The sequence below is a fragment of the Poecilia formosa genome, unplaced genomic scaffold (assembly GCF_000485575.1).
Source record: "Poecilia formosa unplaced genomic scaffold, Poecilia_formosa-5.1.2 Scaffold150, whole genome shotgun sequence".
Classification (NCBI taxonomy): Eukaryota; Metazoa; Chordata; class Actinopteri; order Cyprinodontiformes; family Poeciliidae; genus Poecilia; species Poecilia formosa.
Genome location: NW_006800089.1, coordinates 1,026,002 through 1,084,174, shown reverse-complemented (window position 1 = coordinate 1,084,174; position 58,173 = coordinate 1,026,002). Strand labels below are relative to the sequence as shown.

Here is a 58,173-nt window from a genome sequence, read left to right as displayed (position 1 = left end):
AAAAAAAGGGGACAGAAAAAACCTTGAGAACTTTATTTTCCTTCTACTTTACAATAATTATAACCTTGTATCTATCCACCAATGGTAGGCACCGCTAGCTAAAAAAATTAAGTGTAATAATCTTAAAACACTATTCCTGAACATTATTTCCACGAATCCAAAAGCACTATACCATGGTATTTAATAGAAGCTAATGCTAAAGTGCTAACTTCAATTTGAATCATGTATCCTCTTGAAAGACTAAAACCTTTGAGCATCAATAAAAATTTGACATTATAATTTACATGTCCTATAACACTCTTATATATAGTACTTACACTCATATGTTGTTTTTTACTATTCGCATTTTATCTTGTTCCTGTATGTTTCTTGATTTAAATAAAGTTATTTCAGCTAAAAAAGAGAGCACGTGAGGAGAGGAAACGGGACTGCTGTGTAAACAGTCTTCACCCACTTCAAAATAAGAGCATGAATATAAAAGTCCAACTACTTGAAGAGCAGTGAACCAAAACTGATATTCAGCTGAGAGTGTACAAAGCGGCTAAGTAAACTAGCGGTTTAGGATTTACCCAGAAAAACTAATTAAGTGGAAACTAAGATTGTTAAGCGACTTCAAAGTTAGCAAAGGTGCTAAATGAAAAAAATGATCTGCTATTAGCGTATTAGCAGAAGTGTGCCTACCACTGCTAAAGCTCTTGTAAAACAAATTGAAGTGTGTGGTTGTAATGGTACAAAATGTGAAAAACATAAAATATTTAGTCCATTGTATTAATTTGCAGGTATTTGAGCTTCCTGCCTCCTCACGTTAGGGTTTTTTTTTTTTTTTAGCTCTCACCGTTATGGTATCTGTACCTTTCTCCGTTGAGAAAGAGATATTTCCTGGCTGTTTCTGCCTGTGCAGACTTTCATCAAACTTACAGAGAGTCGGAGCTCCCTTTGAGGAAAGACTGTTAAATAATGCAGGTGGTTAAGTAAGCTTGTCGGGACGAATTGTAAAAAAGCCCCTGGTTCAGTGAGCCAAAGCCTGTTATGGGGGGCAGGGGGGGTAAACCGCGTGACTTTCAACCCTCCAGAGAGCAGCTCGCACACACGGGGCGAATACAGAACGTGGCAGGGAACGTGTGGGAGCATGTGTGCTGAGTGGAACCCAATGAAGCCAGGTGCTGGTGTCCGGTGTATGTTTTCCGTTGGTTTGTAGATCCAGCTACCACACCACCCCACATCCTCAGCACGTCACAGCATGGATCTCTGAGAGCCAATAAAGTTGTGCTTGTAGTGCTGCACTTATTGTTCTGACAGGAGGCAGTCCGTCTAGGAAGAGGATGGTCTCAACACACATAAGTTAGTCTGGAGGTGACAAGTGCAATTGACTGAAGATGTGACAAAAAACTGAATTAACACTTTTCTATTCTCCAAAGTTCCATTCATTATGTAGCCCCGGACTGCCCTCTGCTGGCACTGAAAGCTAAAAAAAAAACATCAATAAAGTAGAAATGATCTCCAGAATGTGCAGTGACTGTTTCCATGTGGGTAATCAGTTTCTTAGCCCTTCCATCTCCCTTCTTAATCTTTTCATGAAAGTACATTTAGCTCTCTCCACTTCCCTTCCAAGATGAGTCAATGGCAGAAGTTGAAGGCTTACGTTCTTCTGCAGTGCCTCTTCATTCCAGAGGATGAGGGAAAAGGCTTTCCCCCTGAACGACCCTCTAATGACAAATTCTCTGCTCCTCAGCACCTACTGCCGTTGTCCTCTTTCTGGAGATGTGAGGGCCAGATGTCGAGGTAGCCTGGTCCAGTTCTACACTTACCCAATGGCATGGGGAGGTCCCTGAAAGTGAGTGGTCTAATTCACTCTATAGAGGCTCTTCGTGGTTCCTGAGTTTGGAAGGAATGGTCTGCACAAACCGAAGATGTGGTGAAAGGTAATCCTCGTCTTCATCAACTTTCTGGTCCTCATAGCTCATGACATTGAAACCAGATACCTCACTGGATGACTTAAGAAAATCCCCAGATTACAAAAGAGAACAAACATTTGATTCCTCTGACGATGACCCCTCATCAACACTGAGCTCTCCTTCATCCTCAGAGGTCCAGAAGCTCATCCTGGAGATCGTGGTTCCATTGGAGTCTGAAGTTGGAAAGATCTGGACTAAGCAAAGATGTTGTGGAAGGCCATCCTTATTGTCATCCTCTTCTTCCTCAGAGTTAATGGCATCAGACTCAGAGACCTCACTGAAAACTTCAAGAGAGTGATCATATGCCAACTCTACCGCCACCGCCTCAAAATCCTCATCCTCCAAGTTTACCTCATTCTCAATCTCTACCTCGACCTCATCACCATCCTTATCCACTAACTCTACCCTCCACCTCATCATTCTCATCTACCTCATCCTCCTCAGAATCATAAATGAACACAATAATTACAAAGTAATGGAGTTCATTACCATCATCCTGGTCCAGGGTTACCTGCAGGGGTAGCTCATCAGGAAGCGCCACAATGTGAGCTGTGAGAGGGAAAAATAGATCACATAAATTCTGGTGAATCCCAACACTTTAATGCAGATCTTGGAAAGGACACTATGTCACAAAAGCTAAATATTTAATTTTAGGTTTCTGAATGTGTTTGTGTGGATTTGTCAGGTTTGCGTAGATTTAGTCAATAAGACCAATGCTCTGTAAGTTGTGATTATTCATTAATAAACTGAGTTCTGATGTTTTAAAATTTGATGATAATATTTTGAAGCAAATCTCTGCTCTTTCGGTTCATACCATTTTATCTAAGTTTGAGAACATCTATCTCCAAAACTGAAGGAATTAGATAACCTGAAGCACAAAGTGTTACAATCATCCTCTGTCTCTCCTGTTTTCAAGTCAAAGGGTTGAGGGGTCATTGGTGTTAAAGTAGGAAATGATTTCATCAGGTCAAGTCAAAGGTCTTGACTCTTTCCCAAGTTTCAAGACTCGTGTCCACTCACTCCTCTGTGAGGTTTTGACCAACAATTTTAATGTAAACACCTTAGCCCGCCTGCAACAACATGCAAACAGATCAAAGCTAAACCGTTTTAGTAAGAGCCTAATTTTTAAATGACTGTCTGATCCCTCAACCCTTTTTTTGACATATTGTGTCATGAATCAGTATCAGTACTCTTCCGGTTCAAAACCAAGGTGGTGGATGCTTACAACAGGCTCTGGGTGAGACACACAGAATGTCTCGCAGACTACAAGTGTTTGGCGCCATCTAGTGGTCAGGGAAAAGGTTCCTAAAATCAGAAGTGCTGAAAACAGTGTAACTGTAGCAATCTGGGCTGTGAGTGATTATGTTCGCACACCTTTACCTTTTAGCATGTTGGGTGATTCACGCAGTCTGCAGCTGTAGAGCTTCAGTTTATTAAGCGATCAGCTTCAGTTCGTTCACATTCATGACACATTACCAGCTGCTAATGCTGAAAACATTAGCATTGGAGTCAAATACTGAAAGGCTTCCTAAAGTGTAAATCGTTTCTGAAAATATAAATGCTAAGTTTCTAATTGAGCTTTCTCGGTGGCTTTATATGTTGGATACATGACCAAATTTTAACAGTGATTAAATTGTGAACCGAAAACTTGTGGCTTATTGCTTCTGCTCACATTTTGTTTAATTGTAATCAGATGCAGATAACTGCATACAAAGTTGGCAGTTTTAAGTTTCATTCCTGACCTGATACATTATTTTGTCTTTATAATCATAAAAGGGTAGTACAGCTGTGAAAGAGTTCAGCTGATATCATTTACATTTGATTACCTTAATGCCGTGAAAGACTGCCAGGTGATTATAGAGAAAAGCATGAACGATTTTCAACTTGGAATTGTTTCTTAAAATGTAAGTAAAACAAAAATATTTTTCTTCTTCTAAGAATGATGCCCCTGAGTTCATTCTCATATTCATAGAGACCCCAATGTCATTTCCAATCAGAAATGAGCTTCTTGGGTAAATACAAATAACTTTCAAATTTATGTTAACAGTCAAAGAATATGAAAAAAACCTTGTGCATTTAATTAATACATTTTATTCCTGTACAAAGCCGGTTGATTAAAAAACGTTCATTAAGATGGTCATTCAAAATGAATTTTCATTGCATCAGTGAGAAATATAGGCGTACTACAATATGCAAAGGACATAAATAAATAGAATAAAATTTCAGATTATACACAGAAGAATATGTGTTGGCAAAGGAAGGCCAAAACTACACAATAAATCCATGAAGGAAGTGAATAACAACTGAAAACAGTAATTACCTTGTTAAGGTTTGTCATCTGATTTTCAGGTTAAACTGTCCTACTTTATGCATTTAACAAAAAAAACTGTAACTATACAATGTAACCAAAGCACATACATGTTACTTCTGCGGCCACAAATACTGATTAGGTGAACAAATGCTGCGTCGTATGCTGATTATGCTGAAAGACTCCACTACAGGTCGTTTGCAGCGTAACAGCAGATTATACGTAGTGTTAATATGGGATGTTATTATTGCTTTGGTGCGCAGATGCAGCAGACCGAGCACACGGAAGAACTACGCATGGGAAAAGTGCAGAAGCGAGGACCACGCTTGTTCCCTTGTGCTCTCACTGTTGCCTCTTGGTAAATCTTGCATTACGTTAAAGGAAGGAAAGTTTCCGCCCTTCCTTCTCTGCTGTGCCGAGATCAGTTATCAGAAACCAAAGGGATCATCTTTGTGTGCGCTGAAACAGTGGTGAGGGCTTCCGTCAGTGCTGTCCCAGTCAGGTTCGGTGAGCCAGTCTTGGGGCATCACCCCAATGTCCAAGACCTGGGGGTTAGTACGCGATGCTGCCAGTCTGAGTCAATGTAGGAAGAAACAAAAGAGACACGAAAATGAGTGAAAACGTCTTTAAACCTGATAAGTGTCTGAAGTTGGGCTAAAATACTACATAGAGCTACACCAGTCAATCGGCCAGATTTTAGAGTTGGATAAATGTCTGTCAATAGGATGTTCTGTTATAAATATAGATAAGTGCTGGATAAGTATTCTGTTTTATTCAAAACTGCTATCAATATTAAAAAACATGCAGCATATTTTTCTGCTTTGTGTTTTAGTTTTGAGGAAAAACCAATTTGAATTGAATCCAGCTGGTTCCACTGGTGCATCACTAGGACTAAAGTGTTATCACTCTGTGTCACATAAAGATGCCAGAAAAAGAGTCTTTCTGAAATCATATTTCATTTAGATGAGAAAACCTAATCAAATGATCCAATTAATTCTTATTTTAAAAAATATTAAAAAAAAAAAAAGTAACACCCTCCCATACTCTATAAGCCATAAACTCTAAAGGGTTTATGGTTTAAAAGTCACTGGGTCCATTCTTGTCATAAGCTGCCCCATTACTTGATTCATCACTACATGTGAAACTTTTTCAAGAGTCTTTTGCTGCATTTTCTGTTTGTTGAAGTGGAAGTTCAGACCTTTAGAATGGGTTTCAATAGGAAATTCTAATAGAAACTAATGGAGTTTTCTATTAGTTGGAAGAGCAGCTAATAGAAAACTCTCTTAGCATTGTCAGTTTAAATGAGCAAACTGGAACTAAAAGTTAATTGAAGGTCTGAGTAAAGTCACAACAAAAATCAAACTGATGTCATATTTATGTCTAATGTTTTTTGTTTTTTTACAGTCATTAGCAATAATCAGTAGTGGGCACACTTCCAGTGGTCTGCTAATGTGCTAATAGCGGCACTAAGTCTTTGTTTAGTGATTTTGCGTTATTGCTAACTTTGAACACATTTTGAACACCTAGCTTTGCCTAAATATATTTTCCCCATAAATTATAAAGTGCTAATATACTTGGCTGTTTTGTAAATTTTCAGTTGAATAAATTGTGATATAATTTGGCCCTATAGAGGGCAATATGAGACATATCACTGACACATGGTGGGTGTCAACATGGTTCAAATTAGCACTTTACCATTAGGTTCTACTAATTACTATGCTGATGTAGTGCTTTAGTGTTAGCTTATGATTAGCACTTTAGGGTCAGGACAACTAACTTTTTAGTTATCGCTGCCCATCACTAGCAGTAATGCTTATTGTTGGGTACAGTTTGTTTTACTTGTTTTTCTATGAATCCATCTCAGCTATTAGCCACTAGGGGGCACTCGCAAACAAACATTCAGGAAAGATGCTAAGACTGTTATCTACAAGTTAGATACTAACTTCACACACTCTACCACCACAAGCCATACTTTATAGTGAAGATAATGTCAGGATATCTAGATTAGCTTCCAGATTAATACAGTCCTGAAGAATTATAATATCAAACATTTTTCTTTCCAGAGTCCCCAAAATTATTGGAACTTGGGCTGACCACATTATGGGGATATAAGTTGATTAGTGTAAATATTTATAGCAGCTGAGAAGCAGCTGTGGGATACAAGAGAAACGGCTTGTTACCAAAGGATGTGGAGGGGCAACCTGTTGCAGCAACCAGAGGCAACATGTTGCAGCAACCAGAGGCATGACTTTGATGCTCGTTAGACATTCAGTAACTGGACTTTAAATAAATCAGGTTAAGATAAGTTGATTTTCCGTAACCTGGATTAGTTCCTGGTTTATGCTGGTTTCATTTGGTTTTCCATGAACCTATCTCAAAAAGTGAGTAACAGCTATTTCCAAGACGAGGTCTAGAGCTTTCAAAGAAAAATTGTTTAAAATGACATCAATTGGTTATTTCTGCTGCATGAGGCCATTTGATGAATAGACCTTGGAGGTGAGTCATATATTTTCAGGAACATTTCGTGATTTCTCGTGAATGGGAGGAAACGCTCAAATTGATGAGAACATGATGCCTCCTTTTAGTTTCCACTTTATTTGTTCTGATTTGGGTGACCTGGATTAGCTGCAGACATCCACTTACTGTGTAGAATAATAATGTTACAAAAGATTATATAGGAGACATTCAGGTTGCCTGAACCCTGAAATAAAATTATTTCCCACTGCTCCACTTTTAGACCAGCCACTCAAACACAGGAAGTGTTTAACAATAAAGTTCCTGCTTCTCGAGTCAGTTCACACAATGACCGTGCGATATGCAGTTACATGTTAAAAGCACAAACTGCAGCGGGATTTTGTGTGATGACTAGGTGAGTTCTGACGGCAGAACTGGATGTTATTTAGGCACATCACAGTGAATGCACACTACACTTATAAGATTTTTATTTGAAAAATGAATCTTTTTTTTCATTTCACATTTATGAGATAATTTGTGTTGATATATGAAACAAAATCCTCATAAATAATGTCAAATATTTTGGTCGTAATGTGACACAACGTGATAGAGACTTAAAGTCATCTGTCTTGTTTGAAGTATGTGAACAATTTACCCATCAGAGATGCAATGAAAGATTACAGAAGCTACTTCAAACAACTGACACACATTACTGACCTATAAACAGTTTTATTGGCTTTGGTAGTGATTAAATGAAACAGATTCCGGTTAGGTTAGTGATTAAGACTACTCATGGTTGACTGCGATGCTTAACTTTACCTGGAAATGAACCATAGCTATCCAGAGCACAACTGGAGACACAAACACACAGCAGATTGAGCAAAATTACCAGTTTGGTTCCCAATTTGTAGAGAAATCACAGGTTTGGAGGCTGCAGTACATAGAAATCACCAGTGGGTGGCACCGTGATGCCAAGCAGGACGAACGAAAACCCTGATTTGACAAGCTGAATTTGCAACAGGAATCAACACGGTTTAATTATGGATGAATAAAAATGCTCATAGTTTATATCCCACCTGGAAAAGGCTTCATCCAAACTGTCTTCCATTTCCTGGAAGAAAGAAAAAAAGGATATCAATGATCAGCCACGAAAGATTACGTCCAGTTTGTTGTTACCTATAGTTTCTATATAAGCAGCAACTTCCCTAAGAAATCTCACATTTTCTTAAGCTTTAAAATAGCAAATATCTGATAACTTGTTCAGTCTGTAAAACAGAAACAAGTCAGAGAAGATCGTACCGAGGCAGGATTGTTGTTGGTCTCTGAGGGCCTGTCTGTATCCAGCTGATCGCCGCCTGTATTCACACTACTCTCCACCAACACCTTCACACCATCCTCCAAGTCCAAAAGGATTTCTGTGGCTGCATCTAAATGAAGGGAAAATAAGAGACTGTTGTCATGTGTTCAAATGTTTCAACATCTGTTGTTTAATGTGCCTCACTACTGTTTTGTATTTTGTCTGTTTGGTGTAAAATTTACAGCTAATCCATCAGGACTTAGTAGGAAACTTTTATTAATATCCAATGATTGGACCTGCTGTTTTGTGCTTTGTATGCAGCCTTAGACTACGCTAACTCAGCAGGTGTTGATGCTCAATTCGACATGACTGTTCAGACTGCAGATAATTTGAAAACTACATAATTACGTAGTAACTGATTGAATAGGCCTGTTTAGACTGCCATGAAAAAGTTGGATTGCATTTGGGCAACCAAGAAAAAAAAAGAAAAAAATGGATTTGGGTTGCATTTGCCTGTTGTGTGAACGTCACCTAAGAGGCCTCCACGTGGTCAAATAACTTTTAGCTGAATTATTAAGAAAATAAATCCACTCCATACATGTTGATATGAAAGAATCTTCATCACTGCAGACAGAGCGCATGCATAGTGTTGCACTTAATTAAGAAATGCTATTATTAGAACTAAAATAACAAAAATACTTGTTTGCATAAAAACAGTAACATTGGCATCAATGGATTCTTCGAAATCACCAGGAAAAAAATTAAAGCTACTTGGTTTTGTACCTTAATCAATGTGCAACACTGTGCCTATATTGTGTATGGTGTAAAATTTATTTCCAGATGCTCTAACATTTAAAATAAGAGAGTGACAGAAGATTCGACTTCACTGAGATTATGTCCCAGTTCTCTTTCTCACCTGTTCCTTTCAGACTCCCCAGACTGTTGGACCTTTCTGAGTGGGAACTGCTGCTGCCCTCTCCCGCAGAACCAGACTTAACTCTCACACCTTTACAAAGAACAAAACACCTCACATAAAAAGCATCCGGACCTACAGCCGTCATCAACCCCAAGGTGCATTTAGGGGAAAAGAGAGAAGAAACTTGCCCCACCTTCCTTCGCCACCTGCCAGAGCTCAAAGGCTACTGTGAAGGCCTGGGCGACTGTCAGGGCTACTGCCTGCGCCTGGAATAAAGAGAGGAGCAGAACTAATGATGCTCTGTGTCAGGAAACACTAACAGAATATGACAGCACATATTTTATGTAGTGAAATCAACAGATTGGTGAACCTTGATTTACCTAACTGAAGAGGGGAAAAGGACCAGAAGTACACATTGAACCAAATATAAGAAAAAAAAAGTGTTAGACTGAATTCACGCTGAAGTTTGTTTATCAACATAAAGTTCATCAATATAAATATGATTTCATAGTTCTATATTTTCAAGAAATTGACAAAAAAAAAAACTCAGTGAAAAAATTCAATGCAATTTGGAATAAGGGTGTGATATAACAAAATGTGGAAAAAGCGAAGTGGTGTTAATGCTTTCCAGACACTGCATCTGATCAATAGTCAGTTTTCCTTTCATATAAGAAGTCAAAGGAAAAGTTTACTCTGAGAACAGAGTCATAGCTGAGCCCAAAATGATTGTTTCCACTGGTATTTTGACAATTATTGATGAGCTCAAGGTGTGTGATATTGGAAGGTCTCTTTGCCATTACCCTAATCTTTAGCTCCCTCCACAGATTCGACTCAGAACTCCACCAGGGCCACGCCCAAATCCTTACATTCAAAAGAAACATGCCGGTAAAATTAAAAGATTACTTTATTCTTAAATCTGCAAGGTTTATAATTAAGTTTCAAGTAACTTGTATTCATTTATTATATGCAATCAAACAGTTGCTTGAATCACAAGTTTAATCAGCACTTGGGAGGGCAGTAGAACTACTCATGTAAAGCAGGAGGGAGGTTTTCCTAGAAATTAGTCACTCTTCGGTCAGCAATGTATGTTTGTCCACTGGTCTTGTTGTTTGGACAGAAGGAGAAGCTGGAAATGATGCATCATGTCATCCAAGGGACAAACATTAACAGAAGAAAGCAGTGATGAAGTCATTTCCTGGAATTCAGTTCTAATCTTCTTCCTTGTAAATATGTTGTGACTGGTTGATACAGTCTTCTTCAAGGAGTTACAGATCACATGAATTTGTTAGGTGGTTTGTGGTAAATGTGAAGTTGATTGTAGGATGTCAGATGTTTTCATTCGCCACAGTATGCGGATGTTAATAAAATTGGGTTATCTAGGCATTAGGTGTTCCTCGGGGTGCATATCTCGCACCCCTTTTTTCTTTCTTCACACATTAACCAAATCTTGAAGAAGGCCAAGATGTTAATAAAACTGGGTTACCTAGGTAACGACACCCATGAGCTTTGGTGTTTAGGTAATCCTCAGGGTATAAATCTGGTACGCCCTTTTTTTCTTTTTATGCACTTTAATCAAATGTTTAAAAAAGCTAAGATATTTGAACATCCAGCTGACTACAATAAAAAAAAAACACTAAAGAAAAAAATATGCCAATAAATAAAGACCAATGAAGCGAGAGTTAACTTCTTTACAAAATGTTTTAGCTTTTAATTAGAATAGTCACCTTCCTAGAATGATGGCCCAAGTTATTTTTGCTAAAAGTGATTTTGTTCTTTTTGTTTTGTTTTTTTGTTTTTACCTAAAACATCTTTTGGCAAAGAAGAGATGGTATTTTAGTTTGTTTTCTTCTTGTATCTTTTTTTTTTTTTTTTTTTTGCAAAATTCACTGTAGAATTTATTACAGGAATCTTAATAAAGTAAAATGAAAACAGAAACACAGAACCTACCACTTTTCTCTTGGAGCAGAGGTAAGCGTGGCACTCCAGGGCCCCATTGAGGGTGTTCTGAGCGATGTAAGCAAACACTTTGTCATGCAGCTTGTCCACCGTACAGTAGGATATCCTGCAGGCCAAGAGGAATGGATGGTTTAGGTAAAACAGACTTTCTGAACCTGCGCTCCATCGCTGCTTCGTTATCACACCTGTATATAGAGACGCTTTCCAGGAGTTTATTGGTAGACCTGTCCAGCACCACGATCCCTTGAGGGGAAACCTTCAGGGCAACCTTCTGGGGCTTCTTCCCACTGGCTTTAGTCTGTGCAGCACAAACATAAATTTTAGATTTTAATAGCATTTAGAATTTTATACACAGATCAAGAAGCAAATGATGTTTCTACATCGTCTCATGACCATCATGCATCTATTTGTAGTCAACTTTGATTGTCCAGAAGAAAATGAAGATAAGAAAAGCTTAGCCATCTTCAGTATTTTGGAAACAAACATTAAGCGTCTATCCATATGAGGCCAACCGATTCACTGATAAATCCTGGACCTACTCTGAACTATGTCCGCAATGACTTTAATGCATTTTATTCTTCCAAATTGTTTTTTTTTTTTAAGAAAATATATATTTTAATCTAATATCAGGACAAATGAACTCACTAAACTGCCCTTAGGTCTGACTGTGTTTATGCATTGCGTTTTATGTGACAGGGCCAGAAACCTGTTGATTAGGTAAAGGGATGTGGAATTCAAATGCACACCACACTTTTCAGACTTTTAGATGCAAGAAGAAAATTTTAAATTATTTTCCTTTGACTTCACAATTACCCACTACTTTGGACTTCTAACATAACAGTTCAATAAAGTACATTAGCATTCATAGATATCACGTTGCAGAGTATGAATATTATTACACCAACAATTTCTATGAGACAAACGCATAAGCAACAATGAGTAAGAAGAGATTTTAAATCCCCTAAAAAGAAAAGCTGGAGCTCTTTTACACCAACCGTAGCAACGATCCTCTTCACAGCGGCCGCCGACAGCTCCTCTCCCTTGGGTTGATCCACAAGTGTCATGCCTAGGTGCCGGAGGTTGAAGGTCATCCCCTCTAAAATGGTCTCCCGTGTATCTGTCCAGTTCTCTGGAAGCTCTGCAACGAAAAAGGGTTGCTGTGTTGAATTTTTTTTTTTTTTTATCTAAAATTGTCAAAATAAAGTACAGTTTTTAGAATGATCTCATTTTATGTTACTGTATAAAAATAAAGTTTTTTCTTTAAGGAGCTGCATGTTGGAGGAAATGTAAACATCAAGTCGAAAACAGAGTATCTGGGTCAAAGGTTCTGTGGATGCAAAGTAAATATTTCAACTCCAAAAAAAAAAAAAACCCCCGATAACTTACATTTACAGAGGTGACCTGGACTTTGACACGTTGTGATAAGAAGAAATTGTCTCTTTTTCCCTGAGAGTATGATGTTTTGTTTTTTTAAGATTTTTTTTGGCACTATAGGCCTTTATTATTTGACAACAATACGACACAAATGGGGCAAAGTAACCGAAGACAGGAGTTGAACTCGGTACATCTGCTCTAACCACTGGAGCACACGACGCCCCAACATGACCGGTGGGGGTTAAAAAAATAAATAAATAAATAAAATGGTGTGTTTGGTAGTTATGAAATTAAAACTGGATGAGCTGAAAGGACGGCGTGTGCCTTCATGTGGTTTCTTATCAGGCTGTGCACGGTGCCTGGCGGCCCTGACCCCATGTGTCTGTTTACAGAGATTTCCTTGCAGTCGGCGAAGTGGGGGAAAGGGTGGGAGGTGTTAGTGAAGATGAGATCCTTACCTCAAAATTCATCCTCCCAGAGGTTTTCTTTATCTCCTGCGGGATACAGGGCATACCACACATTCGTGCAGTCGCATGTTTTAACTCAAGATTTATAGCAAGAGTCAGTAACCAGATATGTTCCACTAAACCCTGCTTAAAGTGACAAGCTGACCGATCAATGCCCCGAGTCACAGAGTCAACCTGCTTTCAGACGGACCTTAATACTTGTTTTTTTTTTAACCTTATCTCTCATTTTTCTGTCTTCCAAGGGAGAAGCAATACCTTGCGAGTAATTACAGATGTTATTTTCCCTCCCTCACAGGTCTGGTTTCCAAGAACCCTTTTACAGTTTTTCGAGAAACCTCTACAGCACACCAACAGATCAGGTACCAGGCTCCGCTCAGCCTGAGAATGTGGACGAATCTGGGTTCAAAGGTCAGCTGCGAGAACCACACGTGAGGGGAGACAGCTGTGTTCATGTGCTGAACCCTTACCGTTAATAAAGGACAAGGAATCCCCACTATATAAAACTTTAATATACTGTGTTGAAATAGTAATGTTTATTCTTTTAAAATATGTTGTTCAAGCCAAATCCATGATGATAACTCCACTAGATTTAACAGCTTTTCTGAGCTCAGATTTAGTCTTTCTTAATATTTCACCTTCCAGTATGTCTTGTAACATTGTAGAGAATCTGTTACATCAAGTTGCCACAACCTGAACTCTTTTTTATTTTTATTTTTAATATGAGAACCAAAGAGAACTTTCTGATTGGCTCTGCTACCTTGTGAAAGAAGATGGCGTGTTAAATTGTAATTGTTACGTTTTTAGGGAAGGAACCTAAAGATTTGATACTAGAACCTTAAACATGTATGAACAATTTTAGATGGACTAGTTTAAAGACAAACTTCTTTTTCAGTTTGATGGTCGAAGAGCGTCTGAGTGAGACCGATTACTTTTTGGGGTATCAGATAAATGATCAACTCTCTTAAAACATCTTAGTTTAACCTTTCAAACTGCTCTTGATCAAGTTTCTCAGTATCTTGGAAGTCTTTCAAACTTTCTTTAAGTCTAGATACTTTGTTATTTATGTTCTGTTTGGTACTTCATTTTTAGAAGAATGTTTTTTGTTTTTTTTAATTGCCTCTTTACCCTGTCGTTTGAATCATTCAGGCATAAAGAGGCTCCAAAACTCAAGGGACAAACCAGTGTTGTGTCTTCACACAGTAACTTAACCAAGTTTGACCAATGAAAAAAATATTTTAAACACCAACAAGCTATTTCCAAATCAGTTAATGGATGAGTAATCTTTTGGGTTTCGTGTTAGGTTTCTGCTGGTTTTGTCTGTTCCTTTAAGACATGAATGTCACAAATGGTTCACCTATCTTTTCAGGCCAGACACTTTTTTTTTTTAGTTCTCCACCTTCTTTAGCATGACAAATGCAGCCATGACTGGGTGCAAAAAAATGTTAGAAAAGCAGGCAAAGGTCCACAGAATAACACCAAAAGACCTCCAGAAAGCATAGAGAACAAATGAGGAATATCTGGAGTGCACTCCACGTATTCCACAGCAAAAAATGTGAAACAGTGGTTTAAAACTTTTCCACAGTGTGCATCCTTGATAATAAAAGGTGAAAGTCTGAAACAAGAGTGGATAATATTTTCCCCCATGAGGAAACACTCCAATGTCGGATCAATGGCAGATGAGGGACACCGACAGAAACCTTTCTGCCTCCAACATTAGAATCCTGACTTGTTGCTGAGACAAAAGTCTCTTTTTTTTAATTTCCTCACAAAGTTATCACTTTACATCTAAATGTATGAGGAATTCAAGCCAAGCTGTTCGTGTCCAACAATTTGATCAGATGTTAAGAAGTGGAATCTGGAGTGAACAGAAAGGTACTCAGAACAACATGCAGTGTTCAGCTGGATGGAGGGTCTCTGTTCAACACTATGACAACAATGTTGCTGATCCAATAAGTTCCGATCGACGGGGCACACACTTTCCGGCTCCTGTGTGTGTCTACGCTAAACACTGCATCACCAAGGAGACCACCAATGGGGGTCCTACAACTTCAGACCTCTCCTGGTCTTTGTTTTTGGGAAGGCATTGAAGGGGGTTGGTGGAAAGCCAGTCGCCTGCTGCCATCTCACTTCTCTCTAAACTGTAGCCACTTTCACAAAACACTTTAAATCTGATATTTGATATCTTCTGAACAACTCTGTGTGATTTCTGACAAAAACCTAAACGAGCTGGCAAGAGTAAGAGCGGTTGAACGTAACCCAGCCGTCTTGCATCTCAGGGTGATCACATGTGTTACTAATCACACTGGTTGTCTTAATAAAGGTTTATCTTGCTTTCCAGCCCTTTAAAACCAAATGGTTCCTCCAGTGCTTACTGTTTGTGGTGGCAGATATTACATAGCGTTAGTTCTTTGCATTTCCACTGAGGTTTATATGAAGCCCCTGTATTTGCACCATCATCTCCAGAGGTTCCACATCATCCTCAGAACAGAACCAGCCTTCATTATCAGATTGTTGAGCCTTTTTGGGTGCCTTGACTCAAAGAAGTACAGCATGCCCTGTCCTTCGTTGTAGATGTCTTCACTGTGGATTACAGAGATATTATTTGTGGAATGTAATGACCCAGGTGGATCATGAAAACAGATGATCTGAAAGGGACTTTGGAAAGATCTGACACATGCATCGAAAACAACAACAAAAGAGACAATGCTACCAGGTCTCTTTTGCACTCAGAGCGCAGAAACCCAGCTATGACATTTGTAAATCTGATTACTGGAAAAAAGCCTCCAAGTTATTTGGAGAACTTATCTAACATCCTCTACAATCTATGTGGCATGTGTGACCTTCCAATCTGTCTGCTTTCCATAGATATTCAAGTCAACATTCCAGGTCATTCCTGAACGGAGTGAGGGCCGCAGCCAACTGTGACCAGTGAGAGAGTTGGGATAACTCGTTCAGTTTGGCAGGTCTCTCCGCAAAGCAGAAGGTGCAGGACAAGCTGCCACTGAAATCTTTCTCTGGAAAACTAGAAGGCTGATCCAGACAAGTCACAGTAAGACCTGGACGTTCGGCTGGATGATATGGATCAGCGCCGGTGAGGAATGCCTGCCCTGCAGTCAGGGGAACACCTGTTAGACTACACTACAATACTCCATTTTTCCTACAAGTAGGTCAGCGCCTGCATTTCCATGAACCTGCTAATTCTGTGGGTAATCAGTGCCTGAAGGGGTAAGAAGTTCATTTACAGCAAAAAGGCAAACAAACGAGCTCATTCAGAGAAATCAGACTCCTTTTCAAATGGTCACAGTTAAATTATAACTTAATGGAGCGCTTCATCTAACAGCTGATGTGCTGCTGGGTAAGGATGTGTTTACTTTGAACAACAAAAAAAAAGGCATTTAAGAAACTGTCACTTGACCTAATACTACATAGTCATACCATCTGCTCTGATTATCATTTGTAGAGATTTGCTTTCCTGGTTTTTAAACCAGCTCAGCCTGAAATTGAGCCATTGTTTTTACAAAGACATCAAGAGCAACAAAATTTGACTTTGACAAAAAAAAAAAACTTTTAATATCAAACTGACAACCGTCATGAGAATTAAACATAAAATAAGTGATTACATAAATATTCACCCCTTTTAAGTCAGTTTTAGTCTATTATTGTTAGCAGATGCACCTTTGTGGATAGGTTGCAGACTAATAATGACAATATATAGTTGTCATTATTTTGTAGAAATCAGTTTTCCGTTTAACATTTGTTGTTTTTGTCAAAAAAAAAAAGCCTCATTTTGTTGGTCATGATTGATTTGGAATAAAAAGCGTAAAACATCCAAAGGGGTGATAAATACTGTTTATAGGCACTGTAAATGGAGCTGCGACCCTGACCTCTGACCTCCTGCTGGTACCAAGGTGGAAAGAATAAGGTCGTTTGAAGGAATGAGATTATCAACAATTCCCCAAATGCCACCGCTGTGAGGAAATCAACAAGGCAATAAAGAGTCATTGTATCCTGGCCACATCATAAAAGCCTTGAGAAACTTTTGGTGTGAAAATCCTAAAATCCCATCACTGAAAAAAACAACAACAAAAAAACAAAACAAAACAAAAAACAATTCTAAACTAATGTGTTTTGCATGCCAAATACGAACTAAAAGTTTTTTAAATTGGTATTTTATATGACAGGTGAACACAAAACTGAAATTAAGGGAAAATGATGGAAGGTTTCTGTCTGTGCTGAAAAACAGTATTTCCAAAACAAGATGCTGTCACTGCCATTTATTACCATGGTGATGTGAAAAGTTATTTTGCATGATGGCAAAAAAAAAAAAAAAAATTCTATTTTGGTTTTAAAACAAGGCAAAACGTCTTTGCTGGGTTTCTCACGAAGCCCTTATAAAACAGCTGGTTTATACTGGGATTAAATCACACACAGGTTGACTCTATTAGCTAGTTAGGCAACTTATGACTACCACAGAAAAAAGATTTATTCGATTATTTTTTGGATTCAAACCGTGTATCCTTTCCCTTCCACTTCCGATTGGTTTATCACAAAAACAAAAAACAACAAAAAAATACCTTCGCAGCAAAGTTGCTTAAAATAGAAATGGCATATTTATCTTGAACTTCATAATAGTCTACTCAAATGATGTTACTTAAAAAATACGCATTACTTTTTCATTGACAGACGTCAAGTTACAAGAACGGTATAAATACTAAACTGACTGTTTTTGACCTCAGCAAGTTAACGTTGAAGTTGCCATGGTAAATACTGAACTATTTTAGCATTCCGTCTCCGTTTCTGTCTTCAGCTACTTTTACGACTGTCTGTCTTACTTCTGTGTCTGCCGGAGGTCCACGACTGCTTCGCCTTGCTCGGGCTCCGGATAATGGCTCTCCCAGCCGACCTGAGTGCATCCATGTCGGTGCTCTGAGGTGCAGAGAGTCGGTGAAGTTTTTGCCGCGAGGATTCCAGGGGAAATGTTGTTACCCTGACTGGAGATGAGGGGCGGGGGGAGTGGGAGAGATGGACCGGTGGTGCTTTCGAGTGCAATCGGAGACAACGCTCGTCTTACTCTCGGGATAGTTCAAGAAATTAAAAAGTCTGAATTAAAATGATATAGTTTCAAATAACTGTCGACATATTTCATGGTTCGAGTAGCTGCAGACAAGCGTAAAATAATCTATTAATAGTATTTTAAACTAAAAAGATTAAATGATTGTGTAGAACACGCCGACAGTCAGGTTAATACGCTGTCCCAACTACAGGCAGCGAAATAGATATATCCGAACAACACCTGAAGGCCACGTTGCACAACAGAAGTTTTTCAGATTTTTTTTTTTCTTTTTTCCAAAACTACTTTGAAGCTAGGAATGTGGTTTTGGGAGGCGACATTTAGGAATAATAAATGAAAAAATACTTAAACTAAGAAGTTACTAAGAAACTCAAAACAAAAATGTTTCCCGCTATTCTATTTAGGCTAGGTTTATATATTTTAAAGTATTGACCCATTTTAGTTATGGATATAAGTATTTAATGAATTCCCGTTTTTTTTAAGCAAGTGCATCACTTTTATACAGTGATGCACTGTATAAAAGTGCATCAATATTTACATTGCTGCTTCCTCTTCATTACTTCTGCAAATTAGCTTGAGAAATCAAAGATCCCGGGTGAGGTTAAGATCTGGACAGTTGTACTGGTATGTCAAAGGCGAACAATTTACATTATATACTGAGCTGAGCCATGCCATTTCATTTGACTTTTGGATAGTGCTCAAACTGGCAAACAAGATTGTCACCAGTTTGTTTTCAGACTCCCCGAATAAGTTTGGATTCTGAAAAACACAATTTTTCCTATATCCCAAAACATTTAAGACAATTAACCATACAATTATATTGAAATAACTTTAAAATAGCAAAATTACAGTCTGACCTTTGAGCTTTTCTAGGACAGAAATGTCTCTCTTGCAAATTTTAAGCTGATGTGAATGACCTCTTATGCGATGCCTTTTTTTTGCAGGCTACATGCTTGTCTTTGCCAATAACCATTGAAAACTGAAGAAGCACATATGTTTAAATGGAGGTATAAAAGTGCTGCTGTTCATTAAATGAACCATTACTTATCATATACTACTTAACTAAATTCATAAAAATTTAAAGTCATGTAATTTCAAATAATATATCAAATGAGCAACTAATTAAATGAATTTTAAAGTTGAGTGTTTATTGCAATCCACTATTTTTTCCCCTCTCTTCTCATAAAAGCAATCTGACTGGATGTTGATATCAGAAAAAATATGATGATACTAAAAACTGTGAAGACAATATTAATAATATTTGAGTCACATTTTCTAATTCTTTCTTAACTGTTAAACAACCCCACAGTTATTTAGCTGTTTAAACATGCAATGTAAAACTCAGTGTCACCCCCTAGTGGACAGTATTAGAACTTCAACACAAAAGGGCAAACAAGACTCCGCATCTTGCAACGCCACCAGCAAGACTTTCTTTAATGGTGAGGCTCAAAGTGAACCGTGACACAGCCACCATTACTTTGAGTGAATAAAATAAAACATGGCAGAACAATAAAAAGATAAAACAAAGCACTTTTTTTAAACCTTTTCACTTCCTTCTACACAAACTTGTAAAAGCAACTCGAGAACTTAAGTTACAATGCAAGAGCGATCCACAAATGATACTATTTTTCTTTAGTTTTTTTTTTTTCTTTTAACATAGGCGACGTGACAGCACAGGATGGTCAAAATGGTTCAGGGGTAACCTTTTTCCCTTTTACACAAAAATATTCACAGAATTCTTCCTGGTCTAAAAAAAAAAAAAAAAATCATAAAAAGCTACAGGAAATAAAACGGTCTATGATGGGAAATATCAAAACAAGTGCCTGTCATTAAAGAAAAATCTAAAGAAAAATTAATAAATAAAATGTGAATTAACACAATGTGTCCAACTGACCACCTGCTGCTTCACTGTGATCAGCCCAGAACCATGTAAACACAACACCATCCAAATATGTTCTAATGACATAAAAAAGAACAGCACGCTGCTGCCAACATTATGCTAGCTACATCAATCAAAGTACGGATGGGAACCGAACATCAACACTTGGCACTTAAGAACGAAAATTAAATAAGCAAAAGGAAAAAAAAAAAAAAAAAAAAAAAACATTCCCCAGTAAGTTCAATGTACATTGTTGTAAACAAGATGCCGGCTTGAGGGCATGATAAGAGACAATCAGTTTGGGTTGGCGTTTGGCATATTAAGCCCACGTCCAGTATTTTTTTTTTCCCTTCAAGTCTGCTAAACTGCTGTCATCTAGCTGCAATGATCATACGTTTTTTTTTTCTTCCTTTGAATACTGACTTCTTGAAAATGCTCTGTTTTAAGCATTCAAATAAAATCTAGACATGTCGGAGTCGGAGAGAAAGAGACAGAAGTGCGACTTCAAAGTGAGATGCTAATATCCCAGGATTGCTAAGCAAGTGGTTTCCGCAAGGCACTGATACGTCTGCAAATTATGGTAACCGAGCAGTTACCTCGACATCATTGAATCCGGTGAGCGACATGGCCTAATGTGTCCTAATTTGGTCCAGAAGTAAGAGGGAACGGTGTTCGTGGCGAGGCGAGGGAACCTTAACGTCAACGTTTTTGGCAGTGCCTAGGCCTAATCGAGCAGTTGTCTTCCGAAGGGGCGACGCTAGCTACGTCTAATTCTTCCACTTGCTGATTATCCTGGAGAAGCCAATATTCCAGTACAAAGGAGACAATACCGCATCTAGAGAGCGACAGAATTCAATAGCATGGTTTTAGATATACGCACATTGTCGAACTGAAGTATCACGAAACAATCACGGATTTAAGTTAAACGCAGATATATCCAAACATGAATTGTTTTACATTCATGTACCTCTCGTGGGGCTTTTACTTTATTTTACTTTACAGGAGAGCCTCGGACGAACCAAACTAAAAAACATGCCTTCCGTCTCTTTTAAGCCATTGTTTAAAAACCCCAAAGGAGTTTGATGCTGTTCAATTAGACACCTGGTTGTGAAGAAAAATGGAAAGGGGAACTGACATGAAGCGATGTGCGATGGCTCACCTGTAGACATTTGGCCGACAAATTGTACGCAACCCCTTCAAAATAAAGAGTTCTCGTAATAAAGTCGAACCCTCCTTTGAACAAAGTAGAGAAAACTCTTTAGAAGAAAATGGAGGGACTTGGTGTGTCTGCATGTGCTAAGTGCAAAATCTTGTCAAGAGGGTCTAGGGGGGGCAGGGGCGCTGGTAAAGGCTGGTAAACTTTAAAAGAACCCAAACCAGTAGAGACGGTAAAACGAGGAAAAAGGGAAACGTTCTGTCTGACGAAAAAAAAAAAAAAAAAGAAAAACGAAGAGAGTCACTTTTTCATTGGCTGGTAGACTGAGGCGTTGGGGTCCAGGGAGGAGGGACTATTGTCCATGAACTTGGAGGAGTAGTGCGGGGTGACTGGGCTCAGGTTGCTGCCGTCTGATGAGTAGGACAGGCTGGGCATCACTGCCATGACTTCTGCTATCTTCTGCTTCAGCTCCATGATCTCCTGCTCCCTCTGGTGGATCTGGCCTGTGTAGCAGGAAACGGATAAAGTTGTTCACAGCTGTTTTTCTATGCAAAACAAAGTCATTATAAAAGGGATTAAAGGTTTACGAGATTAAAATTAGTTCCAATCGATTAACCAATATCGTCCGCTGAGATCTTCTGTGTTGTAGTTTGGCTGCCGTCCAGCAGAGTGCGCCACTGGGTATCCTTAAATTTTATCTTAATTACTGCTCCTTCTTTCAGCAAGTGGCCTTCAGCTAACGATTAATCGATTCCCAAATTAGTTGACGATTATTTAAATTAATTGACTAATCATGATTAATCATTTCAGCCCTAGTTGGAAGAAGTTAGGTTATTTAATCTTAGAAACTTGTTCAGTTGTGCCCATTTGTTTAACATCATGACTAAAAAGACACATTTTCTTCACTTATTTGTTGGGGTACCTTGTGCTATCTCCAGCTGCCTCTTAGCATCGCCCAGAGCAGAGAACAGGTCCAGTTTGATGCGGGTCTCGGCGCTGAGGCTGTTCTCCAGATGCTGGGTCTTCTCCTGCATGGCGGACAGCGCAGACATCAGCACCTCCGTGTCCTTCTCGTTCTCCTTGTACTTGCGCAGCTCCTGGAGTGCGACAGGGAAATGGGACATGAAGGCGACGCTCACTGTGCATATTTTACGGTTCTGATTTACAAAACAAAAGCGTCTGATGCTAGATACAGACGTATTTTTACAGCAAACAGTCTCACCTGACACTTTCCCTCCAGATCCCTAATCTGCTCCTCCTTGAGCTTCATGTCCATGCTGAGCTTCTTGCATTCCGTCTCCAGCTCTCTGATACGTCCTCGGAGAGAATCGGTGGACTCCACTCTGATGGACAGATGAGGATGATGTTATTTTAAAGATCTGAAACAGCTGTTTCTGTGAACAAAAAAAGAAACAAAAAGAGGTACCTGGTAGCGGCAGCTAAAGCTACCGCTCTGGCCGCGGTGGCCTCCTCCATCTTCTTCCTCTTTCTCTCCTCGGCCAGCTGTTTCTCAGCCGCAGCTCGGGCCTCCTGCTCAGCCTTCAGCCTCTTCTCCAGCTGGGATATGGTCTGCTTGTCCTTCTGCTTGGCCTGGACGGCACTGTGGAGCCTGCAGGGCAGGGAGGCATCGTCAACCTGACTGCCTCTGCATCGTTTCTAACTTACTGTGCCTTGTAGTGCTTCATACTTCCTGAAATTTTTCACATTTTGTCAAATTGTAATTATGGAGAGTTGGGGCCACGCAACAAAAACACACAAAAAAAATTAATAAAATTGCATAAATGAAGTCATAGAATTACAGAAATAAGGTTGTAGTATTACAATATTTTGCATACTACTCATCATCATGAGTACAGTGATTGGACTCATCGTGACGAGTCCAATCACTGCATGAAGGTCAAAAAGCTCATAGTATTGCAAAAATAGTCAAAATGTTATGAGAATAAAGTCATAAAATGTAGAAGATACTGCAACTTGTGGTGTAAACTGTAAAATTGCACCAGATTGTTAAGACGTTAACAATCGGATGGAACTACAACACAAACACCAACTTCTGTGGGTGAAGTTCTTCCTCCTCACTTGTTCTGCAGCAGCTCGTTGTCCTGTCGCAGCTGGCCCAGTTCGGAGCGGAGGCTGCGGTCCTGGCTGCTCAGCGATGAGAGCTGGCTGCGCAGCTCCGACTCCAGCTGCCGGTTGGCCTGCAGGTCTGCCTTCAGGCGCTTCACGTCCTGCTCCAGCCTTGGAGAACACAGAACTTCATTAACAGACAAGGTTTTCATCCCACAAACTCCGCCACTGACTTGGTTATTTAAGTGGAGAATGTGAGAGTCTGAATTCGTTTTAACGTGGCGAGAGCGAGTCTTACCGGACTAGAGTGTCCGGTTTCCCCAGCTGGTTATTAGGGATGCAGTTATCCACCGGGTCCCTCTGGCCTTTGCCTGACCCCTTCTGCTTCTTCTCGTTCTTGCCGGCCGAGGAGCCCGACGGAAGGCTGCCGTTCGTGGAGCTGTGGTTCCGCGGGGACGAGTTGGTGCCGGGGTTTTTGTAGTTCTTCCCCGTTCCCCCCATTTCCTCTTTCGCCGACATGTGCGCGCTCCCGTCGGTGAGCGCGTTCTCCCCCGCCAGGTCGTTGTTCAGTCTCTTTGTCCCGACGTAGTTCTCGATAAATTCTGCCTCCTGCAGTTTGGAGTCCAGTGCGTGTATAATACTGTTGTTATTGATTCCCACCGTGTTCTGCTTTTTGCCCTCTCGCTCTTTCGCCGTACTGTCCTTCCCTTTCTCGCGGTACTCCAGCTCCGGTAATGTGACTGAGGAGCTTTTCTTCCCGGGCGGCGCTCCGTTTTGGGTAATGACTGTGGGTTCTACCTCGGAGATCCCCTTGGCTAAGGCAGCTGGGTGAGAACGAGCACATGGTGAGTTAACAGGCTAGACATAAACATTACTAAGGAGATTTAACTGGCGAACAACTTGAAACATATTTGACCACAAACAGCAGCTAAATCATGACCTTGATTGGTTGATACAACAACAGAAAAGTCCTTACTTCCATTGGTTAACATTTCTATTAAAGGGAAGAAAGTATTGAACAAGATTCAACTTAAAGTTTAGTCATTAAATAGCCAAATGAACAGGACAATTTGAAAACTGCCAAACCTAACTCTACATAACTGTTTTTTGAATAAAGATGTTAGTCATGACTTCTGGTTATGGTGGCCATGTGAGAGGATGTGTTTTCACTGCTCTGCTGTTCCTGTCAAAGAATTTCCCTAAAATCCCTTCCTTTCAAAACGAGCTAAATGGCTAGTGAGCCCGGGTGGTCGGAATAATGCCTAACGCAGCAAAAGCGTCCCAAGAAGTGAGTGAGAAAGCAAAATAGCATAAGCTAATGGATTGCCATCTTCGTGGCAAAATGCAGAAAGCTAATGCTAGCCCATGCTCAGCTTCAATGGCTGCTGCAGACAGAGAGGAGAACCCGAAGTCTCAAAGCAGCAAGGTGGACAAAATACTGTGTTAATTCGATCCAGAAGGATTTCTGCTCTAGATTTGATGAAGTCCTGGGCTCCATCAACAGTGTGAAAAAAAGAGATAAATGACTGTATCCAGCGAATTGCAGAAACCAAAGCACGCATTTCTGATGCATAGAGTAAGACAGAAACACTGCGAGCTAAAGTGGATATGCTAGAGTCCAAGAAGAAAGACGTGGAAGACAAAAGTTATGGATCTGGAGGCAAGGTCAAGACAAAACCTGAGGCTGGTCAACCTGCCGGAAGAAGGAGGACAGAATCCGTGTGAGTTCCTGGAGAAGTGGCTGCTGGAGACCCTTGGTGTCGGACCGGTGGCCGTAGAAAGAGAGCATCAATCTGGACCCCAGAGGGACACAGCACCGCAGCGCCTCACACTTTGATAATGAGATTTCTCAGCTACAAGGATAAACAGCTTATTGCTGTAGCATTAAGGGCTAAAACTGACAATCGCTACCAGAATCAACAAGTACGGTTCTACCCAGATACCGCGGCGGGTCTGCTCCAGCTTCGGAAGCAGTTTGACCCGATATGCACGGAGCTGCGCAAACTGGGATTGGGCCACGAGGTGGTTCACCCAGCCAAGCTGCTGGTGACTCATCAGGACCAAACTCGTGCTTTCAAAACAGTGGCGGCTGCACGCGAGTTTCTAAAGAAGATCCAGAAGAAAACAGACGAGGACGCCCATACAGTTTCTTAAATTAACAATTTGTGACGTCGTAAAACCTTGATGGCTCCTTTATTGGACTGTGTTCTGCTGATATTGAAACAGACTTGCGGTGGGAGTTCAGGTTTTGTTCTATTGTTTAAGCTTCTCAGATGTTCATGTTCTCACGGGGTAAACATTTTTTTTCCCCTCCATTTCTGGTCATTTGGTTAGTTTTACATGTCACAAGCTTTAAATCTTAAAATGCTTACATGGAACTGCAGGAGCCTACAACAACACTTAAAGAAGGTTAAACAAGTCATTCACAAACTGCATGATTTGGATTCCAAAATAGTATTTCTATAGGAGACGCATCTGACGGGAAGAGGACGAAGGGCAGGTCAGGAGGAGGTGGTGGGGTAATGTGTTCACTTTGGCATTTTCTTCTCGGGCAAGAGGAGTTATGACTCTTGTCCATGAATCTGTCCCATTTCTTGTAAGCGATGTCATCAAGGATAAGAAGGGTAAATATTTGATAGTTCGGGATTCTTTCCTATCGGAAAAAATTAACCTGGTTAACGTCTACGGTCCAAACACAAATGATTCAGGGTTTTTTCAGGACTTGTTCCTCTCACTTTCATGGCTGCAGGGGTGATCGCAGGGGATTTTAATTGTACCCTTATTCCAGAAATGGATTAGATCCACTGGATCAGATCTAACACATAATAACAGTAGAACAACTATACAGATGTTTATGAAAGTTCTTAGACTGGGAGACATCTTTAGGGAACTCCATCAACAAACCTGAGCCTACTATTCAGCAACATTTCAGACTTACTCATGAATAGATTCTTTTTTTAAATTTCATCAGGACTAATATCCAAAATTGTATGTATGATAGCATAGTGATCTCAGATCACGCTCTGTGCCGTCTTAGCTACTGTGATGAGAATCTAACCGTTTTCATCATAAATGGCTGCAGGATCAGGATTTTGTTAAATATACTGAGCTACAAATTCAGGGTTTCCCCCAGTGTATTATAAGCCTGATGGGCTGCCATACTTTACGAGGCCCCCTGCCAGGCTAAGCGTTGCTTGTTTTTATTTTTAGAAAAATTAATAATTGGTAAAAAAAACCAACAAAACAAAAGTTTTTTTTTTTTTTTAAGATAAATCTTTAAGCCGGATTGTAAGCGTCTCTGTTGTTCTGAGCGTTTCATTCGTGGAGCAGATTTATTTCTAATAGGTTTATAGTTTATGCATTTAAAGCCGGAGAGCGGACCAATCACACAGCTGGCGCCTCTGCTCGCACGTTACCTCTGCTTTATTAAGTTTACATCAGTGTGGATCGTGCCTTCTTCCACTCAAAATGGACACAGGCTGACCTGTATGGATATTTACATCAACCTCCTGTGAGGAATTATTTTTCTTTGGAGGACTCTATATCAAGGTAAGAGTTTAAAATGAACCACATTAGCTCTGGTTGCATAGTTACGCTTCACCTTGTTTTATATTATTTTATTATTAATTTTAGTATTATTTTTCCAGTTAAGCAGTGCACCAAACCATATCAAACACTTTGTCCACTTAGTCAGCCAGAGTTGATGCACACAGCCATGCCGAGATCTGAAAATCTCGTCCCACAAACTTGAGCAGCCAGAACCGTTTTAGTGTATTAAAAACTCAAAAGATATGAAATGGAAGAGCTACTAAAGCCACATTAGCAGCATTTAATTAAATCTCCCATTTGTTGCTCATCTCTGCGCAGTGCAGCGGATTTAACTCATCCTTCAGGGCCGGTCCAAGGCTGTATGAGGCCTGGAGCAGAATTTGACTTGGGGCCCCTCTTGCTGCTAAAAACATCAGTACCTCTACCAAATTGTTTACCGATTTGTATTTGTAAACAAACAGCGTTGAAACAGAAGTGCAAATAATTGATATTCATTTTAATTGTATTTTTTGATTAGTTGTTTAAGACTAGTTGTGGGTTTAGATAGCATTTTACTGGAGATGTTTTCCCGTAACATTTAAATTGCCAAGTAATATTTTAACTTTATCTGTCTATTTAGCATCTTTAATACAAAAACACATGGACTGCCGGTGGGCCGCCTCGGCGCCCCGACGACCAGGCTTAGCGAGTTTTCAGGGGAAAACCCTGAAATTGATGAGTTCTTTCAGCTGAATACAAATGCACCAGATGGGATGCCTTTAAATCATTTATTAGAGGACATATTAGCAGCTTCATAGGCTACAGTCCAAGGAAGCCAAGACTAGAAGGCAGCATCTAGAAAATAAAATAGGAGAGGGTTTTTCAAACAAATGATACTGAGCTGGAACAACGACTGTTGCTCCTAAGAGCAGAAGATGATAAACTGTCCAGTTTCAGAGCTGCATCCAGTCTCTTAAGACTAAAACAAAACTTTTACGAACAGGGGGACAAAGCTGGAGAATGTCTAGTTTGGCAAATCAAACGGCTTGAAGCAACAACCTTGACCACATCAATTGTAACTCAGGATAAAACTAATAGATCCAAGGGATATTAATAATGCTTTTAAAGATTATTATCAGAAATTAAACGATACTCAAGGAAATTTAAACCAAATGGAATTAGATAAGTTTTTGAATGGGCTGCATATCCCTGTCATTGCAGGTGATTGTAGAGTTGACTTAAATATAGAAATAAATAAAGAGGAATTAGCACAGGCCACTGATGGGATGAGATCTGGTAAGCAAGCAGGACCTGATGGAATCCCTATTGACCTTTATAAAAAATTTAAGGATAAATTGCTGTCAGCCTTTCTTGATATGTTTATGTAGTCATTTAAAAAAGGCAGCCTGCCTCCCTCTCTAACTGGCCACTTTTATGAACATTAATTTGTTCTTTAGTAGATCATTCCGCTGCAGAAAAACCTGTTGTTTTGATTCCTGCAAGGCAGTGTAGACTAACCTTCCTCTGCTTCTCGCTCCTGCCTCTGCAGCATCTGTTGCTCCGGCGGTAGAGCCTGCTGTAGGAGCTGCATGTAGAACTCGTTTTCCTTCTGCACCTCCTTCTGTTTCCTCAGGCGCATCTTATAGCTAACGTAGCTCTTGAAGCCGAAGCCCAGGGTCACCACTGGATAGCCGATACTAGGAGGAATAATTACGAGACGGCCTTTTGGTTCCACAGACACCAAAGCAAGGGGGAGGGAATACTTTTGCACGCCAATATGTGCTTATGGAAGTTGCTTTGACTGAATGATACTTACCAGTGAGCAGCGAAGGGTCGACAGAGATCCACGTGAAAATTTTTCAGATCTTTGAACCGTATGGCAGCTTCGATGTACACGAACAGAATCCAGAGCGAAACAGTGGGTAGACAGACTCCTCTCTCTGGATGAAAGAGAGCGACGTTAAAGCGGCCACCTAGCAGCCACTTCACAGATGAAGAAAACAAGAAAACGCGAAACTGACAAACATTTCTTTTGGCTAACCTGTGTGCCACACATACTGGACCCATACGTAGGTGCTGGCTGCAAAAAACAACCACTGGACGGGGATGAAGAGGAGGCATATGATGTCCGATGTAAACGCCACACAGACGAAGAAAACGGAAAATGCCTAAATGGAGGGGGTGGAGGGGAAGACAAAATTAGATGTTAGTACATTTTCCAAGTCCAAATTCCATACTTTTACCGAGCTCCTAATCTTAAATTGATACCAAACATGACTAAGACTTTACTGGAGGCATTTCTATGTTGGAAAAGTTTTAAATACCTACAAAAACCAAACTGTGAGGGGATGGATGGAAAGGCAGCTACTAATTCACATATTCTTCCACACTTATTCTGACCTGCACAATACTTGCCCGTATTCCACACTTCCCGTAGGAACTCTATGCAAAGAGGGAACACAGACAGGCTCTTACCAGACCCTGATATCTGAAGGAGTCGTAGACGCTTCGGATGAAAAGCCAGAAAGGCCACAGGTACTCGAACCTGAACTCCAGCACAAAGTCAGCCAGCAGAACCAACACCCACACCACCAGGAACTTCAGGTACAGGAACGTGCTGCGGGAACGAGGCAACGAGTTAAAGGGGAGGCAAGGAAGCTCGGCGTCTTACGGATATAGAGCCTAGCAACGATTATTTGTTCCGCTTGAACTTTTCCACACTAGTTAACCTTATGCACATGTATTTTAGCTTGACTTTAGTCGCTAGACCAACACCGACTACTTACCATTTATATTGTTATAATTTTCAAAACAAATAAATAGATAAATCCATATTTAAATGACATTTACATTCATTAAAAATTTAGTATTTACTAAGTAGGTGTCTTCTGAAGGCACTGACTTCTATTTCATAGGGGTTTAATATACAGGCATATCACAATTTTCAGGTTTATTCGTAAAAGGATTTGAATGCCACATGTTGTGTCCATCGCATCCAATAAAATACACCAACTTTTGTGTTTGTGACACAACTAAATATGTAATAGTTCCAGGGGCACCAGCAAACACGCAAGATGGTTGGATGATAATCGCCTGAAAATCACATTTATACATTTTACTACTGATCTGTGTCGAAAAATCTACATTCCCAAAGCAAATTTAAAGTCATTTCTCAATTTGAACTCAGACAAAACACAGGATAGGCCCTGAAGAAGCTGACTGAAACCCACTGTATGGTTTAAGCTCTCCATATGAGTGTGGGTCATGTCTGGACATGCTGGCCAGCACAGCTGCTTTCCATTTCGTGTGAATTGCTACCAATCAACCAAAGGGGCTGGTCGGCTGTTTGTGTTGCAACAAGTTAAATTAAATCGGCTGTAAATAAAACATTGTTTCATTCATGCATTTAAATTGAGCCGTCCCCCCCCTCTGCCAGACAAAGCACATGTGATTTCAAAACGAGCGCCTCCGTCATTACAGCTTTTCTCACAAAGTTCCAGAGCATTTTTCTATTTTAACCGGACACATTTCCTCGGGGTGTAATTTATTATTAATGGCGCTGGTGGAGTTATTCAAGCACTAATTCAAATTTGAGCAGAAATCTTTTTTTTTTTTTTTTTTAAAGGCTTACACCGTGTCTACATGCCAGCTTATAAAACCGTTAACCCGGGCCTGATACTGTGAAAAATACACAAGCACGTCCATTCAGTTCATATTGCAGCTGAAACGCTGAAATACGAACGCAACAGAGGCTGTCAGTGGCGTCCTGACACATACAGAGCGACGCCATTGTTATACAATAAGGTCCCTCTAGCCCCCCTTTTTTTTGTACCTGCTATATATACCCTCGGTGATTCGGTTCCGTTTTAACGGCCGTCGGAGTTTGCTGCAGTCCGCATTGCGCCGCTTCATCCTCCCCCTGTTGATTCTCTGTTGATATCGCTCTGGTAACTGGAACTGGAAACGTCACCCGCTCATCCTAATATGCCCACTTGTTCCAATTACCCACCATTGTAGCTGTTTTATGCTCATGAAACAAAGAAATAAATAAAAACAGTCCGCCGAAGGCCCTCCCCCTTTCACGACACGCTGCGTTGCTCGCGTCTTGACGTATCGCGGCGGCGACGTCGAAGACGTAGGAAACATGGCCGCTCCCTGCTAGTCGAAGTGTTTCCCTGAATTTTTATCTATTTAAATGCAAAACATTAATTTCTGAACGGTAAGTCTCATGAGATCGTACGCTAGTTTCCGTTTGGGTTTGGTTTATTCACCGTAAAGACGCTGAGAAAAAGTCAAAGTAGACGCCAGTATGCGCACCATTTCTTCTCACATGCTGTCTTAACCACGTTTGGTTTGGTTTTTGGTATTTCGTTTAGCCCTTTTCCTTCAGTCCACAGCGTTTCCTGTTTCAGACATTATATTACTTAGCTTAACAAGAGAAGCCGTAGGTGTAAGCAAACTAAAGCACATTTGTGGATCTTTCAACTTTAAATCTCTGGGTGATTGAAACTGTAGTGAAGCTCACTGTGTCAAATATGGCTGACAGGTGAAGCTTTTTATTAAAGCTGTAAAGTTTTTACCCAATTGAAAAAAAAAAGTTTATTTCTCGAATATTTTAAAGCTCAGCAGTGCCACCTGTTGATCTAAAAATGAAAGGCAGGAAATTATGCAATGTGTGTAATATTTTAGATATTTATTTGTAATCCAAAGTTTGTATCTTTCATTTTACTAAATTTTACTTTTAAAAGGAAGCTACGTGCTCATGCAGCTGGGCAATAGGCATGCTATTAAAATTCTTAAAAGCTGCATTTAAAAACAAACTATTTAAATTAACAGGGCATAAAAACAGAAGAATCAAATGATGTCAAGGTTGTGTATGTTGGCTTGAAATGAAGATAGTTTCAAAGATTTTCAAAGCTGAAGGTCTTGGAGAGATGCTTCACTATTTGACCTTAAACATATAACAAACAGGTGCTTAAACATCCCAACAACTGGCTCACATTTTTAGAAATTCTAAACCTTTAGTAAGCTCATGTTACTGGTGAATAATCTACTTTTTTCAGTGTTTAGAATAAATTGCAGGTACATTTACCTGCAACTGTCTTTCATCCAGCATAAAAATGTCGCGTCTAAATTTTTCCTCCTGTAAAATTGTGTGTAATTTTGACTTTTACACATTTAACTAAACGTCAAAGGGATTCCCATGCTAAAATGTGTGTTTTTTTTAATTGTTTGTTTTTAAGCTGTTAAATAGCAATTAGCTCTGTGTTTCGACAGATGATTAACACCGAGCAAACGTTCCCACCTGTTGAAGAGCAAGAACAGGACGAGATGGAAGAAGAAGACGAGGAGGACGACGAAGAGGAAGAAGCCACAAGTTCAGATAATAATAATGATGATGAGGAACAGGAAGCAGGAGGTGGAAAGGAAGCAGAACCGTCATCTGCTGCTGAGGAAAAGAAGCCCTCTGATGTCCTGAATCTAAACAACGAGGTGGTGAAGATGAGGAAGGAGGTGAAGAGGGTGAAGGCCCTGATCATCAGGAAGCTCACTCGTCAGATTGTCGCCTTGAAGAAGAAGAAGGGAAAGGAGGCAGAAATGGAGAGGAATCAGAGGAGAGCTGAGAGGCTGCTGGAGGAGGTCCACAGCATGAAGAAGCTCTCTCCAGACGAGGTACGGCCGTCCCGCTCTTTCTCTGAAACCTCAAATGTTCTGTCTGCTTGATTCCACAGTCGGGTTAGCATTTAGCCTCATTGTTAGTCCTTTGCTGTTTCCAGCTTTCTTCCAGCATGTTAGTCCCATCTAACTATAGCAACTTTTACACCTGTCCTAGTAAAATCCAAGCAAAATGTATTTCTATAGCAAAACAAAAAATGAGGTGCGAATACTTTTGCTAAGCAAATCATTAATTTTGCAGCTCTAAGCGGAAGCGCTTTAACTTTTTTATTTTTGCCGACAACTACAGGTGACCAGGACGGCCTTGGAAAAGAACCTCAACTTTGAGTGTGTTTGCAAAAACCCCAAGTCAACCATGTTAGATAGAGCAACAGCACGCATCGCCAGCCACCCTCAGTTCAGGAAGAAGATCGAGAGCATCAGAGCCGCCGTCAAAGACTTCAGAGAGGAGCGCACGAAGGCCAGGAAACAGCAGGAGCACCCGAAAGGTCAGAGACAACCAGAACAAGCCACCCAGCTTTCACCAGACACAAGACAGGACAGGAAAAATGAGGATAAAGACAAAGACAATCCTTTGAACCAACAAGTGGAAGACATTAAGGAAGGAGCAGATGTCCTTAAAGGTGCTAAAAAATCTGTTGTACAATCACCTGCTTACCTCTGATGTTCACAAGCAAGAGAAGCCAGAGTCTACCAGTGCTAAAGCTACTGTAGTTAAAAGCAGCACGAAGCCTAAGCCTCAAATTAAACACGAAGAGAAGAATTCCCGTCTTCAGCCTGTTCCTGATTTAGCTCTCAAAAGCGCAGATGAAGAAGAGAGCGACGTCGAGTCGTCGGACGATGAAGAGAAAGAGTACTTCGACGACAGCACAGAGGAGCGTTTCCACAAGCAGTCCTCCGCGTCAGAGGAGAGCGATGAAGACGACTTCTTCATAGGGAAAGTTAGCAAATTCAAGAAGAAGAAGAAAAAAGAGACGAGCGGCGAAGCGGAGGTGGATAAAGAAGGGGAAGGGAAAAAAGATCCGGGCGACCCAAAAACCGACAAACTCCAGAGTCAACTGGACGAGCTGGAGTCCAGGTTGAAGTCCAAACCCTTGACAGTTCAGTCTGTGTTCTGCTCGTCGCTGGCCGGACGTAAGGGCGGACGGGGTGGCGACAAAGGGAAAGGGATGAGTAAATCTGGAGCTCCGGGGAACTCCAAAACCGGCGGAGGTCTAAATGATGGAGACTCTGGCAAATTAAAGTTTGCAAAGCAGGAGAACAGAACTTCAAATTCTGGGGCCAAGTTCGGCAAACGCCCCGAGTCGGACAGAAAAGAATCTGGGTCTGCCAAAATAGGAAGAGGCAAAGATGTCCGAAAGCAGACGGACAACAGGGGGAGAGGCTTCCTTTCCCATCAGCCGTCACAGCCAGCGCTCCATCCATCATGGGAGGCCAGCAAGAAGAGGAAGGAGCAGCAAGGGCAAATCCTGGCATTCCAAGGGAAGAAGATTAAATTTGATGATGATGATGACTGAAGGAATAGTTTTAGAACTGAATAAATTTAACCTTCAGGAATGTATTTTGGATGTGGTCATCTTCTGTTCCTCATAGATATAAAGTCCATAGACACTTGTCATTTATACAAGCATAGATGCAAGGCGGTGTGTTGTGGCCGTTGTAAACTTCTTTGTCTTTAGTGATAAAACTTAAATATTAAGATGTTTGAGACGTCAGAATATGATGGTTTAGTACTTTTTTTTTATTGAACCACTCTGTGTTTCAAGGAAAATTTCTATTAAACTTGGATTTTCATGTTTACGGACATGGACACGTCACCTATTTCCCTGTTTACATTTCCATAAAACTGTCATAGTGTTGTGACGCGTTTACTTACACAGCGGAAAACCTTTGACTCAACTAACCATTTCTCGTTTATGCTAGCCCCTGTTATTAGGCAAGTTTAAATCAGTGGCAAATTTTTGAGGTTCTTTTGCCCTTACTGCTCTGTTTTTCTTTAAATATTCTTAGCGGTGTCTCTGAATTTACTTCAGAGTTGGTGTACTTCAGAGTTGGTGTACTTAAATTAGGTGTACTTAAAGTTACACCTAATTGTATAAACTTAATAAAATATTTGATCATTTGAACCTTCATATTCTCTGTGAACTAGAAAATTTATGAGACAATTGCAGAAATGTCTACTGACGCTTTTTTTTGACTCTTCACATGCGCCACCTGCTGGCAGAAGTAATAGCACACCATTAAACGTTCAAATAGGGTTACTCTAAAAAGTTGAAATAATTATTTTGAATATGGAACTAAATATATATTGTTTAAAAAGATAGTTTGAAGAAAACACGGCTTATGGATAACCATGATATCTAAAGATTTATTGTAACATAAATAACTATATGGGTAAGTATATGTTACTCATGAAGAGCAAAATATTTTTCTGATTACAATTCCTATTTTTTTGTTTGTTTGTTTTCCATTTTGAAGAACCCTTTTATGTGTAACACCACATTTTACCTCAGGGAAAACAATTGATGGATTACTAATTGTATACACTGACTGATTAAATCACTCTCCATACTTTGGGCAAAGGTAAACGTGTTATTGACAGCAGCCTGTTGTCTACATTCACTCTGCATTTGAACAACCTCACGGTTAGTAGATGGGCCTTCCAACGTTTTTTGTTAGCAATATCTTTTTCTAGAAACAGATTTCAAATACTAACTGTGACAATAGAGTATTCTCATCACATTGAAGAATCTGAACAAGATGGATTCGAACCTGATTTGTGCTAAAACCCAAGAAGATACTTGTGATTAATTTGAATTACTTTGTTTTGAAATCAGTATTAAATAATTCATCATATACAATTTAAACTCTCCATCAAAAATGATGAGTAGGAAAATAGAAAGGAAACGCACAGTCACTTCAATACTGGGTTTAGTAGTGTGGTGTTAGTTTTGGTAATTACTCTACAAGTTCTTTATAACCTCAAAGAAACTTGGATCTTGGAATGACGTCAAAACCATTTTAATTGTTCAAGTTCCAAATTAAGGATGGACATCCACAGTGATTGGCATTAGTATTTCCTAATAGCAATTAGCCTTAATAACAATGTGATTTTCTTAGCACAACTTTAAAATCTTGTAGGAACGTATTTAGTAAAAGAGGACTGTGTAAGAAAGACTTAAAGAGATATAAATGATCTGACGTCCACAGGAACATAAGGCAGCCATTTGGATTTTAACACTGCTGGGGTTATTTAGAAAGTTCTGGCTTCAGGGGACATTTCTGTTCATTTCTCCCAACTATAAACTGGAGTATTTCAACTTCTAATTGTAAACGAAACGTACAAACCGCATATGTCATTTTTATCAATCATTTGATATGAACATTTACCTGTTTTTTCCCCACCAATCTAAACAAATTAATCTTCTTTCAACTTAGTATTTCAAGATACGCGTTAAAATGGTTGCACTTGGAAAACTTAGTACTGAATTGGTTTTGTGGTTCTAGCTATAAAAACTCTTAGAATAACTGGTGCCTGAACGACTTTAGTAATGCTTATTTTTACCCATATTGATGCAAACACATGGTTTGGTCACGTTAGAAAATCTAAAGCCTATTGTTTCTCGTAGGATTTAGTTGGAAGGAATATTTGCCTTAATTTTGTCAAAAACTCAAACGCAATAATGCTATACGAATAATAATAATAATAATAATAATAATAATAATAATAATAATAATAATAATAATAATAATAATAATAATAATAATAAATATTTTAGATACTTTTATTTTGAAGGCTAACTCTGACGTTTGTATACATCCGGAGGCTGTAGAGGCGTGCTAATCCTCCGCTGGGGTGATTTGGCGGGTAATACTTTTGTATATTTCTAATTTCGGTCGGCGCATAGTCTGAAGCAGGACCTAAGTGATGCTAAAGTGACTTTTAAGAAGTGTGCGAAATGTTGTCAACGCCAACAGAGGAAAGAAAGTACTTTTGCAGCCCTGAGGTAAGCTTGGAAAGTGGGGAGGGACTGTTGTTTCAACAAGCTAAGCAAACTTTTAAGTTAGCCTTTGCTAACTTTACGCTGCAGGCTCGTGCACCAGGTGATACACGGAGTCGAATTGAAGCATTAATTGCTTGTCGTGTGTGTAATAGGGAGCTGAGAAGTGAATATTGAAGCAAAGTCGGCCCTTAAACAGACTTGGCAAACTTTATGAACGTGTTTATTTGCTAATATTTTCTGTCAGGCGATTAGCAGACTGAAGCTGCAGGGCCGTGTACGGCGCGAGCCTCAGGACGAAGGTGGGACCATGGAGTCTATCGGTGGGGAGAACCAAACCAAGATGGGCATAGCCTCTCAGACCCATAATTTAAAAAAGGGTGAGGCTTTGCAATCCTGCTTTTTTTTCTTTCTTTTTTTTTTGGTCAAAACTTGCCTCAGAACTCCATTACACATTTTGTCACATTAAAGCCACAAATATTTAGTGTGCATTTATTAGATGAAAGGACAATAATAATGTTATTTAAAAAAACTAATTAACTGACACAATGATATTGCAATGAAAATATATTGTGGAACCCTAGCATAGACTTCAGTGTATAGAGCTGTAAAGCTGGTAGAAAGATTCCTCAACAAAAAGTCTACTAATGATTGACTCTGGAGGCATGCATATTTTGGGAGATTTGTTTTTAATTTTTATTATATCAGTCCTAATGGAATTTATGAAAACTTTGCGCATATTTTGACATAACGTGAAAAAAATAAGATGCTATGACTATACTTTAAATGCTAATAAACTCTATTTAAGTGTTAGTTTTGTTGTGAAATGACCTCATTGTCCAAAACTTGTTCCAGTTTTGATATGATCCAATTTGTGGGTCATTTTTTCCCCTCCAACCCACAGAAGCCATGCTGCTGTTCCAGAAGACCCGCACCGATAACTCTCTGGTTCTCCTGACGAGGAAGTTTGCTCAGAGATTAAATCACTCTCGAGGTGGACTGGTGGACCTCAACTTGGTCTCATCGGAGCTCAAAGTGTCCAAGAGGCGTCTGTATGACATCACCAACGTGTTGGAAGGAATCAATCTCATGAAGAAGACCTACAAAAACCACCACCAGTGGTTGTAAGTACAGTCAACTCTTATTATTCATGCATTATCATCAGCAAAATAACTCTTTAAGTGAGCTGATGGGCAGTACATAGCACTAATTGAAGTCGCCTAAACAATTTAACATGAATAGAATGTGAAAAATTTTTAGAAAATTGCTTCAATTGATTTTGAAATTGGGTTCAAAATGAAGGCAGCTCAGACAGAACGTCCAGTGGAAAGCTGCTGCTTTTTACGGTCAGCCCAAACCTCAAACGTATGAAATAGATTGATTGATTGTATCTATTAATCACATATTTGTTTTTGGAAGATTTATTCCTGGAAAAATCTGGATATAAGATTTTTTTTTTTCCCCACTAATGTGCTGGTTGGGTTTCTGTAGTTCAGAGTGATAGCACGCCCCCGGCGGCCATCTTGTGTGAGAAGCGTTTTTTCACAGCTTCTATTTATTTGAACTTTGAATTCAGGAGAGCTTTACAGTGGACTATCAGCACCAGACAAAGCTTTTGTTTCTTATTACAAGAGCAAAGTCTAATGACAATAGAGTTGAAATAATACGAGAATAAGATTGTAATACAATGAGAACTCTTTTTATCACATCAGTACATCTGCCACAATAACAGTTTTTGCTGGACAATAATAAATTGCCCAGAGGTTATTGTGATAAACCATAATATTGTTGTTTTGAGATCACTTTCAAGTAATATATTGATAACGGCATAATAAAGCAAGAACAAGTTCTCAAAAATGATGAAACTTTCAATTGAACATTTAACACTGGAGCTGGAAGACGTTTTAAAAAACCAAAACGAATAATAATATCACAACTATTTTCTTGTAATTCAAAAAAATATATATCTTGTTGCCTTAACCTCATTCTCCATTGTACAACTAACAGTAGGATTGAATGACTTAAAAGCCACTTTTTCAAAGTATTTTTTGTCATTTTGTAATTTTTTATTTTTTTTTTTAGAAAAGAAAGCAAAAAAAAAACATATTGATATAAAACAAAAAAGAGAGATTTTATTTTGAAGTGGCATCGCCCGGCTCTATTCTCCTGTGCCCAGGGGTGGCCCTGTGGAGGACAACCTCGGCAGAAGCCTGGAGTCTCTGATCGAGGAGGAGGAAAAGCTGGACGAGCTCATCCAAATCTGCGCCCGGCAGATCAGCAGCCTGTGCGAGGAGAACCTGCATGACAGATATCCTTGGGGCTTCCAGCCTTCGCTGTCGGATACATTGGGCTGTTTTTGTTTCAGATTTACCCGCAAATACACATCGGTTACTTTCCTGAACTCCACCGATCACGTACGCCTACCTGACGTACGAAGACATCAGGAGTATTCCGAGTTTTGAACAGCAGACTGTGATTGTAATCAAAGCTCCGCCCGAGACTCGCCTTCAGGTGCCACATCCAGAGGAGGTACACAGATCAGGATGATTTCAGATTCTTCTGCAAAAGTCACTTCGTAATCACACCGTCCTCTTCTTCTCTGACGCTCAGAGCTTGCAGATTCACCTCAGAAGCACCAACAGACCCATCGATGTCTTCCTCTGCTCTGACACACCGGTTGCCATGGAATCCATGGAGACGCCGGCTGCGGGCAACGCCAGCGGTAGACAGGTTAATCTACCCACCTGTGGGAAAGACTCCTCTGCACCCCCATCCTTCTCAATGCAGACGTCGACTAAAGGTGAGCAAATCACTTTATGAAAGGAAAAGAAAAAACTATATGAACAAACCGGGCCGTCTGTGGAACGAGGTTATTATAGTTAACTAAAACTGAAATTGTTTTGTAACTTTTGTTAACTGAATAAATAAATAACAGTAATTAATATGGAAAAAGTAAAGCTAACTGGAACGATATTGTGTGTTTTATAAATCTAACTAAAACATACTGAAATTATAGATATATTATCCTATGTTTTTGTGTTAATTTTTTTTTTAGCCTCTTGAACTGATGTGAAATAGATTTTTTACCCCCTCCACACGCAGCTGTTAGCAAATTACCGTATTTTCCGCACTATAAGGCGCACCTAAAAACCTTCAATTTCCTCAAAAGCCGACAGTGTGCCTTGTAATCCGGTGCGCCTTATATGTGGACCAATATTGAGCCACAACAGGTCTAGCAACTACGGTAAGCAGCCGCCGACTTCATTTTTGCCCGTAGAAGAAGAAGCGCCCGGTGCATGCTGGGATAGTTGTCAGACGCTGGTTTGTTAATAAAGTTTGAATAACCCATCTACCTACCGACCTGATAATCAGGTCGTCTGCAGGTCATTTAGCACCACGTTCTCCAAGAACATGCTGTGCGCGAACGGAGAAGAGTGACCATCGTCCAACCACGCCCCGGCCCAGTCGCGGATGGCTCTCCTCGCCGACCGGAGTTGGACTGTTCTGTTGACATTTTTTTATGTCAAAAAATTGGCTGTAGACATTCATCCGGGGTGCTTCGACTAGGGTTACCAAGGGACCAGCCCCTATACATTTAAAGCCAGGGGGGCGGGGGAAGAGAGACGGAGACAGAGACGGCAGCGTGTCGGTTTGTCTGTGTTACCCAGAAAGCAGTTGGGCACAATATCGCAACACCAACACCATGAGTGAAACAATGACTGGGACAGCCTACTATATAATGTACTCGGGGACCAATTCTTTATTATTACACATCCACATTTGTAGAGTAGGGAACAAAGGGATGGGTGTCAACCCTAACTGTGGCGTCTATTCTATGTGCCTTATAATGTGGTGCGCCTTATATATGAAAAAAGCAATAAAATAGGCCATTCATTGAAGGTGCGCATTATAGTGTGGAAAATACGGCACTTAACTCCATACAGCTGTTGGCGCTTACGCTAGTCCACAATATGATGACAGCAAAAATTGGGTAAAATACCAAAGTCAGGTTTTTGTTCAGCAATTATTGAATCCATTTTCTGAAATGGTTTCTTCTGTTAAGTATTTATTACCCAATCAATGTACATAATCTCAATATGCTGCTTTCATCCTTTTGAAATCTGCACCTAAAAATTAACCAATGTATGTAAAAAATAAAACTACTATTATAACTAATTAAAACTAAGCTAAAACTAGACAATATTTAACTAATAAAAAATAAACAGTATGAGTGAGTTGTTCCAGCACAATATACGGTTACATCTCCTCCACCCATATGTGATTTCAGGGAATCATCCCCTAAACTTGGTGCAGAATCCTTTTAATTTAGCTACATCAGAAGGTTTTCCACTGTCACTATTAATGTCACACGTCTTCATCTCAGTCACTTAGAACTAGACCACGTTAATACTAGGGCTGTAGTGATACAATAATCTCACGATACGATACATAATATTCTGCTCATGATATGATATATATTGCGATATTCAGCAAACGAACAATTCAATACACTTTTGCGATTTTAGAAAGATTTTAGAGGGAAAGAGTGATTTTGGTGACATTTTGTGACTGTTATAGAGTTGGATTTAATTAATTTAACTGAAAACTGATTAAAAGCACCAACTACACAATACCTGGGTCTGATTGGCCATGGACACAGACTTATAGCTGACAGCCAGACAAAATGAATCAAAGTGGCGAGAAAACATGTTTCTTTTAATTGAACCAGTACAAACTGTAGCTTAGATGCATTTGTAAAGTAAATAAAGTGCACCAAGTACCCTGCTCTGAATAGTTTGATACCTTTTTAACCTTGACACTTAACATCTGAAGGAATCACTCTAGGCCTGATGACCTAATCACTTTCCCAGCGAAGCAAGCAGTGAGTGAACAAGGTGACAGTTGGATGTTACGATACTTGCGGAAGAATATCGGGTTTTTTTCTAGGAAAGAAAATATCGATATATATATTGCAAAATCGATATTATTACACAGCCCTAGTCAATACCTCAGTTTTCTCTCTGAGACAATCAGAGGTGGATTTGCTGATTTTAAGTCATCGTTATCCTGCTGCAGAACTCAAGTGAATTTGAGCTCAGGGTCAAACGGATGGCCAGACTTTCTCCTTGAGTTACAAAACAATTACAATTACAACAATTACAAAAGGTCATGCATCTCCTAAAGCAACACAGAAACTCCAGATCATCACACTTCCATAAAATGACAAAACTGGGGCAAAAAAGCTCAAAGCTCAGTTTTTTTAATTTATTTTTTAACTCTGATAATTCATTCTTCTTTCTCCATCTCTTCCCCCATCCCAATTGTCTTTCCAGAGGATTCTAACACTAGCTGTGAAACAAAGGGTTTCTCAAACCCAGAGTCTGAGGTGACACCACACTCGACACTGTTAAGTTTCATCCCTTTGACGAACTCGTGCAGTATCCCCCCGAAACTCGAGCATAACTACGCCATTTCGTCTCCGGTCTCCTCCCTTGACGGGGAGCGTTGCCGCATCAGCCTGACCACAGATGAAGGCATCACAAACTTCTCCTCAGCCTGACATGGAGATGCTTCGTTGCTGAACAGACTCTGTTGGAATCGTCATTCAGGCTGAGGGGAAATAAAAAACCCCAAAACAAAACAAAAAAAACACTACTCGCTCAAATTAAGTTTTTGTTTTGGAACTTTTACTACCTCCGAGGAAACGTCACACTGGATTTGCTCCGGAAATGCTAAGAAACTCAGGCTTATTGGCTGGATGCTGTTTGGCTACACTGTTCATCTGTCTGAGATCATTAATCGGTTTAAGACTGAGTGAGAGAACATGGATAATTTTTCCTGTTGGATGTCAAATGAACTGTAAAAACATTATAAAGGAACAAACTCTGTTATAGGATGCGACTTGAATTCACTCACTGATTTAAAAATAAGGTAAGATCCTCAAAGAATCATTCAACCTTGGATGTAGTTTGCTGCAAAGGCGGGGCAGTGTTGGGTATGTTTTATTTTCAAAGTGCTCCATCAACACAGGGCATTAATAGTGTCATCATGGGTGACATGATGACGTCACCAGGAAGTTTCCAAAGCATCTGATTCAGTCGTCCCATGCTGTCTTGAAAAGACATCCATATTTTGTTCCCACGCTCCGCCATTTTATCCCAAGACTCCAACCTATTTCCACGTTTTGCTTGTAAACAGTGCCTTTCATATCCATGTACTTTTTATTGTTTTAGTCAACAGGTAATCTTGATTAATAAAAGAATCGTAGAATGCAGAAATCTCACGTTTAATTAATGCTATGTTATTTTGTAAAAGACTATGTTAACTGTTATTTCCATTGATTCCCCCATTGGAGAGTGCTGACTTATAAAGTAGGACCCCTGATCAAACTAAGACAAAGCTGAGCCACCTGCTGTTAGTTGAGATTATTTATTGGAGTTACGTAAAAATGTTTACTTTTAGTAGAGTAAGAGCGAATAAAACAGAAACTCCTTTGAACCATTGGTTTTCAACACAGGTACAAGATCTTCCTGTGATGGGTCTAAATTAACAAGTGATGGGACAAAATGAGAACCACTTGTTGTCCCCTCATTAATTTGCACAGATTATAAAATCCTTAATGTTGTTTACTAGGATTGCCCCGATATATGTTCGTAAATTTATATGACTGACAAGGCACAGGCCAGTAGGAGAATCTGACTGTATTAAACCCTTTAGTAAAGCATAAGTTTTAACTTGTGTAACTTTTAAAAACACTGTTTTTACATATTTGTTAAAATTGTCACTCTGTCCTGACAATGTAATATAAAAATGCAGCTCCTCTGCCTTCTCTCTGTGGTCCTACAACCATCTGCAGAAATACACCAATCAGAGCCAGGAGGAGAGTCTTGGCGCTGTCCATCATCCTCATGTAGATTCACACCCTACCCACTGCTCTGTTTTGAATGCTAAGGCTAGTTAGCATGGCCACCGATGATGGCATATGAAGTTTTCCTGTAACGATAAATTGTTTCTAAGCCATCAGCACATTGAGCAGTGCATACACAAGCATGTTTGACAATACACGGTTCTGATTGGCTGCATCCACCAATTGTAGTTTTAAAACTCAGATACCTTTATTTCCAAATTGTTAGTTACTTTCCAAGCTGAAATATTTCCAGAGTTAAATTTGACTGGCAGTGTGCAGCAGCATGTTGGGGAGTGGCCACACTCCTCTTTAAAAGAGTTGTGAAGACTAGTTACTGTTGGACGATAGATTGTTTTTAGGTTTTGGTATTGGTAACCAGAATAAGGCTGTTCATGACGTCAGTACGGACAATTCAAATTTAAAAGCCTTAACATCAAGCCTGAATCAGACTTGAAATGGTACACTTTGTACGTAATATTTGTCTCATGAAACCTTTATATACTATAGGTCTTGACTCTTGGGGTTCTGAATTGGTCCATTTCCCTCTACTGCAGTCTTATTAGAACTCCCTGGCAAGACTCTGTCTGAAACTCTTTACTTTGTAGTTTTCTCAGGTCTCTAGCTCTCACTCACTCTTCAGCCTTCTGATTCGTAGACTTTTGATTGCACTCTTAAGGGTTTGACATTGAACATTGCTGCAGTGAAAAGTCTCATGACAGTATTTTTGTCATCAAACCATTCAGAGAGTGGTATGCCCGTGCAGACAGCGTGGCCTCTGGTCGATGTTAAGAGTGGTGGGGGGGAATTGTCTCCCAATGATGCTCTGGACCTCTGAAAGCATCGACTTTTATTTCTCCGCTGTCACAAAAGCCCTTTATGCCTTCCATTTAAGGACCTGCCCTACATTACGAAACAATTTCAACTGTGACAACTTAATAGATGTCAGGTGGACGCGGCTCTGAGGGCGTTAGCTGTATTTCAGTGCTCAGTTCGACTTGTCATGTTGGGAGAAGCTCAGGAGGATTTGGCAACACTAAAGAGAAGTACTGTTTGGTTTTAGTCTGCTGGTCTTAGTCCGTTTGCCTGGAATTGTCCTGGTTTAGCTGTTTTAGCTCTGCTAAAGCAATTAAATTGGGTTCTAGTTGCACTTTTTTGCTGCATATTCAAGGCCTAATTTAGTCTTCATGGTGCAGAATTGTAAATACAGTGAGATAAATAAGTATTTGATACAGGCCTGATCTTTAGAGCTTTTCCAATAAAGAAGAACGGAGAGGTATGTAATTTTCATCATGTACCTCAACTGTGAGTATTACGGCCATATTGAGTAAAACTAAAAAATAAAATTGAGAATATCTTGAGAATAAAGTCATAATATTATGAGTTGTAAAACAATAAAGTCGAAATGTGAGAAAGTCGCAACAATGAGAAAAAGTCACATTACGAGAATAAAGTTGTATTATAAGAATATTGTAAGTCAGGATAGTACCACTTTATTCTCATAAAACTACAACTTTATTTTAGGAATTATTTCAACTTTATTCTCCTAAGACTTTTTGTAATATTAGCATGGCCCCACTAATCCGTCGTACATGACAGACAGAATCTTAAAAAAAAGTAGAGACAATAACATTTAATTAATTGATCAGACGTGTACTGTAGCTATTGAGTTGGTTTGTCTATAGTGCCTGAGGGATTTTGGCCCACAGTTACATGCAGATCATCTCCAAATCTTTCAAAATTCGGGTTCAGCTCTCTCCAAAGATTTTCTGTTTGGTTTAAGTCTAGATACCTAAGCTACACATTAAGTCACTTCAGGAGTTTGATGTGCTTCCTATGGAGGTACTTCTTACTTGGGTGATCGACATAGTAAGAGACCAAAGCAGGACCTGCCTTTAATGCTCTTACTGAAGGAAGGAGGACAGTGTTGCCCTAAATCTCATGACTCATGGCCCCCTCCATCCTCTCCTCAGAAAAGCTCCCACAAGTCTGCTTTGGTGACAGTGGTGAGGAACAGTGGTGTCCAAAGTCGGTCCTTGAAGGCCGGCATCCTGCATGTTTTAGTTCTCTCCCTGGTTTAACGCAACCGGATCTATTGATGGCTCATTAGAAGCCCTAAGAAGAACATTGACATGCTGAGGAGGCTGTTACTACCACCAGGGAGAGAACCCACTTTGTGGCACTCGAGGACCCAGTTTGGACACCACTGGTGTAGAGTGAGATATTTAATCAGAAACTAAATTTAGCATATTTTTCTTCTTTTGGGAATTTTTTTTCAACTTTAATCTGTTTTGCGTCATTTTGCTTCATTTTCCACTCTCATACTTATTGCTTATGTATTCATATTTGTAAGATTATCTGATTAAGTACGCCAGTTTCTGTTGGTTTTGGGCCACCTTTGCTGGAAAATGTGTTGTTAATGTTCCAAAGAAATGAACAAAAACCGCTCTAGAAGACTAATTTTGAGAAATTGTATTAAATGTTAAGCTTTTCTTCAGATTTATTCTCATGAGACAGTTGACTTCCATATGAGAAAAATGTTAAAAATAAAAGCAGTACTTCTCTTCTGGGCCTCTCTTTCCGCCTCAAACATTTCTCACCTCGCTCTCTTCATACTTGGTGTGAAAACCCCCCCATGCAGTATTTATGTGGCAACACTAGGGGGCAGCGAGAGCCCACAGAATCCCAAAATGTGTCCCGGCTGCTCCAGACCCGGAGTTGTTTTCAAATTGCCAGATGAAGCGTTACCTTCTGGTTCTCAGAAATACAGCTTTTGTGAATTCAAGCAGAAATGAGTCAAGGTGAAGTGTGGAAGTACTCTTGTGTTTTTGAGAGTGGAGAAGAAACCAAGGTGTCAAACTGAACACCTGCATACAGCGATGATGTTAAATATCATCTCTTGAGTTTTTTTTTCCTGAGATGTTTTTTGGTAAGAAAAACATGTCTTGAAGTGATGCAGAATGTTCCAGACTCAGAGTCAGATTAAAGGCTAACAGGTGAGGAAACACTGACTACTTTTTCTTTACAACATGATTGAGTTTTTAAATAAATATTTCTGCTTTAGTAAGCCATTTATATCTAGAAAAATCTTTTAAACTAGTCAAAAACTCAGTGAAATTGCAAATGCCATAGTTATTTTTAAAAACTTTTCTCGTACCTTCAGGATCCACAAACAATCTCTCTTTGAGCCGCAGCATCTCAGAAAAATACATCATCGCCTCAAACATGATGATGTAATCCTTTGGCCACCCGCAGTACCCCAGTGGTGTCCGTAGATGGCAGTGTTGGACCTGTAAATCCCCCTCCTTGAACTCTGTCAACCCAATTCCCCCCACAACAGTGGCACACTCAGTCTGAGTTCATGGAGAGTCACTGGATCATTGCTGGTATTGATTCATGTGTGGTTCTGATTTTCTTTTCTTTCTTTTTTTTTCTTCTGTGCCACTAAGATGAGCACATGGGGGTGGAGGGGAAGAAGTTTTTTATTTCATTTTATTTTTTTAAGATTGGTTTGTATTGAGTCGACCCTGGATGTCGGCGCACATCCAGGAGTTAAAGAGCAGTCGGTTGGGTCTGTCAATCAGCCAATCAATTTCTCCATGAAGGTTCGTTCTTAAAGTGCTTTTCCTTGTCACCTGCAAACTAATGATGCACAGCGGGAGGCTTAAAGTGCTGAGCAAAATGCACAGATGGCTGGACTTTAAAAGCGACATAGGGCAGAGTCACCTCTTAAGATAACATGCCTCAGGTTTTTTGTGTGTGTTTTTTTTCTTTTTTTTCTTCTCCCCACTGTGAAGGCCAGTCCAGCTATCTCTTCTTAGCCAAATTGTGCTGCTGGTTTCTGCGCCGCACTGTACTCCCTTTGCCCGGGCTGCCGTTGCGACTGCTGAAAACTCAGAGGCTGGAAGAGAAAACAAAACTCGGAGAGGGTTAAAGAGGGAGCACGAGAGAGGGAGAGCGCGTACTACTCGCCTCTCATTGGCGGCGGGGAGGCAAGCGTCGTCTTTTTACGCAGCGCCATCCGGCCAATCGTCTACCTTTTGCAATGTTTTGGGTTTATGAATGAAACGGATAGTGAGAAAGCAGCGCAGGAGTAGTTTGATTCACCACTCGGTAGCTCAGGGTGGAGAGTCTATTCTAAAAAAAGAAAAAATAAAAGGGAAAAGAACAGGTGTACCTGTAGTTGACTCAGAGTAGCTGTGGATGTGGAAGAATGAATGGATGGAGATTCAGAAGAAACTTTAGGTGGTTATGTCAGTAGAAACCTGTTGCCTAATCGGTGCCGATATGCTTTTTGTAGAAGATGTATATATTTGGAAAACGCAGGAAACTTTACTTTTTTTTTTCTTCAGAAAATACTCAACGTAGCTGTCTATTAAGATAATAATAATAAAAAAAGAGATTTGCAGATTACTCCACCATACAAGCACTTTCTTAAATGCTTGATGTGTTATACCATGTTGTGACAGTTTGCTCTGACTACTCAGTCATGTTTGTTCTACATTTCACTCTGGTAGTGTATTTTTTTTAAGTAGGGTTCTATTAAGTTATGTGTAGTAATTATCTTACCTGGAGTTGCAAGCTCTCTTTTAGCTGTTACATTTTGATGAATCTGTGAGTACGTTTTCAACTAACTGGTGGTCAGAGTGATAAGTGGACGACTTCCATGTTTCAACAAATTGTCTTTGAAACAAATGTCTTTGTCAAATTTTTTTATTTTATTTTTTTACAATATTTGAAAGGTATAAATAACTTAAGATACTTAAACTATTTAATCATGAGCGAACATTGTGAAAATATGTCATAACAGAGTAGCATCTTGCTAATTGAAATGAGGACAAACCGTCTTTATGTCTACACACGGTTAGGGCTGTCACAATAAAAAATTTAACCAGACAATAAATTGTCCGAGAAATGATTGCGATAAATTATAATGTTATTTTGAGTCCATATCCATCTAATATGATGATAATAATGGAAAATATACCCACTCAGATAAATAAAATTATAAAAACATTTAGCATTCTAAATATCCGAAATAAATTAAACAGTCAAAACAACAATAAGTAAAACAGACTATGAAGTTCCAGTAACCAAAATTGCATTTTAATAAATAATAATCATTCAGCTTAGACAGGGAAAACAGGGAAAAGTGGCAAGTATTGCAAACTAGCTACTTCCTACTGGATATGAAATGTTTACAGTGTTTCTCAGTGATATTAAAGGACTGTTATTTGAAAATCATTACACTCATTTTAATTTATCGTGTGGTCAATTGATTTATTACTTATTGTGATAAGCTAGCTGCTATGTAGCCGGACATCTAAAGGCCTAAATGACTCATCAGTACAGCCTTTCCTTTTTTAAATCTGTATTTTCAGTGTTTATCTTCCTGTTAATCTCTCACCCTGTACTTATTATTGCCAATCACACAAAAAGGCAGTGATTCTGCATTTCATTTCTTTGCAAATGTACAAATTGAGCAGGATTACATCCACATTGCTAATTCTTCAGCTGATGTACCTCGAGGGGTGGCCTTCATGGGTGACCGCCCTCCCCTCCCCGGAGGAGACGGTTTCCAGGGGGATTGACTGTAAGATGTCTCTTTATTGATCAACCGAAGGGAAAATTACACATTATGGCATGTTTTTGACCAGTTGGAAGTGGAGTTCTGTTTTTATGTTGTTGTTTTTTTCTTAAAACAAGGAAAAGGCAAGACTATTGCACTAGAATGAATAAGATGTTAAATGGAATATTTATAAAGTTTAAATGTATTTATTTTTTCTTAAAATGAAGGTTTCATGAATACAAATGAGGTTTTGAAGTCTAATCAGTGTGGAATATTCTAGTCCAGCTTTGACTAGGCCATAAAGTGTGGGTTTTGATTAATTTCATTTCAAGCTTCAGTCATTCACCTTCATAGCAGAGGATCATAATTGTAGCTAAAACATAGTGGTTAATACGACTATATTTAGCACAGAAAGCAAAAACGTCCTTGTTAAAGGTAAGTTGTTTCTTTCTGCTGTCGCCACATGCAACACTTGGAGGAGGCCAGGCTTTCTCGTACCTTTTTCCATTTGGCTTTATAAATGGATTCAAATGTGCACTGTACAATAACTCGGGTCAAAACTGAATTTAAATCTGTTGGCATGTATTTGTGACTGATCTGGTTATTAATTTCTGTATATAAATCTGATCTGTTTTGTAAGGTTTGTTTAGTAACAGAATAATATATCATTTGGTCTGATGATTAATTGAATAATCCAAACAAAGTGTCTTTCTGTAGTAGCTACTAGTAAAACAAATCTATGAAACAGAAAATCGTAGATCACTGGGCAGGTAGTCCATCAGGCTAAAGACTAACCTTAAAAATTAAAAAGCAAAATTAAATTGAGACAGTGGGAAAAAGGGACATTTTTATACATAAAATAGTGCTATATAAATAAGCTAAATGTTGAATAAAAAGAGACTTCATTTATTGAAAATCTGAAAAAAATATTGTAGTCTTGTGCAGTTTTAAGATCTCATTGCAGCTCAAACACCCAGTAGAAGTTGTCAGTCCTTGCGGTTGTAGGAGGGCAGGAGGTTGGTAGGCAGATCAATTTACTACTCCTACATGCATGAATCCATAGCATAGGTCAATTTGTTGACTGTGCATTAGAAAAAGTAATTTTTCTCTGACAAGTGGTCTTTGGGTTCTCGTCTGCTCAAAAGTCTGACCTCTTCCCAGTGGGGTTACGGCTGCGGCTTTGCTCTCAAACGTTAATACCACCCTAGACATATCGGCATATTCATATCCAAGCTTTGAACCGCAAGGCCCGGTCTCAGAAGGGGAGGGGCGAACTTTGAGGCAACGCTACTCGTGATGTAGGAGTCGGCTTGATCTGACACAGCTGGGTTCTGGCTTTGATAAATGTGGAGCAGTTTGCATGTGAAGCCTGCTTGTTTCTTCTCAGGTTTTGAGGTTGTTTTTTTTTTTTCCTGGATAACAATTCACCTGCGTAACGATGATACAGCCGTGGCTTTGGATCCTCCCCCAAACACCCCTGTCTCCTGTGGGCCATTTACCTTCCTCAGTTCATCTTGGATAAATCAAACATTTGCTTAGACAAAACCAGACGTGAACCAGAACCTAAAGGCGTTTAGCCTTTGGCCAGTGGAGACAAAGACCATCGGTTGTTATTTGCATGAAATTTGCATCGGATCCTCCGTTCTCCCCCCCCCCACGACTGTTTGCAATGTCAGGAGGCCAAATTAAACCGTGTTCCGTTTAAGCCTGATTTACATCTCATTTGCATTGGAGTTGCTTAACCGGGGCTACTTAGCTGAGTGACCCCTGTGGAAACTCCTTACCTCGCGCTCAGAGGAGGCAAGATGGCGCGACGGGCTAATTTCATTAAGCCAAAGCAGCCGTTTGACTGAGCGAGTGCCTTTGGATGTAATCATTAAAAAGGGACGACTGCTTGCAAGCTGTTTGTAATCAGGCCGTTTCTGCGTGCATATGGACATTGTGTCATATTTACTGTAAGGATGAAAGATTAGGCATGGGGGGGAATGGCGGGCGGCATCAATCTCACTCAGCATCTCGGAGCAGGCACATTAATCATCACATCTAGGGGAAATCATCGCTCGGCGACCGCTCTCCGCACACATGGCGACGGTCGCCGGATGCGGGAATGGACAGAGGGAGAGTTGGTGCCTCACTGAGCACAAGCACAGCAGCCAATACTTCTTCATTGATCCTCGGAAGTTGGACTGGATCTTGGATGGGATTTTTTATTTTTTTTTTGTCTGTTTCTAATGTGCTCACATGGTGAGAGCGGACTCCAACTTCTGCTTCCCCCAAGTTGATCATAGATTCCTTACCCAAAGAGGCTCCTGTTGCCCCCCTCTTTCCATCTTCCTCCTCCTCCACCCCCCTCAACACTTTTACATCCGTTTTTATTTATAGAGGGAAAGAGAGGGATCCTGGGTAGATGGGTTCCCTTGGAAATGATGTGGGGGGATTTCAATAAGGAGAATCAATTCTGGTTTGTTTGTGGAAGCTTGCACACAGACATCAACCGGGGCAATATATCACCCACAGAAATTTCATCATGCTGTTTGTTTGCTTTGAAAGGAATAAGGGCAAGACATGGAAGCTAGAAACAGCCGACTTATTCCACAAGGAATCGTGGCCCTACTGCGTGCTAGTTTTTCTTCTGGTATTACCTTCACTTCTGTTCCTGTTTTATTCCCTGAAAATAAGGTTATATCTGAAATAGAAAAGTAGTTGTAGTTGAATTCCAAGTTTGCAATTTTACCGGGTGTCTGAGGCTTTCAAGAATAGTGAGAATTAGAGGTGTGCCGATCAATCGGCCACCGATCATAATCGGCTGATTTCCTTGAAAAAGTGTATGATCGGTGATCGCCGATCATGGTCTCTTGTTGCCGATCACACAAACCGATCACCTGCATCTCATTTCGCAGCTTGTCTGTGCAGCTGGTCTCCTCTTTCCTTCACTCTGCGCAAACGTGCAGCAACAAATCCTAAGCGATGTGGAACTATAACGCGCTGAGTGAATGTGGAAGTTTGCGTGTTGTGGCGGAAAATTACCTCGTTGTGGCAATGTTGAGAGGTTTTATTTTGACTTTTTTTTTAGCCTCTTCAGAGCCTTCATATGTTTTCAGTCTGTTAAAGATAGTATTACTGATAGCAGTACAATTTGCACAATGCCTGTTTTGTTTTTTTCTTGGAAAAAGTTATTAAAAACAAGTTTTTTGTCTAAATTAAAGTGAATTCATGGTTCCTTTTTCCACATAATGTAACCGGTAGTGCTTATGATTAAAAAAATAATAATTATGTGATCGGTATCGGTGATCGGCCGTGATCGGCCCTCATCGGTGATCGGAATCGGCAGGAAAAAACCTGATCGGCACATCTCTAGTGAGACTATAACGTGCTACCATCTGTACAGCCAGTAGCTGCTACTATTGTGAACATTTATTTATGGTACAGGTTAGAGGTGCAGAAAAATAATTGCTTGTATAGAAATTCAAAATTGACTCAGATTCAGATAGATTTTAAATCTATTTAAAAATCTGTTTTGAATAGATGTAGACAAGTTGTACAACTTTGCCACTTCTTTTTGTGAGGATAGTCCGTATTGCATTGTTCGTCCACTCACCTACTGTAGAAGGCTTAGAGGCGCCTGGGGGAGCCAAAACGATGGTGGATAAATTCTTTCTGGTCGGTATTTTTAGTATTGACACAAAACAGGAAAGAATGCGCTGATGTTGATTTTGTGTGAATTTCCAGAATTGCACTATTGTGAAAAACATTGGAACTGCCATAACTTTGTACATTTACAGTTGTGAAATATATTTTTCAGGTTTCACACAATGGGTTAGATTAGATCTTGATGTAATGAAGGCTGTGTTTTAACCTAACCTTCGTTAAAAGTTCTCTACAGATTTCTCTTTGACCTGCTGTGTTCACTCTTTGTTCACTACTCCTTTCTGTCGTACCTTTGAGTACTTCACACTTTTACTCTCCTTTGTGTTCTTCTGTCACATAACATCTCAAAAAATTACTTTGACGGTTGTGGTTGTAATGTGGCAAAAAAAAGTTGTCATTTTAGTCTTTCAGCAAGACACTGTGCTGTAGTTCCTCTGTCAGTAACGTTTCAAGGCAACCTCTTCAATACCAATCCAAAATGAAGACACAAAGCGAAAAAGTGTCATTATTCAATTAGGTTAACCTTGAGATATAGACATAATTTATACATGCATTCCTAATGGTGAATAATGGCTCTTGTCAGACAAATGTCACCAAAAGCCCCGCACACCTTCAGACACAGCGCTTTCATCGGAATCCCATACACCGATGAATGGGAGTACGGATGAATAGTAAAAACCAGCGAGAGCTGTCACCTGCACTGAAATGTAAAACTATGATAAAATCCTCCTTTTGCTGAAGAATTCATCAGAAGCTTTGACTCGCATTGTGCGCATTATTCACGCGTGCTTCCATCATTTAAGAGCGGAATATGACTCTTGTTTCCTGCCGCTGCGCTAATCCCATCTACAGAGGAGAATGAAAACGCCGTTGTTAGCTAAATCCATTATTCCCTCTGTAAGCAGACCAGCCAGCACTCACACGCTCATTAGCAGTGTTTAAGTGTTTGGTGCGGTGTGAGGCGCTTGGCTGCAAACCCGCGCACGTGCGCACACACTCGCCAGCTACGTCTAATGAGGGAGAAGGCCTTGAATGGTTCCTATGCTGTGATGCATTAAAGTTTAATAACCTGTCCTTTCGCTTTGCTCTTAGGAACATGCTCCACAGCTGATAATTGGAAAGATATTTGCTTCTTTCTCTTGTCTCTTTTGTCTAATGGCTGCTTTCACTTCAGCTTGGGTCCATTATTTGCCCTTGAAGGAGTATTTCTTCTCTTTGGCTCTTTACTTGGAGCTTAGCTTATGAAAAAGGTGAAAGTGGCATGTTTAGTTCGGGAGCAGTTTTCTGTAACATCTGCCACATTTGCCCCGTACAGTGATGGCGAATGAATAGACATCACTCATGAATAGTCAGAAGGCAGTTGTGTTATTAAATTTTAAAGTGACTGGCGTTAAATTAGGTGTAAACAGTTCTTGAATGTAAAAGAAATTCCTGTAATGGCTAAGCTCACAACGGATAAAGGATGTTGTCCTCTGCTTTTGATGCTTTTGATAGCCTGTATTTCATTCTGTTCAAGGTGAGGAAAGAAAGAAAAAAACCTTAGCAAACCAAAAGTTTCCAGAAAAAAATAACTGAAACTAATAACAGAATTTGTGGTTTGATTAAAAAATTTCCAGCTGAAGGTTTACTAACGAGCTTTTTGCAATGCTAACCTTAACCTGTGCTCGGTAGCTATTGAGCTAGCATCCATGTAGGCTAATTTTTATGACAATGGCACAAACACGGTAGCTAGTGAAGACCTAAACCTCATTAAAAACATTTTGAACTCAAAGCGTTTTGTGAAAACATCCTCCTAAATCTTTTTTAAAGGTCAATAAAAAGAAAATAAAAAACAGGTTATAAATCAATGAATCAATAAATCTGCTATAGCATATAAAACTGTATTCACACCTTAATTAAAGCATTTCAAAATAAGGAACCTATTAAAAGCTGAAGGTCTTTTACAAATTATTGTAAAACTGTATGATGCACCCATCTTGCATGATGTCATGAGGCATATAGGGTTTATCAGACAAATATGCCCCTTTTTAATTTTTGCTTCAATATTACATTTCATAAACTGTTTTTAAAAGAATCTTCAATTAATGTAGATTGATCCAGTACAGGATTAACTCATCCTTTCTTTATGATTTTTATGTTTCTCATTCTAAGGTGAGTTAACTGTTAGTTTAGCTAACTGCTATTTAAGCTAAGTGTTTTTTTTTCTACTTTGTGAGGATTTAAGAGTTTGAAGCTTCTCCTACGACTATGTAACCAAATGTTATAGTCTGTACTCATATCAAGACTATTACCGGTAAGAATTATGAGAACATCACTTTCAATTTGCACATAACCCATTTGACCAAGTTGACACATAATGTTCCCCTCGCTGATGCATTTGGGAGGAGGTGGCTGGTACACCCTTATACATTGGAGATTAGGATAAAGGGCAACTTTATGTGTTGATGCCCAGAGCTGTGTGGCTCTGAAGTGCCTCATGTGCAATCACAGTTGGTGGAAGCCTGTCCACATTGGTTATTCGCCACAGGGCCAAGAGTGTCGTCTCAGCGTGGGGGCTTGTTTAATGTGCTTTGACCCAGAAACTAGAAGTCTGACCTGTTTAGCTTCTGCTTATAGGAAGTCATCCTCCCTGGCTCTATCTAGCTCTCTCTCTGTCTCGTTCCCTGCCCTCCAGACCTTTCGTGTTGTTGTCCTCTGCTGGTCTTACATCTCCATTTCTTTACTCAAGAGCATTGATTGAACTTTTAAAACTAAAACAGCTTAGAAATCCTGAGGTCAATCTTATTTATGAGGTCACTTAATCTGTTTCTTTAGCTTTATTAACCCAGCTGCTCAAGTCTAATTCGGGTTTGTGACGGAAATGTTGTCAGTTGCCCAAATCTGTAATGATGTTAGCTCCGAGTACTCAAACTGTGTTAATGTGCCTGAGCCACCTTAATACAATAGAAAATGCTTTCACTCCAGATTAACAGTGGTATGCAAAAGTATTCATATTTCTTGAACTCCCACATTCTGTCCCATTACAACCACAACTTTCTGTGCAATTCAATGGGATTTTGCATCATAAACCAACACAAAGGAGACAAAAGAAAGGGGAAACATGATCTGGAAAATGGGGCATGCTTTTGTATTCATTCCCCTTTAATCTGATATCCCCAATAAACAAGCCCACCTGCATATAGGCAAAGAAAGGGCATCATGAAGCCCAAGGGACACCATAGACATGTCAGGGATGAAATTGTGGAGAGGTTTAAAGCACAGTGTCTCTCAAAGCAGTTTTCCCACAAGTCATGTAGGAAAAACATCAAACTTTGTAGAAGGAGGAGCTCTGGTCAGATGAAACCAAGGCTGAACTTCCTGCTCTACATACAAAATACTGTGTGTGGCATTGCACTTTAGTCTGAACACACTAGCCACACAGTAAAATGTTGGTAGTAGACCATGCTGTGGGATGCTTTTCTTTATAATGGACTTGGAAACTGGTCAGAGTAGGAATATTGATGGAGCTCAATATAAACATGGAAGAAAACCCATTAGACTGAGAAACTATTTGAGACTAAGTTAGAGGTCCACCTTTCAGCAAGGCAATGACCTTAAACACACAGCCAGAGCTGCAATGGAAATGTTTAGATCAACATGATTTCATGTGTTAGAGCTACACAGATTCTGAATAGATTCAACTGTTTCTGTGAACTTTCAAAGATCTTCTTCACCTGATCTGCCTGAGCTTGAGCTTTTTAGTTCAAGCAAAGGGTAAAGGAGTTCAGTCTGTAGATGAGCAAAGCCAGAAGAGTTGAGCCTTAAGAGACTCGCAGCTATAATTGCAGCGAAAGGATAGTTGCACAAAGTATTGGTTCAGGGGTTGTTGAGTAAAAATACAAATTTACATAAAATCTCAACAAAACACATTGGAGTTTGGAACTGTAATGTGACCAAAATGTAAAAAAGTTCAATGAGTACGTGTGCATTTGCAAAGGACTGGATGTTATCATTATAGACCATTACAAAACTTTACAGCGGGCGTCTCCAAATTTAGTCCTTGATTCTTGCTAGTGGCCTATTTAGTTTGGTTGTGTTGAAACAAACAAAAAATGGTTTCAGTGCTCATTTTGGTGATCTTGTGAGTTTCTTTTATGTTTTAGAGATGGTGCTCAAGTCTTACTTTGGTGAAGAAAGTTTTTCAGAAGCTAAGATCACCATTTATTCTGTACATGGAAATACACTCACACTTGCCACACTTCTCTCCCCACACCCTGCTGCCCCCATCTCTCTCCTGTTATTGTGACTTATATAAGCTGTGTTTCTGTTTGACCTCTCACCGTGGTGACAGAGAGTGCTGTTAGAACGTTGCCCAGTCAAATTCAATCAGGCTCAGCAGAAATGTGTGGGGCCTGTTGGTATGTGTGAAGTGGGATGGCCTCCGAAAACAAAATAAGTATTACTTTGAAAAGAAGTGTATAGATCTGCCTGATTTTGAGAACGCTAGTAAAAAATATCAGTAGAGCCCTTATTAAAATGCTTAACAATTTACTATAACATTTTACATGCTCCAGGTTGTTTCACTATTTGCTCAACTCTCACTATTTAATTTAATCTAAAGTTGTAAAGGACTTCTTGAGCGAAAAACATAATTTAAGTTATGAATTTGAATTTATTTCATAAGGGACAGTGCATTGATACCTGAGTACATTAAAACAACCATGTAAATATGCCAGTTTTATAACACTACGCTTTATATTTATGTTTAACTTCACTGGTAAAGAAAGATCCACAATTAATTTTGTGTCTAATTTTAGAGCAAAGAAAGGCATCAAACTGTTCTTTGGGTAAATGAATCAACCCTCTATATATTTACAGAAGACAACCTACAATAAAAATAAAGCACATAATTAAAATGCCAAATGTGTAATAAAAACAAATGACAAAAAACAACAACCCTCTTCCGCCATTGAACATATCAATATTGTTAGGAACTGTTAGTTTAGGGAGAACCATGATTATTTCTGTAGCTTACTTATTTAAGCCACAGGCTCAAAATGACAGAACTTTTGTCTAGGTATTATAGATTTTGAGCAATAACTGATAAAATTTTAAATCATGAAATACCCCTTTAGTACCAATAGAAAGCTCTGAAACAGATGCTAGCTCTAGCATAGCTAGTGGTCAACACTTGGCTGGTCATTATTTTTAGTAGTTTTAAAAATTTATATAATTTTTTTTTCTAGCAATTACCAAATATGATTTAAAAGTGTTGGAGCTTTCTTTGGTGTGTGATATTAGCCAGTATGAATGAGTTGACTTTTATATTAGTCAAGTCTGTCAATATGTCAACACTAAAACTAATTCCTTTTTTACTTCAAAATAAGAGTCTCAAATTAACATGAGGTAACTTTTAACTTCAGTTGTTTCAAAAAGCTATAAATATGAAATGTTACTTAGTAATTTAACACCTTTAAATTGGGCCTCTGTCACTTTAAAAACTCCTGCTCTTTCTGAAACTCCACCTTCAGGAAGTCATCAAAACATGGCTCCTCTATAAACCCTATAACAAAGTTTTTACCAACGTTGCGCTGAGAACTATCTTGTATAGTGATCTCAGCAGATGTGGAGTTCCACCTGGTGTTTGCTAATTGCTTCTGGCTAGTCTGAAGGAGCTGAGAGTGGGAGAGTTGAAGTGGAGGGCTGGACTGTGAGACAGAAGCTCAGAAGTTAGGAAACTGCAGCTCTGAGGAGGAGCTGCGTCTTGAAGGTGGAGCTAGGTCCACCTTACATTTTGCACAGATGACTGGTTGCTGGAAGTGAAGTATGCCGATCGATCGTCCACCGATCATAATTTGGCCAATTTCCGTAAAAAGTGTATGATCGGTGATCACCGTTCACGGTATCTTGTTGCCGATCACACAAACCGATCACCTGCATCTCATTTCGCAGCCTGCCTGTGCAGCTG

The 58,173-nt window shown here is 39.6% G+C and overlaps 4 protein-coding genes across 5 annotated transcripts; 2 read left to right on the top strand and 2 right to left on the bottom strand.

Moving 5' to 3' along the window:
* Positions 1 to 4,026: 4,026 nt before the first annotated feature.
* On the bottom strand, positions 4,027 to 17,747 carry LOC103146039 (low density lipoprotein receptor adapter protein 1-B-like). 2 transcript variants are annotated; one of them, XM_016677220.1, is made up of 9 exons: positions 17,560 to 17,747; positions 11,882 to 12,024; positions 11,072 to 11,184; positions 10,878 to 10,992; positions 9,124 to 9,196; positions 8,931 to 9,026; positions 8,017 to 8,144; positions 7,794 to 7,828; positions 4,027 to 4,836 (listed from the first exon to the last, which is right to left on the bottom strand). In XM_016677220.1, the coding sequence occupies exons 1-9, from the start codon at positions 17,642 to 17,644 to the stop codon at positions 4,692 to 4,694; spliced, it is 933 nt and encodes a 310-aa protein (XP_016532706.1). In that variant the 5' UTR covers positions 17,645 to 17,747; the 3' UTR covers positions 4,027 to 4,691. The 2 variants fall into 2 exon arrangements, with proteins under 2 accessions (XP_016532706.1, XP_007563809.1); XM_007563747.2 differs by having other exon boundaries at positions 8,931 to 9,020.
* A 1,461-nt stretch (positions 17,748 to 19,208) lies between these two features.
* Positions 19,209 to 30,476, bottom strand: LOC103146037 (macoilin-1-like). Its single transcript, XM_007563746.2, has 11 exons — positions 30,261 to 30,476; positions 28,904 to 29,045; positions 28,470 to 28,596; positions 28,245 to 28,368; positions 27,947 to 28,125; positions 23,199 to 23,724; positions 22,913 to 23,071; positions 22,260 to 22,442; positions 22,056 to 22,176; positions 21,756 to 21,930; positions 19,209 to 21,336 (listed from the first exon to the last, which is right to left on the bottom strand). Exons 1-11 carry the CDS (start codon positions 30,338 to 30,340, stop codon positions 21,134 to 21,136), a joined length of 2,019 nt encoding a protein of 672 aa, XP_007563808.1. The 5' UTR covers positions 30,341 to 30,476; the 3' UTR covers positions 19,209 to 21,133.
* A 65-nt stretch (positions 30,477 to 30,541) lies between these two features.
* srfbp1 (serum response factor binding protein 1) lies at positions 30,542 to 33,920 on the top strand. Its single transcript, XM_007563745.2, is given in 4 exon segments — positions 30,542 to 30,647; positions 31,706 to 32,101; positions 32,394 to 32,758; positions 32,760 to 33,920. Coding segments are annotated over 3 exon segments (1,623 nt in total). The 5' UTR covers positions 30,542 to 30,647; the 3' UTR covers positions 33,622 to 33,920.
* Positions 33,921 to 35,911: 1,991 nt separating this feature from the next.
* On the top strand, positions 35,912 to 42,390 carry LOC103146035 (transcription factor E2F6-like). Its single transcript, XM_007563744.2, has 7 exons — positions 35,912 to 36,111; positions 36,353 to 36,485; positions 37,010 to 37,229; positions 38,282 to 38,413; positions 38,520 to 38,634; positions 38,716 to 38,905; positions 41,439 to 42,390. The coding sequence occupies exons 1-7, from the start codon at positions 36,064 to 36,066 to the stop codon at positions 41,663 to 41,665; spliced, it is 1,065 nt and encodes a 354-aa protein (XP_007563806.1). The 5' UTR covers positions 35,912 to 36,063; the 3' UTR covers positions 41,666 to 42,390.
* The last annotated feature ends 15,783 nt before the right edge of the window (positions 42,391 to 58,173 follow it).

What these genes read in the sequence shown, in the direction of transcription:
- LOC103146039 (XM_016677220.1), bottom strand. Translation starts at nt 17,644, where the DNA reads ATGGATGCACTCAGGTCGGCTGGGAGAGCCATTATCCGGAGCCCGAGC. An exon ending in TGAAGAGGATCGTTGCTACG is followed by an intron (nt 11,185 to 11,881) that starts GTTGGTGTAAAA and finishes TGTGCTGCACAG; the next exon opens with ACTAAAGCCAGTGGGAAGAA. An exon ending in CTGGCAGGTGGCGAAGGAAG is followed by an intron (nt 9,027 to 9,123) that starts GTGGGGCAAGTT and finishes GTTTTGTTCTTT; the next exon opens with GTAAAGGTGTGAGAGTTAAG.
- LOC103146037 (XM_007563746.2), bottom strand. Translation starts at nt 30,340, where the DNA reads ATGAAGCGGCGCAATGCGGACTGCAGCAAACTCCGACGGCCGTTAAAA. An exon ending in GGAGCGAGAAGCAGAGGAAG is followed by an intron (nt 23,725 to 27,946) that starts GTTAGTCTACAC and finishes GTTCTCACCCAG; the next exon opens with CTGCCTTAGCCAAGGGGATC. An exon ending in GCTTTAGCTGCCGCTACCAG is followed by an intron (nt 22,177 to 22,259) that starts GTACCTCTTTTT and finishes TCTGTCCATCAG; the next exon opens with AGTGGAGTCCACCGATTCTC.
- LOC103146035 (XM_007563744.2), top strand. Translation starts at nt 36,064, where the DNA reads ATGTTGTCAACGCCAACAGAGGAAAGAAAGTACTTTTGCAGCCCTGAG. An exon ending in AGTACTTTTGCAGCCCTGAG is followed by an intron (nt 36,112 to 36,352) that starts GTAAGCTTGGAA and finishes ATTTTCTGTCAG; the next exon opens with GCGATTAGCAGACTGAAGCT. An exon ending in GAGGAGAACCTGCATGACAG is followed by an intron (nt 38,414 to 38,519) that starts ATATCCTTGGGG and finishes TCCACCGATCAC; the next exon opens with GTACGCCTACCTGACGTACG.